This window comes from Aspergillus fijiensis (genome assembly GCF_003184825.1).
Source record: "Aspergillus fijiensis CBS 313.89 unplaced genomic scaffold BO72scaffold_5, whole genome shotgun sequence".
In the NCBI taxonomy this organism is placed as follows: domain Eukaryota; kingdom Fungi; phylum Ascomycota; class Eurotiomycetes; order Eurotiales; family Aspergillaceae; genus Aspergillus; species Aspergillus fijiensis.
In genome coordinates this window covers 761,722-824,488 of record NW_024468981.1, presented here as the reverse complement: position 1 = coordinate 824,488, position 62,767 = coordinate 761,722, and the positions used below count along the sequence as shown (strand labels likewise).

The window sequence follows — 62,767 nt, the reverse complement described above, 5'->3', positions numbered from 1 at the left end:
CAAGGAGCCACCCTATACCACCACTACCACCAAGGAGCCACCCTACACCACCACTACCACCAAGGAGCCACCCTATACCACCACTACCACCAAGGCGCCTCCCTACACCACCACTACCACCAAAGAGCCTCCTTATACTACTACTACCACCAAGGCGCCTCCCTATACCACCACTACCACCAAGGCGCCTCCCTACACCACTACGACCAAACAGCCTCCTTATACTACGACTACTAAGGAGCCTCCGTATACTACAACAACGACCAAGGCGCCTCCTTATACTACCACCACCAAGGAGCCTCCCTACACTACAACAACGACCAAGGCACCTCCCTACACTACTACCACCAAACAGCCTCCATATACTACGACTACTAAAGAGCCTCCGTACACTACAACAACGACCAAGGCACCTCCCTACACTACAACAACCAAGGCGCCTCCATATACTACCACCACCAAGGAGCCTCCCTACACTACTACGACCAAGGCACCTCCTTATACTACTACCACCAAACAGCCTCCATATACTACAACAACCAAGGAGCCTCCATATACTACGACTACTAAGGAGCCTCCGTACACTACAACAACGACCAAGGCACCTCCCTACACTACAACAACCAAGGCGCCTCCATATACTACGACTACTAAGGAGCCTCCGTATACTACAACAACGACCAAGGCACCTCCCTATACTACAACAACCAAGGCGCCTCCGTATACTACCACCACCAAGGCGCCTCCGTATACTACAACAACCAAGGCGCCTCCATATACTACGACTACCAAGGAGCCTCCGTATACTACAACAACGACCAAGGCACCTCCCTATACTACAACAACCAAGGCGCCTCCGTATACTACCACCACCAAGGCGCCTCCGTATACTACAACAACCAAGGCGCCTCCATATACTACCACTACCAAGGAGCCGCCATATACCACCACTACCAAGCCTCCCTATACTACGACCACCAAGCCACCACAGACCACCGCCTGCAAGACATTTACCATCTGCGATCCACAGATATACCTACCCACGGGTATATGGCAGACGCTGGCCTTGGCATGAACTACAAGGCTACAAATTACTAAAAGCAAGGACTCAAAGAATCCTCCAAAGAACGGGGGCGCGGGAAATGGGACCTAAACTGTCTGAAGTGGAAATAGGTGTCGTTTGCTATCCTCCATCTTTGCATTTTTCGCTATTCACTCCTTTCCCGTGTCTGCGCCTTGACCTTTCGTATGCGGGTTTTCTCTTGGCTTTATCTTGTCCACACTAGTCTGGTACCTAATGCCTTTTCATTCATTCGGTTTAGTATTGTTGTGAGTTGTAATAGTTAATAATCCTGAGATGAAAAAAAATAACAAGTTCTTTTTTCTGCAACCTGATTCTGGTTCACGTCTCCCTTGTAAATTCAACCTCCGAATGGAGTAGTCCTAGACCTTACTCGATGTTAACAACTCATGAAACACAATATAAGGTTTAGTATCGATCCCAACTGGCTCATTGCAACATTTGGGTATCCATCCTTCCATCAATCAAAACCAGACTATAATTTTTTTTTCCTTTGTCTTGACTTCCAGCGAGTCAAGCAACCGAACGATTCACTTGAGTTTGCCCCCTCCCCTCCGCGCGGCACGCAAGGTGGAAACTTCCCTCCTCCCGTGATAGTGGAAACAAGCTTCTCTGGCCAGTCTCGCCTACCGTGGAAATCGACCCTGTTCAAAGCCCCCCGCGAACGGGACCAGCGACGGGAATCCACGAGTCTCACGCCCAAAAACAACCGTGATGCCCAGGTGGTTTCCTTGGTAGAGTGGTTCCGGGATGGACCGGGTTGCGGGTTGCGGTTTGCGCGGGAGTTCGGTCTGTTTGGGTCTTTTGGGGCGGGGCGGCTCCTTCTTGACCGTGGTTCATAGGCTGCGGTGCGTGAACCGTGGACGGAGCTTCCACTCGTAGTTTCACTCTCGGCCGTAGACGATATCACGTCATTGTCTTTGCCGGTATAGAAGGGGTGGGGAAGGTGGTTGGTCTCTGGGGTTTCCAGTGGATCTTAGCTTACTGATGAAAGTCTAGTTTCGTAGGTTGGGAGATTGTAACCATTGGTTATAGGAGGGGGGTTGATTTGTGATATACGAGGACTTGAGGGTCTCTAGGCTGGTTGGAAGACAACGGGACTGCTCGTGACAACGATGGAATTGATGGGATCACGAGGTGGATTGGGTACCTAATAGTATGGAGCTTTCAACAATCATTGACTAGAGCGACGATGACGACATCGTCGTCATCGTCGTGGTCAAGCTCAACTCTGGGATACACAGAAGCAAATCGACTCCACTACAGTACATCTAACACTCGCTCTTCCCGACAGTACTGCCAATTGGGACCGTTCCAAAAATACTACAAGTAAAGTCCATGTCAGATACAGAAAGGGTTAACAAAGAAGCGAAAAATTACAATCCACAAAGCCCATGATCAAACCACATAGTCCTCGAAGTTGGCGTCCTGGGGATCGCGATCCAGCAAGAACGCGAACCGCCGGGCATTCCGCTTCAGGTACTCGGGCACGTCCGTGACGTGCGCGACCTTCTCGTACTCCTGGCCCTCGCGGTCGAACAGGTCGAGGCCGTGGCGCACGCGGCGCACAATCTCGCGCGGCTCGACGAACTCGGGCCGGTTGTACTCGGTGTGCGAGAAGCCGCGGATCTTCTGGACCAGCTCCGCGACCCGCGAGAAGCACGAGCTGCAGTGCCAGCTGGCGTTGCCCAGGTCGAGGCCCGTCGGATTGCCGGCGCTCTGCATGCGCAGGTCCTCGGGGAGGATGGTCCGGTCCAGGCCGGCGTAGACGGTCGCCTGCGGGTGGTGCCAGTCGCCGCCGACGTGGTGCCACTGAAACGAATAGTAGTAGAAGCGACTGCGGAGGGTGACCCGCGGCGGGGTGACACAGTTGCGGAGCAGGGTCAGCGTCTCTGGCCGTGGGATCTCGTCGGCGTCCGAGACGAGCAGGATGTCGTCCGCGTTGGGGCGCGCGGCGCCCAGTAAGGAGGGGAAGATGGCGGTGAACAGGGCATTGCGCGTGTAGGCCTCACGCTCCCAGGTGCTATTGTGGCGTAAGGGAGCGAGGTCCAGCGCATGGTAGAGGATCTTGGGCGCAAACCGGGAGAAATTGGCGTAGTGGTTCGCAAAGTGCAGGGGCTTCGGCTGCCCCGTGAAGGTCTCGGTGGACTCGACGATCACAAAATAATCCACTTGGCTGTCTAACTCATGCATACGGATCTCAAGCCAGTCCAGCTCCGTGCTGAAGGGGATCAAGTCGTAGATTTTACGGCCCTGGGTGCGCTCGCGCCACGGCCGGAGATCGTGTTGCGCGCAAAGGGCTTCGGCTTCGGCTTCGGGGAGGTAGTCGTGGTGGTGGGGATAGGGGAGGATGGCGGCGGGAACAGCATCATTAGCTGAGAGTGAGGATGGAGGGATCAGCAGGTAGGGTCTAAGCAGGAGGCATGTTGTGGTTAGTAGCGCGGAGAGGAGAAGTGTTTGCTGTAGTCGTTTGCTGGACATTCTGAAGAGTGGTCGGGGGATATGGTGAACAATGCCCTTGAACGCGTTCCTCTCAGAATTCAATTTATGAGGAGAAGAACAAGAAGGCATCTGTAGGTTTGGGGAATCCCTTCGCAGTGAATGCGATTTGTAGAGGTGGCTTGAGAGGGGACGTAATACGACAAGACAATGCGAACTAATCTTTACACATGCATGGCAGAGTGTAGTGCGCGCGATGGGCCGTTAGCACTCAAATGTGCACTTATTTCAATTGGGCCTAGTAAAGTCAATGAAGAGGCAGTAGGTATCGTAGTCATAGGTATTGCTGGAACTCTTCGGACCCATCCCAGAAAGCTTTTTTGGATCCAGAGAGGACGTGTCTAGATCCCTTTGATTCAGCATCGGATGATTGATTACTGACCGGCGGGGCACCAATCACTCTTCCAGTGTATACGACAGCGATCTTGGATTGCCATTACGATACTAGATAACAGTGCTCGTGTGATCGTCTTTGGGGATGACAAGCATGTTCTGGCCACCTGTTACGCTGGTCGAGACCTCGGTCCGAGTGGGTTTACGCAGCCGCGCAGGTTCCGTGGTTAGGGCTCATCCCGGTTCGAGTTAAGAGCTTGCATGCGCGATTTCAACATAAAAGTTGGTCACTGCAGTCATGACATCGAAGTTTCTTTGTCGGATTGTCTCTAGGAGCTTTAAGCTCGCGGAACGAAAGCTTATATCCCCACGGTACTCGATGGGATCGAGATGGAGGGTCTGCAAGATAAGCATGAATTCAAATCCGCGGTTTTTAACACAGAGCGCATCATACGGTTGCCACTCCCGCAGTTGGGCGAAAATATTGTACCAGTTTTCTCACCACTAATCGCCATTGGTTCTCCTTGTCATTAGACTTTGGGACTACCTAGTACTTGGCTACTATTATTTGGGGTGTGATGTAGTCACTGTGGGCAAAAGCACTTTCACGAGGGGAAACCACTACTACTGAAGTTGATTCCACATCCCCCCTCTTCTAACAAAGAAGAAGATAGTAATGATGATACCAAAACATAAAAATTCGAAAGAAAAGAAAGGAACAAGGAAAATTAGATTTGGCTTGATTAACTTGACTGTATATGCTATCAGCTGCGTCTTGCAATGCTTGTAGAGTCTGACAACTGCTCCTATGAACTTCGAGAACCGTATCGCACGCTGCAAGAATTCTGAACCATCATGCGCCATTGCCATCTGATTCGATCGTGGCTTACAAGGGGTCAATATTCTACGATCCCACGATATGCAAAGCGAACTATCGAGCATCGCCCTTGTGCATGGCCGCGGTGTAGAGAACAATGCCCAGAACCGCCAGCAACACACCCAGAACACTCTCCGTCGCCATCGCCGTCGAGCTCCGCATCCACCCCAGCGCAATGACGAGGCACGTCTTCAACTGCCCCACCACCGTACTGGTCACTGCGCCCGCGCCATTGATTACGTGGAAAGACGAGAGGTTGATCAAGCATGCACACCCGCCACTCAGCAATAAAAGACCCCATTGGTTGGGGTGGATCGTGGCCCAGACCGGAAACGAATCGGTGACCAGCGAGATACTGCCGATGAAGACCGCACAGAAAGGGGCTTGCCGGTAGAGAAGTTGAATGCTCGAGATGTTGAGACGCGAGTGGTAGTGCGCCACCCAGACGGTGTACAGCGCAGAGCAGAAGACGCCGCTGAATGCGTAGATAATTCCCAGGGCAGAGGTCGAGTCCATGACCTCCGGGCTTGAAGGGAGGGTTCGCTGGCGGGGGAGCAGGTCGGCGTAAGTCACGAGCCCCACGCCGAGACAGGCGGGCACAAGCGCAATAGCCGCGTGAAGAGGGATTTTGGAGTTGTAGAAAAAGAGGTTGATGAGCACGGTCAGTGGGGTGAGGAGGATGCGGACGATCTGGTAGCAGACGATCGAGCTGTAGGCCAGTGACAGGTTCATCAAGATGATGTTGGCACACATGATGAGCGAGAGGGGTAGAATCTTGACCAGGGGGGTTTCTGTAGGCGTGATTTTCAGGATCGAGGCTCGTTGCACAATGAACAGGAGAATCCCGGTGATGGTGAAGTGATACGCAACGAAGCTGAAATGACACTTGGCGAAGGCAGGATCTGAGAAGATGGACTTATTGATGTATACCTGGTTCGTCAGCTAATGACTCTCTCTCGCTCTCTCTTTTCTCTTCATCGCTGTGTAACTTGAGTAGTACCGCATCTCGGTCGGACTGACACTCACAATTGCAACGGTTGCGATAATATTGATGACTATCCAGACCCGTGTGTGCTTGCTTGTCTCCGTCCGCCCGGCATCTTCGGGGCTTGGAGGTGGAGACAGGGCCGCACCGATCTCAATATGCTTTTCTTTCTCCATGACGATATTCGTTCGCGAGGAATTAGTGTCCCAAGATTGAGGGGGGGAATGGCACGGCCTTAATGATAGATAGATGCTGAGGCAAGTGAGAGAAAACACGAGTGTGTTATATTGCCGCGTCTACTCTGGATTGGAGAAAGGCATGAGCCGTGAGGTAATTGACTCCGTATCCGATCCGTGTCTTCTGTGTGATAGGATTTAAGTTCTGTAATCCGTGGGCCTTATCCGATGAACCACACCTGAATGTTGACCGTGATCTTCTAGTTTCTTTGTCGCAAATTGTCGCAAAAGGAATCTAGACCGACCAGCCGACCAAATTGTCTTCGTGGGGATCAGAAGCATATGTATCACCCGGACCTTCGGTTAAACCACGGATCAAGATCTTTCCCTTTCGTATCCGAGCCACGAGCTCAGAGCATAGATGATTTCATCGTTTAGGAAGGCAAGCTGATGGCATTGGCGTACTCGATTGATTACACCCCGAAGGTTTGTCGCCTGTCACTTTTCGTGGAGTGGAATGTAACATCTCCACCAAACACATTCCCTGCTTTGAGTCCCCGCATATCATAGACTATATCTCATGTCATCGGGAGTCCATGCCGGAATTGAGTAGGCTGCTCGAATGCGCAAGGTCTTCAATCAGGTTAAGCAATTGTCGGAATTATTGGTATATCGAGTTATCCTCCTTTCCGACTGCACTAGTGACTGTTTAACCAACTAACACAAGACTCCTAATATGAGTGAACTCCATCACATCCTTTAAAAACCATCCCAACCCAACTGATGATCTGTCATAAATCTGCATATCGTTCAAATCACCGGAAAAAAAGATAACTTGCACCATGAAACGGGTTCAGCTGAAGATCGCGGAACGAGTCTTCATTCTCCTGTGCGTGACCATGCTTGTTGCTCTCAACCAAGAGAAGCTCCATGGCCTGCGACACGTCGGCGTACAATATCTCTCCGACCCCCAGTGCCTCAAGATGGACCAGAACCTGCACTCACCCGATCCGTCAAGCAAGTCGGCAGGGCCAGTACAGCTACTATCGCCGTGCCCCTTCCACTTCCAAAGCTCCTCCAACCAGCCCCGATCGCCGATGATCCCAGCCTCCGACCCCAAATTCGACCCCGAGCCATGGAGCGCATGCCTTCCGCCGCGACCCAAGTCCCGCCAAACCGGCTTCATCGGCGTGTGGTCCTCGGCCAAGGACTTCAACCGGCGCGCCCTCATCCGGCTGACCTACCTGCGGAACAAGCCCCACGACCTCGACGTCTACTTTGTGCTCGGACGTCCCGAGACCGACCAGGAGCAGACACTGGTGGCACTGGAGATGGCTGCCTACCACGACATTCTCCTCCTCAATATGACGGAAAACCTGACCGAGGGGAAGACCTTTGAGTTCTTCCGCACGGTCGGCGTGACCTTCAAGCCGGGCGACTATGCCTTCGTGACCAAGATGGACAGCGATGTGTGGTGCGAGCTGCCGCAGTTCACCACCCAGCTGCAACGGCTCCTGTACCAGAAGAAATCCATGGGGACGTACTTTGGCCGGGCCATCGGGGGTTACTTCATGGCCGGCATGGGGTACACCCTCTCCTGGGATCTGGTGCGATGGATCGCGACCGATGCTTACCCAGACTCGCACCGGGACGGGTTCGAGGACCAGTTGGTTGCGGACTGGCTGCATCACAGTGGGCTGTTGGTGCATTTTGTGTCTGAGGAGGCGGGCATCTATGATACTCCGGACTATGCGGGGCATGGCGATGGCGGGTGGGCGCAGAACTATACCGACCCGACTCTGATTGTGCATCAGCTGAAGTCGGATGAGTGGTTTCTGAGGACGGCAAAGTACTTCCTGGGCGGTGTGGGTTAATGCAGATATCGTCGTGTACTGTATCTAGTATAAATATACAGATACTCTATTTGTACGCATCAAAGACCGTTTCAGGTTCAGCGGTTATGGTCACTGATCCCTTCCGAGAAGAGCGCATTGCTTGAAGAGGAGATCATCTGCTAGAGATCACTTGATATCCTGGAAGATCACTATATTCTGCAGCGAGAGGAGGGCGATGGATTTGAGTGAATGCATGTTTGTAGGTTTTGATTAGTCGGAGATGGGCTCAAGATGTCTACTAGTACTTTGCACTGTGAAACCATGCGTGTTGGAGGCTTTTATGCGGCGGTTGAAGCCCTATGTATATAGTCAAGTATGCATGCTGGGCAGCATTGGCGCCAAGCTGGCATCCACAGGTCATTCAGGATAATAAGAACAACACTACCACGCCCTACTCGGCATGCTGAAATTCAAAGTTATTATGACTAATTTTACACCCAGGCAATCATTGGATGCCGCTCATTCAACACGAAAATGCTACTCATGGGGATATCACTATGCTACCGCACCTCAATGAGACAGCACAAGTTGCTAATACTGTCAAATCGAACGTATTCTTTAGGTTTCTCGCGTCGTGCGAGAACTCATGGGAGTTCGTGTCTAAGATAGATGATGATTCTTATCTAGATACTCGAGAATTCTCCGAGGAATTCATCAAACCTCTGTTAGAAAATCCCCAACCGAAGAGAACAATGATTGGTCGCCGTCTCTACCACCACGACCCAGATTTGAGTATACCTCATAAGATGAAGGATGATGATACGTACCTTACGGTTGCTGGACTTTTCCGGCACCGTGAGCATAAGTCTAGTGTGACCTACTATTAACAGTCTATATGACTTGACCAAGAAATTGATGCTGGTAAACACAAATGTGTATGCATTTATCTCAAGCATGGATATTGAAGTAAATGTGAATCATGAAAATAGGGCTACCAGACCTTTTCTCTTAATATCTAGTTTCGTAGACTTCGGCTTCACATGATGGAGGCCTTTAATCAACTATTAGAATAGTCACATTCTTGGCATCCACGAGAAAGGGAGGAGGTTTATTGGAAATAGAGAAGACATGTACATCATATGCAACAGATTAAATAAGTAATAAAGTTGTGATTCTTGCTCCCTTCTCCATTTTCCTAAATTTTACTTCACTTCAATGGCGCCTCACATTATCTCATAAAGAGACGCCAGGCCGCCATCCAGAAAGGCTTTCCTTCAAAGTACGAAAATGCACAACTACGAGACCATTAAACCTAAAACATACTTGCGTAGATAGATAGGTCGTTAGAATGGCGATAGATGAGAACAGTAAGCACCGGTTGTGCGGCGGCTACCCAAATGTGGTAGTTGAAACAAGATATGGCATAGAAGCAATGCTAGTCTAAGAAGAGATTGATCAAAAGGAAGGAGTTGAGGCTGATCGAAAAATCGGAATAGGGAGGAAATTTACTATAGTGCTAGCTCCTTAACACGAGGAGCTCGATTAGCGACCACATTACCTAGAGACCTAGCCTAGAAAGACTATTTTCTCATACCACCTTACCCTCCAAGGCCACTCCACAGGACCATCTTAGAGTATTTCTTGCTAGCTGGACAGTTCAGCGTATCGAATGAAGACATAAAATAGCATGAATCAAAATATTCACAAATGATATGACAAAACCGATTCCCACGAGCCCGTTCCCCTCACCGTTGGGCTCGAATATATCAAGACTCATTCGAATTCCCCATAGTCCATTTGACAGTCACTGTACTTGCAGGAACAGAGTTTTCCTGCCGTATCGCAGTACTCCCCCGTTGCATTTCCCAGCTTGAACCGCAGAAGATGGCGATCATAGCCAACTTGTGCGTTGGTTCCCTTGGCTTGCTTTGTCCAATTCATATCTTCTTCCAAATCCGGGACTTTACCCACATCTTCCATGCCTTCTAATTCTCGAAGCCATCCATACTTTGCCCATACCAACTCTGTTAAAATGTGATGCGTCTTATACTGATGGATAGCAACTTGCACCTCACCATTCTCGTTCAAAATCTCCCCCCAATCATTAAACCTCACCATAGGTGTCGTCCCCACTGTACCTAGCAAGGCATCTGCATTTGGAACCAGCTCAGATTTACCAACTCCAGCTTGCCTGAGCTCTGTATCCAAAATTCCGGAATAGAAAATGTGTATGTGAGTTGCTTGATCGTTGCATTGGAATTCACTCTTCGTTAACTCTGCAACCATCGTCCGTAAGTAGATCGACATTGCGCGGGAAGTGCCGTACGTACTTCCCGCACATATTCGGTCCAGTGTGTTATATCTAACTGCATCATCGCGGGATAGATATGGTGGATCCAAGGCACTAGAGCAACTATCGAACCACCGTTGATGCACATTGCATTGTCCAATTTTAAGGCCGCGCCACTCAGCGAAAAATAGAAGTTCAGTGCTTGTGGGTGTGGTCTGGGAGAGAGTGAATGGATTCCTTTGGAAAAAGACATCCAAGTCACAGACCAGAACGTTGTCGAAATATTCTGTGTTGTTGTGGAGCACAGCGCTGAGCCCTTGAAATCGACGGGCAACAACGTGAAGGTCTGAATCTGGAAGAGCGCCAACAAATGAGAGGAACGGGTAACGGCTCATTAATATCCGAAATCCTGGCGGTGGGTGGTCCGCAACCTCTGCAGGGACAATAATCTTGACTTCAACGGGTAAAGGCTGACAGGAAGTAGTCATTCCGCCATCTTGCTGTTCGTTTTGGCATCGGGTAATATCAAGTGCGTCTCTTCCCAAAGCAACGTCGAGAGACTCCATGAAAATGAAAAGTTGGTCTTGCCATTTTGCACCGTCAAGAGCGGACAAGATAAGATTCTTGCGGTGGGAAACCGCATCGGGCGGGATTGATTGCAAACGTGACCTGATTGAACTTGTATTCAAAAAAAAAGGGTTTGAGTAGAGAAGGTAAAAATTGGAAATGACGGAGAGGATAGCCAATACAGCCAGAACGACTCTGGAGAATTTCTTATTGAAGATCCGACCAAATCTTCCCGCAGGTAAGCTTAGGTACCGCATGCTTCGCACCTGACCAGATGGTTGAGTTATACAATCCAGGATCTGGCCCAGATAGATATATAGCCAGCCAGCATCACCCGGTATGTCTGAGTTAGATTTCGCCGGAAACGAATATGAAGTAGGCCTAAGAATGACATCAACGACTTGACAGAAACAAAGAAAAATGTCTAGAACATGTGATATGTCCTATATAGATCGCATTATGGGTTGCAAAATCCCGCTTAAACGATGAATCATAAAGTCATGCTGATGAGGAAACATTGGCACAGCTTGTCCAAATTCAGGACCTTTAATTACCCGGTTCTCGTGTTCACTGAGGCACGTTGCCTTGGTTGCTTGGATTAGCTCGCTACACACCCCACTACGACACAAACAATAAGATAGGAAAAATACACCAAGCAGAATAATAAACGCATATTGTATTTAATCTGATAGGAAATTTTCATGCTAAATGGAATGCAGGTTCTGTAAAATAGTCTTCAGATTTAACTACAAGCCGGTTTTCGGAGGTTCGATCCGGTAAGCCGGAGAGGATCTTGCCACCTCAACGCCGCACTTAACATAATTCCACGCTGATCTGGATCTGGACACACCCAAAATCGCGTGTCTCTTGCCACCTTGCCAAGACCATATTTGCTCATAGATGAGCCCCTACCCCATAACATGGCCAAGCATATCTACATAGAAAATATAGGATATAGCTAATTGCATGTTTATTTACAGCCACACGATAGCTCGTTTCATTATATAGAACTTTAAGGCTTATGTGACAGCGGATAAAAGAGATCCTGTATATTAAAGTGTAATTTACATTCCCCGGGGAAGAGGGCTTCCCCATCATATTTTGGGAAGATCGCCTTAAAGTGTAATCCATCAAGATAGCCGATTACAAAATTATATCTCGTACAATATAAATAGAAATTATGACAATATATGGCAATCAACTAATTAGTAACTTCTGTCCTATCTCGTGAATCTCCTGTGAATATCCTATCAAGAATCCATAAGACCGACCATGAAGTTACTTTTGCTAGGTTTCAAGTCCGCTCTAGCAAAAGGTTATATCATATCTGGGATAAGCAATTACGGAATGGTGTAGATAAGAAACAGACCGAAAATAATATGGTCAAAGACTGCTACTGTATCCATCTATTGAGGGAAAATGGCATGATGCATCATAGATTATCTTCTGAGCTTCTGTCAAGCAGCCATAGTGTGTTGGAACTATTGGGATGTTCGGACTTTTCCCCAACTGGGTAAGTCTAATCCCTGTCACTCAACCTGCAGTTAGCACGGACGATTCGGCCCAAGGGATACTGCGTCGCTTACGGAATCTTTTCTCCGGTTAAGTCACATAGATACTGTACCTAGTATAGCATGATGTTCAATGCGCAGCCAAGGCTACACAATCAGGGTACCGATCAGGGGGTTAGGTCACACCCTCTCAGTCTGATGCGCCGTTAGACACGTCAAGTTCAGAAGAAACCACATGAGGAGAGAAACCTTCACAATGAACACCTCTGAGCAGAGAGCAACCAACGCTAAATCGACATAAAAGATATCAGCTCATTCTAACGCAACCATCCCCCAAAGGTCATGCCTCCATCTCAATCCCTTCCTCCTTCTTCTCCTTCTTCACACTCCTCCACCCGACCCCCCACGCGAACACAAACTGCGCCACCGACAACGCCGTCGTCAAATAAAACACCTGATCCACGCTCTTCGCGAACGCGCGCACCACCGCCGGCAAGTCCTCCGACGACACCACCGACCGGAACCCCGTGGCGCCCGCCTGGATGACCCCTGCCGCATCGACGCCCGCCGCATACCGCGGGATCTCCGTGCGCAGCGCCTGCGCGAAGATCACCTCCGCCACCGCCAGAAAGATCGCCCCGCCAAACGTCTGCGCGCAGGTCATCATCGCCATCGCGGTGGAGACGTCGTCGCCTTGCACTGCGTTCTGGATGGCGATCATTGGCTTGACTGTCTGTTAGTTTGGCTGGAATGACTGTGGTTTGCGGAGAGGAGGAAGGACTCACAACTTGCGAGATCGCGCCGCGCCCGAATCCCACCAGCGCCTGGTATCCCGCCCACTTGGGGACGGAGGTGTGCGGGCCCAGGGTCGAGAGGAGGCCGTTGCCCACGGAGTCGAGGATGGCGCCCAGCACGCCCCAGGGGAGGTAGTAGCCCAGTTTCGAGGCTGGGGGGTTCATTGTTAGCTTTGCTGCGTCGTCCACAGAAGGAGTGAATGATGAAAGGGCTACAGGGGAGGAACGCACTCAAAACCCCCGACACAACCGCCATCACCAACTGACACAGGATATTCGGCAGCAGGTTCACCCCGCTCACCAGCGCGGACTTGCCCCGCACCGACTGGAAGTAGATGGGCAGGTAGTACGACAGCGTCATCGTGAACCCGAAGATCACCATCGACAGCAGGCTGCTGCACAGCACGATCTGGTCGCACACCAGGTGGCCGGGGATCATCGCCTCCGCGCCCATGCGCCGCTCCCACAGCGCAAACACCGCGAACGTGACCCCGGACCCGACGAACAGCCCGATCACCGTCGCGCTGTTCCACGCGTAGCTGTTGCCGCCGTACTGCAGGGCCAGCAGCAGCATGATCGACGCCGGCGCGAAGAGCACGAACCCCACCAGGTCGAATTTCTGCAGGAACAGCGACTGCAGCACTTCCCGCGCCGCGGGTTTGGGTTTCTGGTCTGGGATCCGGGTGAAGAGGAGGAGAGCGCCGACTAACGCGCCGATGGGCAGGTTCATATAGAAGCCTATGTCGGGGCAGAGTGTTAGTGTATGTTGTGGTTTGCGACGAAAGAATGGATGATCCGAACTTACACCACCGCCAGGTCGAGTAGGTGGTAAACGCACCACCAACTAACGGCCCGCCGACGAGGCCGAGCTGTCCCACTGCGAGTCATCATTAGTCAATTACTCGTATTCTTCCTGCAATAATCAGAACGAAGAGAGAAAGGGATACACACCCCCCATGATCACCCCGATCATCGCCGGCCGCTTCTTGTTCGGCACCGCGCCGGCCAGGATGTTCAGCGCCCCGTTCAGCATCCCCGACGACCCCATCCCGGCCACCGCGCGCCCGATGATCAGCATCTTGGACGAGGTGGCCACCCCGCAGATCAGGGAGCCCAGCTCGAACAGCCCGAAGAAGGAGAGGAAGGTCCACTTCGAGGAGAAGTAGGTGTAGAATTTGCCGGTGAGCGGTTGCAGGGCGGCGCTGTCTCGTGTTGCGGTCGTCAGCGACATTATATAGGGAAGGGTTATTCGTAGGGCATCGAGGGGATTTCCTACCTGGAGATCGTATACGCGCTACCGTACCAGGCCACATCCTCGAGGGAGTTGAACTGACTCGTGATCTTGGGAATTGCCTGTTCCCCATCAAAACCATCATGTCAGTATTTCCGCTTTTCGTTTTGAGTGCATCTTCCTCGTGGTTCAAGCAAGGGGGTGATCGGGAATGGCCCACCGTCGACACAATCGACACGTCCAACAACATCAGAAACACGACCAGCGTGATCCCCGCGATCACCATCACTAGCGTCAACCCGTGCACCCATTCCGGCTCGTACTCGTCTTTCGGGTGGATGGGTTTCTTCTCGTCGTGATGCTCCGGCTCCGGCTCCCACGGGGTGGGGTTGGAGCCCAGCAGATGGGGCTGGCTGCTGGTGCTGGTGCTGTCTTGGCTCATCGTGGCGGCGTGAAGGCTTTTCGAGGAACGGGGTTTCTCGAGTGATTGCGCCATGTTGGGCTCTGGGCGATAGAGGAGTATTGAGATGGCACCTAATGAAATTACATGAAGGATAGATGAGAGGGCTTGTTTTAAGTACCGGGGGTCGGAGACGGCGTTGACAGTTCCCGTCTCCGGACGCCGGGTTGTTTTGGGTGTGATGGCTGCGCTGGCGCTGTCGAACGCCGGTTCTCCCGCTGCGAATGCCGGTCCTTGCTTGTAGGCAGTCAACGCCGCATCCCTTGTTTGCTGCCACCGGTCGGAGATCTCCCCATTTAGGAATTCACCGAGCAAAGGAGTAGAGCATCGATCCTCTTCAACTAAACGTGTTGATTCGACGATTTTCCAGGGACAGGATGGCTGGTTGTCCTTTGTGGGAAGAACGGAACAGGACGAACCGCCCCGGTCTCTGGCGTGCCTTACAGCGTGGTAAAGGTGCACGAATTGACTGCTATAGTTGTGCTTTCAATAATCGTAAGCCCTGGTTCTAGATAATGGTTTTTGAAGTCCCTGAGAGAGCCCTAAAGATATCACCCAATGCAAATGTGGTAAAGGTGAACGAGCGCTTCGGAGATGGAATCGGCGTGATTATATATCCATTTAGCTGGCCGGGTATCTGAAGCGCTCGACGGCACCAACTTATCCTACAAGTATAGATGAACAAGAGGGACATAGACAAAGACATCATAGCTCGATAGACCGAATGTATACCACTACGACCAAGAAGAAAACCCGCCCGCCCCGTTCCCCTCGGTCAACCACGCCATCTCCGACCAGCTCAGGAAACTATCCAGATCGCCCATCTCCATGCTCGACGCAAACCCCTCCCCACCCCCACCCCCACCCCCACCACCGCGATCGACCACCACCCCGGGACACTCGGGCAGCCGCACCGCCCACTCGCTCCGCAGCTTCTGCATCATCATCCCCAGCTTGCTGAACGGATCGCCGAGCGCCCCGTCGCTGCGCATCCCGACCGCCGCGGCCACCTGGCTCATGCGCGTGGCGATCTGCTCCGCGACCGCCAACAGGTCCACCGTGCCTTTCACCGCCGCCTTGTCCCAGCCCGGGTAGTCCAGGGTCGAGAGCCGGAAGAGGGTCACCAGGCAGTGCGACACCTGGGTGAGATAGGACAGCGCCAGGGAGGTGTATTCCGCCGGAGCGATGGTGAAGAAGAGGTCGAAGAACTGCTTGACCACGTGCAGGCAGGCGTACAGATGGCCGAGTCGCTGGCTGCTCATCTCCTCGTCGGGCGGGGGCTTGACGAGGGCAACCTCGTAGAGGCTGATTTCGGTGTCGTAGAGATGGAATAGGATGGGTTCTGGGTGCTGGTTAGTCTCTGCTGGGCCGGTTCATAGTGTTTCCCGGGAGATTGCACGTACTGTTGTCGGCCAGGGGAATGGGCATCTCGACTTTGATCGTCTCTAGCCGCGACTCGAATGCCTTGAGATGGAAGGCGGCGAGCGCCTGGGTCGGATGCAGGCCGTACACGCCTTCACTCCAGGGCCCCTGCAGGATCTGGTCTGCGAGGAGTCGCGTGCGCGTGATCTGCACCAGGACGCCGTCACCGGGTGATTCGTCGCTTTGAGCGAGGATGTCGAGACACTCGTTCATGTGCGGCGTCCATCGCAGCGGGTCCATTCGCCCGAGAAACTGCGCGATTCTGTGCTGGTCAGTCACTCGGCCAGTGTTTCAGTGCGGTGGAACGTACATGGAAGTCAGCACAAAGCAGCTCAAGACTGCGCGGCGTTCGTTCATCGTGCGGCGTGTCGAGATAGACGCTTTCAGCCCTGGCATATGGCCCACGGCATTGCTGTTGGAGACGGTCATGCTCAGGTCTGGCGGCGCGGGCTTGTTGAGTCCCAGCTCAAAGACCAGGCCGATCGCCATCTGGGCATAGATGCATAGCGATGACTTTTGCGGCTGGCTGTGGAACGTGACCCTGCAGTCGGTCAGCGATGGACTTACACAGACCCAAGGAGGAAAGAGATACCAGGCGAGATAGACCAAGACCCCCTGCAGCAAGTCCAGGGACTTATCGCAGTCGACCAACAGGCGTTTGCCCGCCAGCTCGCGGATGGTGACACACAAGGCGGCTTGCCGGGCGGCATGCTTACTCTCCACCGCAGTGATACACCGCCACAGGAACGGGGACTGGTGTTTCAGGTCTTGCGCATTAGTTGTGGCGGGGATGTGTATCAAGGGGAGGAATTGCAGTCGATGTGTACGGAAGGCATGCAGAGCCTCTTCTTCCTCTGCTGGCGTGTCGACGAGGTCTTCTCGTTCGGGGGAGGATGTTTCGGCCTCAGGCTCTGAGGGAGGGTCTGCGGGGAGCGGAGTCGGCGTCTGCATTCCGGTCCGACCGGCGGCACCGGAGGAGGTCAGCAGCATCATCAGCCCATCCATTTTCCGTTCCAGCTGGACCGTCTTGGACAGAGGGCGCGTCTTACGACGGCCCTCGGGGATGCGACATTCTTTGTTGAGTCGGTGGCATCTGTGGTGTTTGAATCATCTTGTCAATGGTGATTGTTGATATTGATGTTGATGTTACTGTCAACTGGACGGACTTTTGACCCACCTTTCACAGCGGCCGCCCGCACTCCGGGGTACGCATCGACACTTGGCACGAGCACAGGTGGCACACGCATTGCCATAGGGTAAGGGGGAGCGTATGGCGGATTCCATCATGAGACGCAGATCTTGCTGGGCTCACATAACATGGAAAGGGAAAGGGGGCAAAGAAAGAGGAAGCGGAGGAGGGGGAGGAATAGGAGCGAGAAGTGGAAATGGAGAGGGAGCGGACACGGCGTTGGGGCAACCCCGGTTGACACGTGACCTTTCCTGCCTACCCGACATATTACAGATTAATTCACAGAGTCAACTTACAGATAGATTTGATTTGAGTCATATGATCTGAAAATACTGTTCGAGTATCCCATTCTATCTCTCTGACCACTCTGCAGGTAGTTTGTTGAGTGTTTGGCTGACTCCGGCCACTCCATCTGGATACAGTCCTGCCTGTACTGTACATCTACTGTACATGCAGCCTCACATAGATTTACGCTTACCATCCAACCTTATCATGCCCTCTCACCACACCTATCAAGAGAAGAGCAGTCCAGTAGCCAACTCAATCCCTTAACGGACAAGTCAGCCATCTCCGCTCCTTTCTTCAAGATCTCCGACCGTAATAAGTCTACTATTGGTGGTGAGTCCGAAGGATGCGGCCCCCAGCGCTGGGCGACCGGAGTCTAGCCTTGGAGCCTTACAGCCTTAGGGCTGGCTCCAACCTTTTTCCTCTGCTATAGAAAAACTTCCCCTGCAGCTCCTGCTCAATGCTCAACCTACCTTATCGTGCATCCATTGCCTGAATTCATCCCCTCGAGAATGTCGGAGACCAACGACTCATCTTCTACCGCCTCCAGCTTGGAGAAGGGCCCGCAGCCCTCTCACCCTGGCGACGCCGGCGACTCGGAAACCAGTCACTCGGTGGAAGATGCCAGCCCGGCTGCCGCGCCGCCCCCTAAAAAGCAGGGAACCAAGGCCTGGTTGGCACTGACTGGTGGTGTTCTGGGCATGTTCGCCTCCTTTGGCTGGGTCAACTGCGTTGCGGTCTTCCAGGCTGAGTATGAGCTGAACCAGCTGCGTGACTATTCCAGTTCGCAGGTGTCCTGGATCTCATCGGTGCTCTGTATGTTGTTGGCCTTCAACTCTCACAAACACATCATTTCTGACAAGCTCCAGTCTTCTTCATGCTCGGATTCTCTCCCGTGGCCGGCCGACTGTACGACGGCCATGGCCCGCGTCTCCCCATCGTCATCGGCACCTTCCTGCACGTCTTTGGCCTCATGATGGCCAGCCTGTCCACCAAATACTACCAGTTCATCCTCAGCCAGTCCGTGTGCTCCGGACTCGGCACCTCGCTGATCATCACCCCATCCATGACCGCCGTAAGTGGCCCAGTCCAGCCTCTGCCCCCTGATCCCGCCACCACACAACTAATACTTCCTCCAAGCCCATGACCTACTTCCACGACCGCCGCGCCCTGGCCGGAGGATTCGCCATCGCCGGCTCCTCGCTGGGCGGTGTCATCTTCCCCTTCATGGTCAACCACCTGCTCTCGTCGATCGGGTTCGCCTGGACGATGCGCGCCTGCGCATTCCTGATCCTCGGCCTGCTGCTCGTCACCTGCACGCTCATCTCGTCCAACGCCACCCACAGCCCGAAGGAGTTCAAGCTCAGCCACTACCTGCGGCCGTTGAAGGAGGTGAACTTCCTGCTGATGTGCATCGCCAGCTTCTTCATGTACTGTACGTTCTCCCCAATGCCATCCGAAGCTCAGACAACAGACAAAACTGACAACCCAAAAAGGGGGCATGTTCGTCCCCTACGTGTTCATGGTAATCTCCTCCATCCACTACGGCATGTCCGTGACGATGGGCTACAATCTGATCCCCATACAAAACGGCGTAAGGTATGCTGCAGCCAGCCCCTCGAACCCCCTTGCCCACCGCACAATAAAACTAATCCACGTGGGGAAGCTTCTTCGGCCGCACCGTCCCCCAGATCTGGGCCCGCAAGTACGGCCAATTCAACGTCTTCATCCTGGCGATGGTCGCCTCGATCGTCGTCGTGCTCGCCTCCTGGCTCCCCTCGCGCAGCAACGCCGCCATCATCGTCTTCACTGTCCTGTTCGGGTTTGTGTCGGGCACCACCATCGGCCTGGGCCCCATGCTCGTCATGGCGCTGTCCCCGCCCACGGAGATCGGGTACCGGGTCGGCACGGTGTTCGCGGTGGCCGGGCTGGGGGCGCTGACGAGTCCCCCCATCGCGGGCGTGTTGATCACCCGGAATGGCGGGGATTATGTGTACGCGGCGGTGTTTAGTGGGGTGGCGTATGCGGTGTCGACGGTGGTGATGGTTATTCTGAGGGTGAGGATTGGGGGGTGGGGGTTCTTGTCGAAGGTTTAGTTAGGGGTGGTTTTGGGGATTTTGGGGAGGGGGTTGGTTTGGGGCTTGGGCGATGGGGGAGGAGGGAGAGGTAGAGTTGAGGTTTTGAGGTTTATGTCTTCTTACATTCGGGAATTTATATAAAAAGGTTAGATTATGCTTTATCTCATATCAGGGTGAATCGAAAACTAAAGTTCCAGGTGCAAATGCCCGTATGGTGAGATTGTGTCGTTGACATCGATTCTACAATAACTTACAATATACTGAGCGACAGATGCAAAGGGCAAATGTTCCACACTGCCCTTAGATCTACTGTACTGTACAGTAGTATGTCATCATCCACTGATACGTTGACTATAGACTATTCACTACATCTACTCGCCCGCCCCGAACTACAATTTGGACACACGTTAGAACAGAACAGATACTATTCCCCTCCGAACCTACCAAACTAGCTACAACAAACCAAAAAACCATAGGACAAACTCCAACCATAAACCAAACCCCCCAACTAAGCACACCCCCAAAGAGGATAAACCAACTTAAACCCCGAGGCCTGACCCCTGCGCACCGCATCAATGCCGCCAATCACCCCGCGCAACCCGCCGGACTCCTCCTGCACGGGGTGCGTGACCAGCCCTCCCTCCGCCAGAACCGCCTCCATCTCCGCGTACCACCGCTCCGCCGCGGCGCGGTCGGCCGGCCTGGCCAGGAGGTTGTACGGCGCCTCCCAGCCGACGATCTCGCGCCCGAACTGCGTGAACAAGAACACCCACTCCGGGCGCACGCTGCGGCGCGTGTGCCGGCTCAGCGGGAACGGGTCCAGCGAGACGTACTTGCCGCCCGCGCGGCCGATCGCCTCGTAGCAGATCTGCATCGACTCCGTCGTGCTGATGCAGTCCAGCGCGAAGGCCAGCGTGTTGGCCGTGTGGTCGCGCAGGTCCGACCCGCAGGTCGGCGACCGGTAGTCGAAGGTCGCCGCCGCGCCGAGTTGCTGCAGCCGCGGGAAGTTGTGCGGGGAGCTGGTGGTTAGTGGAGTGAAGCCGGAGCTGTGGGCATCCGAGCAGATGTTAGTCGCGCTGGGATGCTTCATTTCTTCTCTTTTCTTTTTTTTGCGTTCTGTGACATGTCAGGTTGGCTTACCGGCGTAGCACTTGGATGGCCAGCGTCCCTGTCGCGGTCCCTCCGCCGTATACCAGGACGTACGTCGGAGTCTTTTTTGCGGCAATCCTCTCCGACTCGGATGCTGCGGCGCCCACTAGCGGCAGGCCGAGGGTCTGGTACAGCGCCAATCCGGTGGTCGCCAGCCCGCAGCCTAGCGTCGCCGCCTGCTGGAAGCTCATCGAGTCCGGGATGCAGAGCACCAGCGCCGCGGGCACCGCCACGTACTCGGCGAAGGCGCCGTTGTCGTGCTGGCCCGCGTTGTTGCCGAACACGCAGCCGCACACGCGCGTGCCCAAAGCCAGCCGCGACGACGAGAAAGCGGAGGAGGTGACCCCCTCGCCGAGGGCCACGATCTCGCCCGCAAAATCCAGCCCGGCGGTGGCGCCGGGGCTGGGCGATATGTCGGCGGATTTGGCGTCGTAAGGGTTCAGTCCGACACAGGCGACCCGCACCAGCACCTCGTCGGCGCCCAGCTGGGGTAAGGGCTGGCTGGTCTGCAGCTCGATGCTGCCGGGACCGGCTATCTTCAGTGCCTGTTGGGTAGTCGGTAACTCGCTCATGGTGATGATGTGAGTGGAGAGGACGTGGGCGTGGGTTGAGGCTATGGCGGTGGCTGTGGCTGTCTTCGCGAGATATCGACGCGTGGAGACTAGTGGAGTGGATATGTATGAGGTCTGGTCTTGTTTATGACCGGATGGCTATTGCTGTGATGAAACTGATTCCAATGGTTTCTATCCTTCTGGAATTTCCGATGCCTAAAGCGCCGCGGACTGATTGGCGGGCGGGGTCCGGCGGGCGGACGGACTTAGGGCTGACGCCGGAGTTGCTGCTTACTTTCCACAGCCATTGTCCGGAGGATGCATCAGGAGAGGGTTCGGAGATCAATGCAGTAACCAACAAAGAAAAACTGTACATACGTTATCTACTGACATGATCCACGTTTGCCCGATGATGCCCTTCCCCTGTCTCAAGTGAATCGTTAATTCCTTAGAGCCACATTGACAATCCCAGCCCGTCAGACTCCAACATGGCAACCAGCGCTTTCTTGCAGCAATTCCAGACGGACGAGTCGAAGGGCCAGTATGTAAGTGCAGTAGCTGGCTCGGTGCTCGTCTTCGCCAGTGCCTTCGCATTGAACGCTATGAGGCGACCGAAAGAATTCACGACCGACGAGGGCAAGCGCATCGCTGAACTTCCCGCTGATGTGCGCATGTCCAAGTTCATTCGCAGGTGAGGATCCTCCATGAGCAGTTCCTACACCAGTAACTACTGATCGGGCTCACTGACAACCCTCAAGTCGGGAATTGTCCGAACAAGGCGAGGCTCTCGCCGGCACCGAGCCGTATCTCATCCGCAGCGGCCCCTATCGCGAACTGGTGATCAGCCAGCCCGACCAAGTCCACGAGTTCTACCGCAGCGACAGCAAGAGCCACACCAAGCCCCGCAACCTAAACCTGGGCGAGCCCTTCGGCCGCTTCCTGGGCCCCTGTGTCGGCGTGCAGTACGGCGACCACTGGCGGGCGATCCGCAAGCACTTCGACCCGCCCTTCGCCTTCCATCCGGTCGCCCAGCGGATCCCCCGGTTCCAGCGGGAGATCGAGGCCTGGCTGGAGAGCAAGGCCCCCACGGCGACCAGCGAGCTCGACAGCAAGGTCGATTTCCGGTTCTTGGTTTTCAAACTGCTCTCGCTGCACCTGTATGAAGATGCTTTCGATGACCGAGTGCGTTTACCATATTGCATTGAGATGGCGGATCGGGAACTGACAAGATACGACTAGTCCTACTGGACGCTGCTGGAGCTGAACGACCAGCACGACGCCATCATGATGGACATGCTGGTCAGCAAGCACCCGGACTCCAAGCTCTACAACCTGCTGCCCAGCGCCCCGCGCAAGCGACTGCAGGAATTCCACACCCGATGGCAGGAGTTCAACCGGCTGATCGTCGAGAACGCCCGTGTCGTAGGCACTCCCATCAACCCCCAAAATGCCAGTACTAATATCACCCCCAGGGCGGCTGGGCGTGTCCCGTTGAGACAATCTACCGCGGCGTGGAACCAGACCAAGACTTCACCGAAGACGCCGTACGTGCACCCCCGAGACCCCTACAAACTCAACACTGGAGTCCATACTGACCCCGGCACAGTTCCTCGCAACCCTGACCGAGATCCTCTTCGCCAACGTCAACATCAGCGCCGAGGTCTTCCGCACCATCTTCACCAACCTCGCCGCCAACCCCCGCATCCAGACGGCACTCCGGCAGGAGATCCGGGAGTGGAAGGCGAAGCCCGACTTCGATCTGTCCAAGTACCTCGCGAAGCAGGATACCTTGCTCAACCGCGTGCTGATGGAGAGCATGCGCATCTCGCCTGCTTTCTGTGGGTCCCCCTGGACCCCACCTATTCCATCTTAATTACAAGGGGGACACTGCATTGCTAACCTCGATCTGAATATAGGGTTCTCTATGCCCGAAACCACGGCGGAGCCTAAGAAGATTGGCGGGTACAACATCCCCGCTGGCACGCCGGTGGTGATCGACACGCGTCGCCTGAACAACGGGGCCGCCACTTGGGGTATTACTGGCGTGGACCGGTTCGACCCCGATCGGTTTCTGAAGGTGGCCAGCCAGGACCTGCGCTGTGGGTTTATGCGGTTTGGGACCGGGGCAGCATCCGGACGGTGCTTGGGGAAGAATGTCGCGGATGCGGTGTTCAAGCTGACGGTGATGGAGGTGTTGGAGCGGTTCCGGCTGGAGAGCGTGAGTGAGAGTGCCAAGGAGGGGCGGTCGGTGGATGTCCGGTTGGTGGCGTTGAAGTAAGATGGTTGACGCGTTGTGCATTGCTGTAGTTGGTTTATTGTCTTAGATTCTTCGTTGGTGTGCTGGGCTGAATTCGATTATGGGCTTTGTTCGTCTCTGGAAATCTATGGTGTGTTTTCTTGAACTCTGCGAGATTACAGTATTCAACCTCGTGATCCGGGCGGATTGGCTATTGGGTACATTGAAGACAGCTTAATACAGTATCGTGATCAAGATATAAGGAAGACACGGTTTTTCGATTGGAGAGGAACGAAGTGGACTGACCCTATTACTCCATTGCACACCTTGGGGTTTACGAGCACAATATCTGTCCGGATGCGATAGAAAATTCTAAACCACGTTTTTTTCTTCATTCGAAACGAACACTAACCAGCTAAAGAGTAGCTACATTCAATCTCATCCCGGACAAGACTAGCAGGGATCGGAGTACGCCTGTCTGCCTGCATGCACGCGGCCTGCGCCTCCGGCCTCCGCTCTGCATTTCCCCTTCACGGCCCCCCCTAACCCCTACTTGTGCAACGCAACCAACACCCCCGTCTTATTCGACGGTCCAATGCGCATGACCGAGACAAACGGATTCTCATCGCGCGGCTCAATGCGACTGTACACCTGCGCCAACCGGGCCAGGATATACGCCGTCTCCGTCTGGACCATCATCTGGGCCGGACAGCGGCGGGGCCCGCCGCCGAAGGGCACAAACTCCCAGAAATGGGCCTGATCGACGAAGCGCTCCGGCTTGAAGGCGTCGACATCCTCCCCGAAGTAGAGGGGGTCCTTCTGCATGACCGTCTTCGTGACCTGGACGACATCGCCCTTCCGAATCAGGATGGGCGACTTGCCGTCGGGCCCGCCCCCGAGCGGCAGGGTGGTGTCATTGATGCACATGCGCACCTGCGACACGTTGTTGGGGTTGAGCCGGTGCGTCTCGTTGATGCACGCGTTGAGGTACTTCATGCCCCGCAGCGCCTCGAAGGTGAGCGGCGCGTCGCCGTGGGCCAGCACCTCCGCGCGCACTTTCGCCCACGCCTCCGGGTTCCGCGCCAGGTGCCACACCACGTTGCCCGTGAAGATCGAGGTCGTGTCGTTGTTAGGCACGAAGAGCAGCGACAGCTGCGATCGGAGTTCCGCCCGCTCCGGGCAGTGCTTCGCCATGTACCACAGCAGATCCAGCCGCTCGGGGCCGACGTCCTCCCCCGCCGCGATCCGCCGCTCCCGCTCCGCGATGTCCGCGTACACCCGGTCCAGGTGCTCGTCCATGTACGCGTGCACGATCTTGATCGCCCGCAGCCACCATGACCAGTCGATCAGGTTCATCACCTTGTACATCTGGAGTCGGAGTCGGTTGCCCCGCAGCACGTCCAGCATCGCCCAGGTCACCCGTGCGCGCTCGGGGTGCGTCAATGCGTCCATGGGCGCGCCGAAGATGAAGTTGGTGGTCACGTCGAGGAACTGGGGAGAATGTTAGCTGAATGGACGTGGACTGACGGAGAAGGGAGGGGGCGCTCACCCATCGCTGGAGGTAGGGCTGGATGTTGACCGTCTCTCCGTCCGGAGGGAGAATGCGCAGGAGATGGTCCGTGTAGGAGCGCAGCCGCTCGGTGTCGGCGTAGACCTCGCGCATGAAGAAGGGCTTGATCAGCGCGCGGCTGAAGACCCAGTCCTCGCCGTCGACGACGTTGACGCCGCGGTTGGCGAACGCGGCGCCGGCATTCTTGTAGCGACGGAGCGGGCTGATGGCGAAGTCCTTCCAGTTGATGGCCGTCAGGGACTTGAGGTTCTCGGGCTCGATCGTGTAGACGACCCGCGTGCCCATGAAGGTGATCTGGAAGGTCTTGGGCTGGCCCTTGTGCAGCTCGCTGAGCCAGGGGATGAAGTAGTGGCCCCGCAGCGCCTGCCACTGCGTCCACACCAGATCCACGCCCCAGAACGGCTCCCACTGGAACCGCGAGGGAACCGACTTGCAGCCCCAGGACCGCTGCTTGCGCAGATCGCTCGCGCGCCGGACAAAGGACCGGAACAGAAGCGCCAGGAAGCCAGAACAAAGGAGCAGAATGGGCAGGCTCTGCACCGGGAGGTTGTGGTACTGCACCAACATGATGGAAAAATCGGGTTGTTGCTGCTTCCAAGGGATAAAAAGTGATGTCAAAATTCTAGCCAAGCAGGTTGGCAGTAGCATTCAATTAAATTGAAAGGCTGGATCATTTCATATATCTATCTATTGCCAGTCAGCCCGAACTCAAGGCAAGGTCAGTCCGGAGTTGCTTGGCGGGCATCTCCGGGGCGGATGGAATCTGACCGGACATCAGCACCGCAACCACCGGACTTCTGAAACTCACCTCCAGCCCTAATGGATCTCCTGTCCATGCGCCTTTCCGACACCACACCGCAGGCTTCAGCCTTGTCCGACGGTCCCATTGGGTGTATTTTCATTGGATGCGCTTCTCCGCGTGGCAGACAGGGTTCAGTCCGCGTGGACGTCCGCTCCGGCGGGTCTGAAGAGGAGGCTGGGGCTAGGGCTTGGATATGTCTCCGTATACTACACATCGCAGACGTATACATACGCTGTACGATCGCACCACTTGACAACTCCTCATCATCTGATCATTTGTACATTTCTCCCTCAACTTCAACAGAATTCAGGACGACTTGCCGCGGATAGCAGTGACTCGCTATTCCCACACACACTCCCCACTCTTTCAACAACAACCACAACCAAAAATGCCTTCCTCCGTTCCTGAACCCATCGCCATCGTCGGCTCCTCCTGCCGGTTTCCCGGCTCGGCCTCCTCCCCCTCCAAGCTTTGGGACCTCCTCCGCCAGCCCCGAGACGTGCGGCGAGAGCTGAACACCCAGAACCTCAACCTCCAGCGCTTCTACCACCCGTCCGGGGACACCCATGGCTCGACCGACGTCAAGGGCCAGGGCTACCTGCTGGCCGAAGACAGCCGGCTCTTCGACCCGGCCTTCTTCGGCATCAGCCCCTTCGAGGCCGACACCATCGACCCGCAACAGCGCATCCTGCTGGAAGCCGTCTACGAGACCTTTGAGAGCGCCGGCTACACGCTGAGCCAGATGCGCGGGTCGCAGACCTCGGTGCATGTCGGCGTGATGACCGACGACTACCACGACATCCAGGTGCGCGACCTCGAGAGCATCCCTCAATACACTAGCACGGGGACCTCGCGGAGTATCCTGGCGAACCGCATCTCGTACGTGTTCGACCTGCACGGGCCCTCGGTCACCGTCGACACCGCATGCTCCAGCTCGCTGGTCGCCCTGCACCAGGCGGTCCAGAGTCTGCAGCTCGGGGAGGTCAGCTGTGCGGTGGTGGGCGGGGTGAACCTGATCTTCGACGCCGTCATGTACGTTGCCGAGTCGAAGCTGCACATGCTCTCCCCGGACTCGCAGTCGCGCATGTGGGACAAGACCGCCAACGGCTATGCGCGCGGAGAGGGCGCCGCCGCCATCCTGCTGAAGCCGCTCAGCCAGGCCATCCGCGACAATGATCACATCGAGGGCTTGATCCGGGGCAGCGGGATCAACTCCGACGGCCAGAGCCAGGGTATCACGATGCCTACGTCGGCGGCCCAGGCGGCCCTCATTCGGAGCACATACGAACGGGCCGGCCTCGACCCCATCAGGGATCGGTGTCAGTACTTCGAGTGTCACGGCACGGGCACCGCCGCGGGTGACCCCGTCGAGGCGCAAGCGATCAGTGAGGCCCTCCTCGGAGAGGATGCATCCACCGGCGCGAACACAGACGACGAGAACTCGCCACTTTATGTCGGCTCGATCAAGACCGTGACTGGTCACCTGGAAGGGTGTGCCGGTCTGGCCGGTGTCCTGAAGGCGCTGGTCTCCATCAAGCATCGCACCATCCCGCCCAACATGCTCTTCAATGAGCTGAACCCCAAGATTGAGCCGTACTACGGTCCCATGCAGATCGCGACCGCGCCCGTCCCCTGGCCCAAGCTCGCTCCGGGGGTGCCTCTTCGCGTGAGCGTCAATAGCTTCGGGTTCGGTGGTACCAACGCCCACGTTATCCTGGATAGCTACGAGACTCCAGCACAGGAACCCATTGAACCCGTCGCTGAAGGCAGTGCGCCACTCGGCCCCATCGTGCTCTCCGCTCACTCCGGCGCCTCGCTCTTGGGCAACGCCGAGGGACTCCTGCAATACCTGCAGGACAACCCGTCGGTGGACTTGTCGGATCTCAGCTACGTGCTGCAGACCCGCCGAACGGCGCACCGGGCGCGGGCTTTCTTCTCTTCATCCTCGCACCAGGGCTTGGTCAGCGGCCTGCAGAAGTTCATCGCCGACAACCAGAAAGTGGTGAAGAAGGAGACAATCGGGATCCGCCACCAGGCCATCAACCCCAGCGAGACGCCCGGCATCCTGGGCGTGTTCACGGGCCAAGGCGCCCAGTGGCCTGGCATGGGTCGCATGTTGCTCGATCACTCCCCGCTATTCCGGGAGGTGCTCGACAGGTGCGATGCCGTGCTGCAGGCGCTGCCCGACCGTCCCGAGTGGCTCCTCGTGGACGAGCTGCGCAAGCATGCCGATACCTCCCGCGTCGGCGAAGCCGCCGTCTCCCAGCCAGTGTGCACAGCCATCCAACTCGGTCTCCTGGAAGTGCTGTTCGCTAGCGGGATCGACTTCGACGCCGTGGTCGGCCACTCGTCCGGCGAGATTGCGGCCGTCTACGCCTGTGGCATCATCTCCCTGGACGCGGCGATGCAGATTGCCTTCTACCGCGGCAAATACGCGGGTCTGGCGCAGGGGCCGAACGGGGAGCGCGGCGCGATGATGGCTGTGGGAATAAGCTACAATGACGCGCAGCGGTTCTGCAGGCAGCCCGAGTACCAGGGCCGGATTAGCGTGGCAGCCAGCAACGGCGTCCAGAGCGTCACTCTGTCCGGGGACAGCGACGCCATCCAGCAGGCCAAGGAGCACTTCGACCGCGAGAACGTGTTCGCGCGCCAGCTGAAGGTCGACACCGCCTACCACTCGCACCACATGCAGCGCTGCGCCGGCCCTTACCTCCAGTCCCTCGAGGCCTGCGATATCCAGGTCCGCCGCCCGCGCGACGGCTGCTTCTGGAACTCCAGCGTCCGCGGCGACACGGAGCTGCTGCGGGGAGACCTCCAGTCCCTCAAGGGACCCTACTGGGTTCAGAACATGGTGCAGACGGTGCTGTTTTCGCAGGCGGTGCGCTCCTCGATCTGGCACGGGGGCCCGTTCGATCTGGCCATCGAAGTCGGGCCGCATCCTGCGCTGAAGGGCCCCACGGAGCAGACCCTGGAGTCCGCCTTCGGCACCGCTCCCTCCTATACCGGTGTTCTCAAGCGTGGCGCCAGCGATGTCGAGGCGCTGTTCGACGCGATAGGCTTTACCTGGGCCCATCTGGGACCGCAGTTTGTCAGCTTCGCGGGTCTCCGACGCTCCTTGGTGCCGGAGGGCAGTCGACGCGCCCCCAGGCTCTTGAAGGACCTCCCGTCGTACTCCTGGGACCACGACCGGGTCTACTGGCGGGAGTCTCGCATCTCGGCGCGATTCCGCAAGGGTACTGATGTCTTCCACGAGCTGCTGGGCCGCCGCACGCCCGACGACACCGACCGGGAGCTGCGCTGGCGCAACGTCCTCAAGCTCAGCGAGCTGCCGTGGGTCAAGGGCCACGAGATCATGGGCGAGCCCCTGTTGCCTGGTGCCTCGTACGTGGCGCTGGCGTTCCAGGCCGGGCAGGCGATCGCGGCCGGCAGGGCCGTGCAGTTGATGGAGGTGCAGGACGTGGAGATCCGGCGGCCCATTGTGGTGCCGGACTCGCGCGAGGGCCAGGACACGATCTTCACGGTGCGGCTGCTGGAGAGCGGCGACCCCAAGGTCATCGAGGGACATTTCTCCTACTGCTACTGCTCGGACCCCAGCACAGGCGCCATGGTCCACACCTGTGAGGGCCGCTTGATTATTCACCTCGGCGAGGCTGAGGGCGACGAGCTGCCCCCCAGCGCCCCGGCGCCGCCCAACTTGCTCCCCGTCGACAGCGAGGAAGGCTACGAGGTACTGGCGCAGGCGGGTCTGAACTACACGGGCATCTTCCATCGCCTGCAGGACGTCGCACGCCGGCTGGACTTCGCCGAGGCCAAGGCCGAGTGGTCGGCCGAGGAGCTGCGCGGGGGTTACGTCGTCCACCCTGCGTTGCTGGATGTGTCATTCCAGAACCTGTTCCACGCCCGCGCGGACCCCAGTGCCGGGAAGCTGCCGACCAGCGTGTTGCCCGTGCATATCAAACGCGTGGCCGTGAACCCAAGGATCACCCTTGGGGCGGAGGCCGGCACCATCCGCACGGTGACCCAGTCGTTCATCACGGCCCGCAACGGCCTGTCGCTCAGCGGTGACATCCATATCTACGATGGGGTGACCGGAGAAGCAGCGCTGCAGGTGGAGGCCCTCTCGGTGAAGCCCATCGCGCCGCCGACGGCCGAGCAGGACCGCCGGCTCTTCTTCGACACCGTCTTCATGGCCGACCCGTCGCTCTCGCTGCTTGAGCCGCTGCGTGACCCCGGCGACGTCGAGCGCGATACCGCCCTCGTGGCCGACATCGATCGCGCCGTGCTCTACTACGTGCAGCGGGTGCTGGAGCAGGTTGACCCCAGCGAGGTGGCCGGGCTCTCGTGGTATTTCCAGCGCATGCTGGACTGCTTCGAGCACTGGGTGCAGGTGGTCCGCGAGGATTCTCACCCGCTGGCCCAGAGCGGCTGGCTCGACGACCGGGTCGAGGTCATCGAGGAGATCTTCAACCGCTGGCCCGGCCAGATTGATATCGAGATCGTGCGCGCCGTGGGCGAGAACCTCATGGACGTGCTGCATGGCAAGACCCAGATGCTGGAGGTCCTGATGAAGGATGACCGCTTCGGCCGCATGTACTACGAGGGCTGCGGTTTCGCCGTCGTCAATGCCGGCATGCGCAACGTCCTGCAGCAGATCTCCAACAAGTATCCCCAGGCCAACTACCTGGAGATTGGTGCTGGAACGGGTTCCACGGTAAGGAGCTTTCTGTGTTCTATACTTCCCGCGTGTTCCATTGCTAATAACTGTCCTATAGTCTCACGCCATCCTGCAATCCATCGGGAAGAGCTTCGACACCTACACCTACACCGACATCTCCACCGGTTTCTTTGAGAACGCGGCCAAGCGCTTCTCGGAGTTTGCCAGCAAGATGGTCTTCAAGACGCTGGACGTGGAGAAAGACGTGGTCCCGCAGGGGTATGCCTTGCACTCCTACGACGTGGTCGTCGCCTCCAACGTTCTGCACGCCACGGGCAGCATGGAGGTCACTCTCGCTCACGCCCGATCGTTGCTCAAGCCTGGTGGTTTCCTGCTGCTGGTGGAGATCACCGGCATCGAGATCATGCGCATCGGCTTCTGTATGGCCGGCTTGCCCGGCTGGTGGCTGGGCGCGAAGGAAGGCCGCCGCTTCCACCCCGGCATGACCACCGAGGACTGGGATCGCACCCTGCAGGATACCGGCTACTCGGGCGTGGACCTAGTCTACCACGACCTGCCAGATGCCGAGAAGCACTGCATGTCTTTCATGGTCAGCCAGGCGGTCGACGAGACCGTGCTGCAGCTGCGTGAGCCACTGGGGTACATCAACAGTGTGCCCCAGACCGACTCGCTGCTCGTCATCGGCGGCCACACCCTCCCGGTCTCGAAGCTCACAACCGCCCTTCAACGCCAAGTCGGACCCTCCTGGCGCAGCCGCGTGGTGGTTGCCCGCGATCTCGAGGCCGTGGATTTCTCCCGTCTCTCGTCGCGCATGGATGTGATGTGTTTGCAGGAGCTGGACGCCCCGCTGTTCGCCGCGCCAATCTCCCAGAAGAAGCTCAAGGCCCTGCAGGCGATTTTCTTGCGCGCGCGTAACGTCCTCTGGGTTACCAAGAGCCGCCGAGCGGAGAACCCCTATCAGAACATGTTCTTGGGAATGTCACGCGCCATCTGCAAGGAGCTGCCGCAGGTGTCAATCCAGTCCTTGGATGTGGAGTCGATCACCAATACCAATCTCTCCGCGCGGACGGTCCTGGAAGCCTTCGTGCGGATGAAGATCCTGTCGGCAGTGGACGAGCAAACGCCCCTGCTCTGGACACGCGAGCAGGAGCTGGTCATCGACGGGGACGAGACCCTGATCGCCCGTCTGCGTCCCAACCAGGAGCTGAACGACCGGTACAATGCGCGCTACCGCACGGTCACGAAGCCTGCGTCCGGCTCCGATGCGACGATCCGCCTCGTCCAACAGGGTGACAAGCTGGCCTTGATCGAGGCGGACAATCGTGGTCTCGCTGATGCTGCTCAGGATGTGAGGGTGAAGGCAGCTTTCTCGCTGACAGTTCCTGGCGGTGACAAGCAGGAGACGCTCTACCTCACGGTTGGACACCAAGTTGACGTGGGAACCCCGGTGCTGGCCATCTCGCGTCTTGATGCTTCTGTTGTGAGCGTGCCGCAGGTGGATGTCATCCCGATTGACGAGACGGATTGCGACGCACTTGTCCTCGAGAGACTGAGCGACCAGATTTTCGCCGATGCGCTGTTGAGCGCCGTCCCCGCTGGGCAGTCCGTCACTTTCTACCAGCCTCGGCGTGGTCTGGCCGCTGTCATTGCTGCTACGGCTGAGCAGCGCGCAATCGAGGTGTTCTTTGTGTGCTCATCCACTACAGACGCAGAGGCTCGCAGTGAATGGATCCGGATCCACCCCCACAGTTCTTCACGAGTCATTCAAAGCCTGGTTCCTCGCCAGGACTCGATCTTCGTGAATTGCTCGGGTTCCACGGACTATCTCGGATCCAGTATCCAGTCCGCGTTATCATCTCCTTGGGCAGTTCCAAAGCTGGACAGTGGAGTGTTCCAGAAGGGGCTCGATCTCCTGCGAGCTGACGGCTCACTTGCTGCAGGATACGCCGCTCTGCAAGACCGTCTCTTCACGTTGAATGCAGAATTGCCGGTGTCAGGTGAAATCACTCTTCTGAACGTCGATCAGCTGGCACGCGTTGATGCTTCGATTCTGCAAACCACACACATCACCTCGTGGACTGAGGCAACTGACTCTCTGAGCCTGGTCGTCCAGCCTCCCGACCTGACTACTCTGTTCGATCCCGCCAAAACATACCTGATGGTCGGCATGGCCGGTGGGCTCGGCCTGTCGATCTGTGAGTGGGCCCTGAAGCACGGCGTGAAGCACATGGTCATCACCAGTCGAAACCCGAACATCCATGCCCGCTGGCTGGCGGATGCACGCCACAAGGGAGCGAACGTGCATGTCGAGTCGATGGATGTCACGGACCGGGCGTCAGTGCAGTCCACGGTGCGCCGGATCAAAGACACCCTGCCCCCCATTGCTGGTGTCTGCAACGCGGCCATGGTGCTGACTGATCGCATGTTCGTCAACATGGACGCGGACGCAGTCAATCGCGTTCTAAAGCCAAAGGTGGACGGCTCCAAGCACCTGGACGAGGTGTTTGCCGACACGCCCTTGGACTTCTTCGTTCTCCTGTCCTCTTGCGGTGCAACCATCGGCACCCAGGGCCAATCCAACTACCATGCCGCCAACATGTTCATGTCCGCCTTGGCCGCTCAGCGTCGCGAGCGAGGGCTGGCCGCCTCGGTCGTCCACATCGGCTTCGTCACCGATGTCGGCTACACCACGCGGCAGGAGCGAGCGATCTGGGAGATCTTCGCTCGCCTGCAGTTCAAGTTTATCTCCGAGATGGACGTGCACCACGCATTCGCCGAGGCCATCATCTCCGGCCGACCGGACAGCCACCGGCCGTGTGAAGTGGGCGTCGGTATGGATCCTCTGACGGAGCCCCTGCCGGCCGGCCACAAGCCAGCCTGGACCTCCGACCCGCGCTTCTCGCACTATCTGCCATCCACCAATGTCCGGAACGAGGTGGTGGCTCGATCGGGCCAGGATGACCTCAAGGAGCGGTTCCGCGAGGTGAGCACCGAAGCCGAGGCTGTGGAGCTCGCGCAGGACGCGTTCTCGGCCAAGCTTGAAACCATGATGCAATTGCCTGCCGGAAGCGTCTCGGTCCAGGTGTCGCTGATCGAGCTGGGTATCGACTCGCTCGTGGCCGTGGAGATCCGTACCTGGTTCCTGCGCGAGCTGGGCGCCGACATCCCCGTCCTCAAGATCCTGGGAGGAGACTCCATCGCTCAACTGTGCACCAACGCGGCCAAACAGCTGCTCGCCCAGCAGCTGGAGCAAACGGCCTCCTCCAAGGCAGAGGAGGTCGAGACCGACAGCACGACCGTGGACGAGTCTCAGGACTCGTCCCAGAGTCCATCCGAAGCCCCGGAAACCGCCGAAACCAGCTCCCTCGGGGCCGCCGACCAAGATCTGTCGTCTGCGAGCAGCTCTCCCAGCGTCGTTGATCCCACCGACGAAAAGGACGGCCACGAAGCCGGGGTGAACGTAGGACAAGACCCCCTCCTCCCCGATGTGCGACGCGACGCTGACGATGATGACTATGGCCAAGGTATAATCGAGAGCGAACGTCTCTCGTCTGGCCAGTCGCGGATCTACATTCTCTCGCAGTTCCTCAACAACCCGACCGCGTACAACCTCATGTTCCAGTTCGAGATTGACGGCCACCTGGACATGGAGCGCCTCCGCAATGCGCTCGCCCTCACCATGCAGCACCATCAGTCCCTGCGCACGTGCTACTTTGTGCGCGAGGAGGACAATCAGCCCATGCAGGGCGTGCTCGTCTCCCCAATCGTGCGCTTCCGCCATGTCGCCGACGCGACGGCCGACGACATCGCCGCGGAGGCGACTTTAGCCAAAACCCGAGTCTGGGACCTCGCCCGGGGCGAGACCATGGAGATGGCGGTGCTCTCGACCTCCGCGCAGTCGCATACCATCATTCTTTCCTATCACCATATCATCATGGACACCACCGGCTGGCGCTTCTTCATCCAGGACCTGTCCGCCGCCTACCGCATGGAGCCCCTCCAGCACACCAGCAAGACCTATCTGGAGTACACGCGCCGACAGTTCGAGCACCAGCAGACCGGCCAGTTTCAGGCGCAGCTGCAGTACTGGAAGAACGAGTACTTGACCGTGCCCCCGGTGTTGCCCTTGCTGCCCATGTCCAAGACCAAGACGCGGCCCAGCACGCAGGACTTCCGCACCACCTACGAGTGGCAGGAGATCGGGCCAGAGGTCGCGCAGGCGCTGAAGGCCGCGTGCCAGAAACTGCGAATCACCGCCTTCCATTTCCACCTGGCGGTGTTCCAGGTCGTGCTGTCGCAGCTGGCAGGCACCGACGACCTCTGCATCGGGGTGGCGGATGCCAACCGGCTGGACGACGACTTCGCCGACACGGTGGGATTCTTCATGAACATGCTGCCGGTGCGGTTCCGCGTGTCCCCGGACGCGCGGTTCGCGCAGATCGCGCAGACGACGGCGCGCAAGGTGCTGGGCGCGGTGCAGAACTCGGCCGTGCCGCTGGACATGATCCTGGACGAGCTGCACGTGGCGCGCTCCTCTGCCCACACCCCCTTGTTCCAGGTCGCCGTCAACTACCGGCTGGGCGTCGTCAAGAAGATCCCCTTCGCAGGCCACTTCCTGACCATGGCCGACGTCCAGGAGGCGAAGAACCCCTACGACCTCAGCTTCGCCATCATCGAGTACGGCGCCGACGGCTTCGTCCTGGAGATGGCCTGCCAGGAGTCCCTGTACGACGCGGCCGCCACCCGCACCATCCTGGACACGTATGTGCGCGTGCTGAAGGCCGTGGTGGCAAACACCTACACTCCCGTCGCCGACGTGCCCATCCACGCTCCCGACGCAGTCCTGGCGGCCCTCGAGCTCGGCCAGGGCCCTCGAGTGGACTTCCACTGGCCTGAGACGCTGTCGGAGAAGGTCCAGCTTGCGCAGGAAGCCCATCGGGAGCAGATCGCCATCCGTGACGAGAGTCAGGCGCTCACATATGCTCAGCTCGCGGAGCGGGTTTACGCGATCGCTGCGGCTCTGCAGGCTGCAGGTCAAACGGCTGACTCCCGGGTCGCTGTCGTGTGTCAGCCCTCGGTCGACTTCACGGCCTCGATGCTCGCTATTCTCCATATCGGCGCGGTCTACATCCCGCTGGACGTCAGTCTGCCACCGGCACGGCATGCGGCCATCGTCGCCAGTGCGCGGCCTAGCGTGGTGCTCTGCCATGAGGCCACTCTCGAGCGCGCTGGCCAGCTCGGCGCCGGAGAGGAGAATCTCGCCTTGCAGGTCATCAATGTAGATGAGATCGAGGCTGCTGTCAAGGAGACAATCCCTTGCACTGCACAGCCGCAATCGCCCGCCGTGCTCCTGTACACGAGCGGCTCGACCGGGAAGCCGAAGGGGGTGGTACTCTCGCAGAGCAACTTTGTCAACCACATTGCGCTGAAGATCGAGGCGCTGGATCTGCGGCCGGGACGCGAGACCGTGCTGCAGCAGAGCTCGCTGGGTTTCGACATGTCGCTGATCCAGACCTTCTGCGCCCTCTGCACGGGGGGCACGTTGGTGATCGTGCCGTACGAGTCGCGGCGCGATGCGCTCCACATCACCCGGCTGATGCACCAGCACCAGGTCACCATGACCATTGCCACGCCCTCCGAGTATCTGACCTGGCTGCACTACGGGCGGGACTCGCTGGCCGAATGCGCCGGCTGGCGGTGGGCGTGTATGGGCGGCGAAGCGGTCCATCGCTCCCTGCTGCACGAATTCCGGCGGCTGGGCCTCGCATCCCTCTCGTATCTGAATTGCTACGGTCCGACGGAGATCACCGCGGCGGCCACCTTCCACCGCATCTCGCTGGAGACCGGGGAGGAGGATGAGCCTGAATCCCAGAGTACGGTCGGCAAAGCTCTGCCCAACTACGCGCTGCGGATCGTCGACGCGGCGGGCCGGCCTCAGCCGGTCGGGTTCCGCGGGGAGATCTGCATCGGTGGCGCCGGGCTGGCGATGGGCTACTGGGCGTCGCCGGAAGAGACCGCGAAGCGGTTCGTCACGGACCGAGCATCGCCATCGACAAGATGGTATTGCACGGGCGACCAGGGTCGATTGACGGCAGATGGTACGCTGGTTTTCCAGGGTCGGCTGGAAGGAAGCACGCAGGTCAAGTTGCGCGGGCTCCGGATCGAGCTGGAGGAGGTGGAAGGAGCTCTGCTGCAAGCAGGGGCGTCGCTGTTCTCGACGGTCGTGGTCACCGTGCGAGACGACGTCCTGGTGGCCCATGCGACGACGGTCGGTGACCGGACAGGTGTGATCGAGCCGGCGGTTATCGCGGACTTGTTGGCGAACCTGCCTCTGCCGCAGTACATGTGTCCGGCCCAGGTGGTCATTGTCGACGAGTTGCCCCGTACCAGCAATGGCAAGATTGACCGCAACGCCCTGGCCACCGCGCCGCTTCCTTCGGCGTCTCGTTCTGGTGGTGATGCCAGTCAGCACGGTACTGCACCTAAGCTGAGTCTTCGTCAGGGCGAGCTCCGCATTCTTTGGGAGAAGGTCTTGCCGCCGACCAGGCACGCGCTGACGGCCGAGTCGGACTTCTTCCTCGAAGGCGGCAACTCCCTGCGGCTGATCAAGCTGCAGCACGCCATCAAAGAGGCGATGGCGGTCTCCATCTCCACCCGCGAGCTGTACGAGACCTCGACGCTGCGCCAGATGACCGCGCGGATCGACTTCCAGCGCGAGCACCAGGTCATCGAGAACGAGGCCATCGACTGGGAGGCCGAGACAGCCGTTCCCAAGTCTCTGGTGACCGCGGCGCGGAACGCCAGCAAGCACTCTGCCGTCCGCAGGAACGACGATCAAGCCATCGAGGTGCTCCTGACCGGAGCCACGGGCTTCCTGGGTGGATGCATCCTGAACGAGCTACTGCAGGACCCTCAGGTCCACAAAGTGCACTGCGTGGCGGTCCTACCCGACGAGCAGCGCTACCTGCCGGCCCATAACAAGATCGTCACCTACACGGGAAGTCTGTCGTCTTCGACGCTGGGGCTCAATCCGTCCGAGTCGCTCGCGCTGCAGGAGGCCATCGACGTGGTCATCCACGCCGGCGCCAACGGCCACTGCCTCAACAACTACTCCTCCGTGCGCCAGGCCAACGTGCATTCCACTCAGTTCCTGGCGTCCCTCTGCGCCCCGTCCGCCGTTCCCCTGCTCTACATCTCCTCCAACCGAGTGCCCTTGCTCGCAGCCAACAACACCGCCCCGGTACCGGGTCCCGTGGCCGCCGAGCCGCCCACCAACGGCACTGAAGGCTACACGGCGTCCAAGTGGGCCAGCGAGCAATTCCTGCAGCGGGCCTCGGCGCTGACGGCGATGCCCGTGGAGATCCACCGCCCGTGCGTGGTGATCGGCGACCAGGCGCCGACCTCGGACGCACTGAACGCGATCCTGCGCTACTCGCTTCAGATGAAGGCCATCCCGCGTTTCGCCAACGTGGAAGGGTACTTTGATTTCAAGCGGGTCGAGGAGGTGGCGCGCGAGTTGACCACCGCCGCTGTCGAGATGAGTCGTCATCGCGGCGCAGGGCCGCAAGAAGAAGGGTCTCAGCAGCAGCAGCAGCAGGTGCGCTTCCGGCATCATTCGAGCGGCAACAAGGTCGCGTTCCCGGCCATGGTGGAGCACATGCGCACGTTGTATGGGGAAGAGTTTGCGGAGATGGAGTTTATGGAGTGGATTGCGCGGGCCCTCGAGGAGGGGATGGATCCCTTGATCTCCATCTATCTGGAGAGTTTGGTGGAGAAGGGCGAGACGCTCCGGTTTCCGTATATGGGCGAGACGCTGGCTGTTTAGATGAGGTGTTTTGCTTCTTTTGTCTTTGATTTTACTTTTCCTTGCTGGTGTTGGTATCGTGTCAGTTGGGCGTTTGGATATCTGGATGATTGTCTTGTACTTTGATTAGCGAGGCGTTTTGTGGATCTGGCTCTCTATGTCCTCACTTCGTGCTATATATTCGAGCCTTTGATAGGGTACTGAATTTGTCCCATGAGTATCGAACTTCATCTCAGAACCCTTCCCGAAAGATGTACAAGCTACACGTAGAGGAGAAGACTCAAGGAAACAAGTTCTTGGTTCAAGGATACCAGCATAGATGGAGGTGATATGAGAAAGAAGAAGTTGAAATGAAGTGAAGCCCAAGCCGAAGCCGAAGCCGAAGCCTTCGGTGGCAGGTCACGTGGCCGGAGCGCGTTTTGTCTCCACCAAACAGGGTCTGGATGGTTCACGGTCGCATTTTCGTATCTCAACACATGATGGCTTCCCAGGCCATCCATTCCAACCATTAGACCCCTCTTCACGCGCGGATCCCAAATCATGCTCGCAGCCGTCAATCTCCAACTCCCTTGGAAGTGTGCGATCGCATCACGTGATAGCTACCGTGTGCCTGAAGGATGCCCGAGGCACTGCACTCGTCTACGCTCCAGCTTGAATGTGAAGCTCTCTGGAATTTGAACGCTTTCTCTCCCTCATCTCAGTCTTTCTGTCCAACGGTCATCATGTGCGCTGGTACAGCAGCCCAGTTCCATCAAGACACCTCCCTGAATGATCACACTGTTTGTCTAAGAAATGATTATTGATTTTGGTTGGTAGGAAAACAAACACGAAAGGCAAGAATTGTCAAGCATCGCTAAAGCGCCACTCGGCTGAGCTCTAACCAGCAATCACAAATATGCTCCACCCATTAGCCTGATGCTTCTTTTTTCTAAAGAATAACTCGGGACTTTCTGTCTCGTTTTCTATGGTATCTATTTCGAAGAAGACAACATCCCTTCGCACCTTGTTCTTTACCCCCCGCTCCCCAAGGGACTCAACCCCAACCCTCCCTTTCCCTAACAGCCCCTCAAGCCGGAGAAAAATACCCCCACAGGTCAGCCAACTGCTCTAAGGAGTCTTTGACGCTAGCCTGGAACCGCGTGGCCCGGACCACAGGCCGGTACTGCACGTCGGCGAGGTCGATGAAGAGGCGCAGGACCTCGCGGGGGCGCCGCAACTCGACTAGCTGGCCGTCGCGGTCGGCAAGGACGGGCTCGCCCTCCTTGTACTTGATGAAGTTCAGGAGGGCCGGGTGGTCGGCGGGGACGTCGTTCAGGACGACGGACCGCAGCTGCGGGGGCACGGTGGCGCCGCGGTCGCTGACAGAAACAGAAGCGGAGCTGCTCATCATGGAGATGATGCTGCTGGAGCTGGTGCCGCTGGAGCTGCTGGTGGCTGACGAGGAGGCGAGACTGGCGGCCTCGACGGGGCCCAGCATGAGCGCCGGCAGCCAGTCGTGCGGGTGGCGCTTCATCGACAGGAACATGGTGATCAGCGCGACGCGGTACACCACGGCGGACCACCAGAGCGGCTGGTCCGCGGGGGGCATCAGGCGCACCAGGCGCAGGATCTGGCCGCAGTGGACGAGCGCCTCCTCCTCGCTGTCATGGGCGATGGTCGCCGGACAGGCGCCCAACGGACACGGGCCGGATCCCCGCGGGTTAGGGGCCTCTGGGCGCGCGGGGGGCCCGCGAAGCAGCGCGGCCTCGATGCTGGGAAAGCTCGCCATCGCGTTCAGCGCGATCAGGTGATACATGACCAGCATGGCTAGGCCGGCGGGCGAGTTGGTGTTGGCCGAGTGCACGGCCAGGTTGAACCATTCGGGCAGCAGGGCCTGCACCTGGTCGAGCTGGGCGTGGATGGCCGGGTTGGACAGGCCCTGGGTACTTTTGCGCCAGCGCACCGGGCAGTTGGGGAAGGACTGCAGCCACTGGCGCAGGTGGCAGACCATCCCGTGCAACGGGACGAGCAGCAGACGCAGATATTGCAGGGGCAGCCGCGTGCCTCGTCCGGGGCGCAGCTCGCCGTTCATGAAGCAGGTATACAGGTCGCGCAGGCAGATCGGGGGTTGGGTGGCGAAGGCCTCGGGTGCGAGACGTGCCCAGTCACTCTCGGAGCCCGCCTTCCACAGTCGGTCGTCGGCGGGTAGTGACTCGGTCAGCGTGTCCACGGAGAAGCTGAGAGGGGTGTCGTAGAACAGGCTCCATTCTTGATCTGCTATTACCCACGCGTACGTGAGCCTATGCGATGAAGTCAGTGGACAGTCTATGATGGCAAGCAGAAAGCTGCTGTCACTCACCGCGAGTTCATCTCCTCCTCCTTCCATTGCGCCCATTGTTGGTTGAGCCCTAGACTGCTACTAAGAAGGCTAGGAGTGTCGCCGTTGTCAAGGGAAGGAGGCTTTTGGTGTAGTAACTATATTACTGCCGGTCAGTATTCCCATTCGACCTGGGGTCATAGCCCAAGATCAGAAAGACTTGCCTGAGTGTACATCTGCCGGTGAGCGCAAGAGGTCTGTGGCCAGTGGAAAGGCAGGTTAGCAGATGAGATGGCGACATCAAAAGGCAAAAATAATGCGACATAACGTCAGACTCACCCGCATGAGCCATCGCTCACCAGACCACATCCCCAGATAGAGCAGCAAAAGAGCGCAATGAGACACGATATCCGGCCTCGTGCTGGCCACATCTCCTTCCATCATATCGGACAATGCAGTGCGACACGTCTCCGTCAACCCGGTCGCGAAAATATGCAATTCTGGGGCTGGAGAGGCCGTAGCCCCGATCGCAATCATCAGCAGAAGCAGGATGCCAGCGGCCTTGACGTCGTGCGGAAGGTCATTCATGAGCGTGTTTGGGTCTTGCAGCTCCCCGCTCGACAGGCCAAAGTACTGCTCGAAGCAGGAGACCTGGGCTCGTAAGAGGTCATCCAGCGCCTTGGCTGGAGGTAGGGTCACGATGGTGAGGTTGAGTGGACTGAGTCTCCGGCCGTGGCTGCTGTGTTCCCGCGAGTGGACATTGCGGGTCTGCATCAGTAGTAGTTGGGTCACCACCAGGAGGTTGTCGCGGGTGATGTCCGTGATAGGGTCTACGGCCGGTGGTGTGGCGATCGAGGAGGCACTGGACTCGGTGCTGCTGGTATTCCACGGCTCTCGCGACTTGAGCGTCTGCTCGAATTGCTGCAGGCTGAGGCGCATCTGGCTGCTCCAATCTTCCCCCCAATGCCGTGGCTGCCCTGGACATAGAGCGACAAGGGGGCTGTTGCGCCCGCAACTCGAGGATTTGCGCGGAGAGTGACTCGGGGGAGGGACGGTCATGGGCTCCAGGTATGATTCCCACAGGACATCGCTTGTGGAATAGCTGATGAGCTCGCTGATGAGGTCGAGGTCGGGTGTGGACTGATGCGGGGCGTCCTCATCCAGGACCATAGCCAAGGGCATATGTAACGATGACTCTGGAGTAATCTGCTGTAGCCACTCGGTAGACAGGTGCGTCGTCTCCTCGGTGCTGGGGTAAGGGACACTGGCTTCTTGAAGGCGTAACAAGCCGTCCGGACTGCCGGTCACCATGTCGGACCCTACTATTGCTGTGCTATCAGGCCCTACTAGGTTCTGTTTCGTTGTTTCCGGTGCAGTCTGCTGCTCTTCTCCCCGTGGGACGTCGTCTGGCCGTAGCCTTCGTAATTGGAGTTCGGCCGGGCGTTGCATGGCTCGCCGAGCAGAGCGCGGTTGGCAGACCAGCTGCTTACTGACGCATCGTGTGCAAGGCACCTGTGATATTCGAACTCTTGGTCAATCAATGATGTAAAGAAGCCACGCAGGGACTTCACAGCGCGCCTACCTTGCGATCGCATCGCGCCTTGGCCTTGGAGCAATGCGAACATGCGATGTACCTGGTCTCGGTGGTCTTCATACTGATGGTGGTCGTAAATCCAAGCTTCTGTGCTCCATCGAGGGGTGGAGCTGGGCCGCCGGAGAGAAGATATAGGCCAGAGATGCGGAGAGAGATAGCCACGGAAGTATCCCTGTTCTATAGATTCCCCTAGAGTCTGCCTCGATTGAATCCAAGCGATCCTCCAAGTTGATCCTTCGAAGCCGTCAGCATTTCCCAGCTTCTCTGCTGTGGTTGCGGCTATTGCCATTGGATCGACAGGATGAGAAGTGTATCAATCTGGTAATCTTCAGCCTGGCCATGTATCGCCACATTGCAGTTTAGGTTTGAGTTGGTCTGGAGGTGCTTCTCGACGTTCTCGGCGCAGTTTCGGCGATCCTGAATCATGGCAATCACATCACACATACTTCTCGCAGAGACAACAGAGAGAGACAGGGACACAACAATGTTGGGGTTACAAATTTCGCCCCCATGATCCTTCCGCCTAGCCTCGACCAGCATCAACATCCATACGAGCGTTATGGAGGCCTTGTTTGACCCCGCGACTGTTAGTGGGGGCGGTGGCGCCGAAGACCCTATCTCACTTCGCGTGGTTGAAGAAGCACGGGAAAAAAAAATAGAATAAAAAAGGATCAAAGCCATTTGTCATCTGAGCCTACCTAAAAACTTACTAGTCACCGATATACTAAGACAAATTCCAGGAGTCTGATAAAGAGAGTGGTCGAGTAGTCTCCTCCTGCAGGATCTAGCCAGAAAGCACGTCAGCCCACGTTGTTTGTTGATTCTAGCGTGAGGCTTCCCACGCGGCGGAAGATGCGCCAAGATGGAGCTATTTCATCTAGGGTTACATTTACAGTACCTAGTAGTTAACCTACTGTACATTGTTTTTTTTTCCACTTGGGATGGGGACCGTGCACCACTGCTTCGCCAACAGCCCGTCCACTAGTGATGCCTCTCTTATACTAGATGCCCCAAAGAATTCCCAGAGTAGAGTCGTAGAATCTTATTCCAAGTGAACTGAACTCATCACTGACAACCAATTGATTATTTCATGGCCAATTTGCTAACACGACGGTTCAGCTAGTTTTGTTTGCTCCGGAACGTTAGAATGTGTTGAGTGTTTACTTTATCGGGGAGCGCGTAAGCACTGAGTCTTATACTAGGTTATTACCTGGGCCGGACTTTCTGCCCCCTGCCCTCATTCGCTACATTGTCCGCTCCATTTCTGCAAGCCGATTCTTCTGCCTGCACCTAAATCCTTCGTTCTTTTGATCGGTCTTTTATCTAGGTTAGCACGTGATTTGTATACAGGAGTAGTCAAGTTCTCTTGTACTTTAATGAGGCCGTCGGACAGGATTGGAAGGATGACCGGACTCCCCCCGTCCAGCCACGCCTACTTGCACGGAAAGTCTGGATTAATATTAATATCGAGATTGAGATAGGTTTCCCACCAACACAAGTGCTTAAATGGAATTCAAGAGGGGTAAAAGTCTATTGATAGTGCTTGTTCACGGAGAGATGCTTGAGCCAATGTCTGTTCTCCGCAACTCACTATCCCGCCCTAGGTCTGTCGAAGATGCGGACACGTCTTGAGGATGATTCCTTCAGAGTCATCCGCAGTCAAATCCGGAGAGCTGTAGCTAGTATACTTGGATCTCACACTGACTCATGTTTTTCAATGGTATAAGCTGGCGAATCCCTGCATAGCATTCAGTCGCAGTTCACACTATACAACTTGCTCATATATCAGAATCGTCGAGACCTAGGCCTTACCTAAACGATCGATACAGCCTGAATGTATATCCCAAGCGAGAGAGCCCGCTCCAAATCCCGATCCACAAAGGATGCTATACCTAGAAATGAGGATCACTAGCTAGGTGTACTAGCCATTACTCATCAATTGGGAAAGTCTCAGAATACCCGTGATGTCCCCCCTCATCCCACAAGCCGAGTCAATTCAACCGAAGCCATGTCCACAACTACAGTGCATCAATACGGTGTTTCGCACTATGCTGAGATCCAGGATAATGGGGAAATGTGGCTAGCGGTACAGCCTGACCACTCACTAGCAGATATGGCGTAGTTAGAACTTTTAGTTGCTCTATCTGCGGCTCTCTTCACCCCTCAATCTACTGCTTGATCGTCATATCACCACGTGGTTTTGGGGCACGGCATCTGGCCCGTCGATGATCGGTACCGTACGGAGTAACTATTAGGTAGCTCGAGTACAGTACACTCACTGAGTTCTCAATTCCAAGGTTTTGCATCATGCCACATTCCGCAGAGGCTCTTAGGCCGGGAGATGCAGTCAGCAAGCTAAAATTCATCAGATATGCATATACGAGCGCGTAGTTGAGGTATCGACTCCTTGCTTGAACGTCACGGCCACTAGTTGGGCTGGTGGTATACGATCCGTAATCTTTCAATCTTTCCGTCCACCCGAAAGTGCGGATTGGGAGAGGCAGTGCCGACTCCCCGCTCGGACCTCATTTGACGGGACTGTTTTTCCAAGTCCTCCCGCTGTATTGTATTGTAACGGGCTATCAGATGCGTCATTCAAGCTAAGGAGAGGTAGCTTCAGCAGTCACGACAGCCAATTGCTCAGGATGCAAGCACTAGCTATCAGTGGCTAACTTAGTGTCTCTGCTTGGTAATATCTGTGTCAGGCTGCATTACTAACTGGATTATACCTACTTAGCCCATGAGGGCTTCCCTACTAATGATCTCCGGAGGATCACCTCGCGTAGACTAGGGCTGATCGGGTCTAGGTAGATAACCTTGGGGGGCGGAGCATTTCCCAACAGGGTCGGGAGTACTAATACTAAAACAAAAAGCCTGCCATTTGTCCAGATGAAACCACGCGGTCACGCGATTAGTGGGATTTCTTTTTCTATCGCATTTCCATGCACTGGCTTAGCGTAGCCTTACCCCTCTTCACCCCCGGGGAAGAGAAAACAAAAGAAAAAAAAAGTGCCGTGGTCTCACCTACGCAGGACGCATGCATGGCCTTCCTTCGGTCTACTTAACGAATTGCACGTACTGTACAGAGTACATACGTAAAATCAGCAACTGATTCCTCCCCGTGGTTTCAAAACCGACCCCCTGTTGTTGATATATCCCGATTCATTGGTGACTAACAATAGCTTGATCCATTCCCGCCAACCAGAAAGGAAAGAGTCTCAGTAAGGGATGCAGAATTCCGTCAGGCCAACCGTCCACGCGTATGTGTCACCCAATTGCTGACCAACAGCAGGGCAGAGTGACCGATCCCCGGGGTATGCCAAGCCGTTTCACGGATCTTATCGGGTCTTCACGACTTGTTGCGTCCTGTGTAGCTCCAGGAGCCATGTGCATCAGGCCACAGCCCATGCTTCACTCAATAGTCAAGGGGACTGATTGCTCGGTCGTAGATTTGTCAGCATAGGTGCTGTCTGCCTCCACTCGAGACCTGGCGTCAGGACTAAGATGTCTTGGAATGTAACCCAAGGCTAGCGGGCAGTCACCCCTAAGCTCTGGATCGCGTGCTAATTCTCTCGGCAACGAAGCCCTAAACCCATGGGGATAGAGGGGGGGGGGTGCTGAATTGGATTCGGTCCGTCTCCGATGGAGGATCCTTTTCTCCTTTTTGCTTTTTCTGCTGTGACTTGGTCATCCGTTCTCCCGTCGAACATAGCTCATCCGCAGATTATCAGACTCTGGTATGTGTAAGCACGCCGCGCAGCCACAGTTTTACATTCCCCGGCCTCGTCGTCGCATTGCAGGCTGTGGCTTAGCAGCATCCAGTCGGTATATCCTGCGTCCAACTCATAGTGGCCCTTTCAGTTGCCACGAGGCAAATTGGTTCGTCGCTTCCCAAAAGCAAAGACCACGTGGAATTTCGCCGGATGTACCCCAGCGGAGGCCAGAGCCGATTCGGTTTTCCAACGCATGAGCCCTCACCTGCACCCCTTGTTTAACTCTCACGGCCAAGGCACGCAAGGCTGCTTTCTTCAAACCAAGCAACGTTCCAAGCACCTCGGCAAACGTGCATCTCCTGAAGCACAGTTGTCCTCAAGTGCCTCTGCCAAGTGCGGCTGAAGCGGTAAGGACTGGTGGTCAACTCAGTCCAACGTACCGTACTTTTTGAGCCACAAGTCTGACTGGTCTGCTGCAGGAGAGGTAGGATTTTGGGACGCTGAGCCGGATCAGTCATCCTGCAGGGAAAGAACGGAGTCCGTCCCAGAGGCAAAGACTTACCTTGCTTAGCATAGGGCTCAGCGCTTACGTGCTTGGCGAATCCATCAGGAAATGACAGTAATTTATTCGGGTTCGCTGTGCTATCCGAATCTGGTTAAATGCTGTTGGGACTGACTGCGGGATTTTGCTCGTGCAGTATGCTTCCAGCGTGAGGGTGGCTCCCTGCTATCGCTCGATGAATAGGGAGACATGCACCCTGACGCAGAAGGTGGCTGGTTTTGTCCTGTCTCAAAGATCTCCATTCGTCCGTGCATCAGGTCTTGGAAGGTGGAAATGAGAACATCTGAGACGAGGATTTGCCATCCACAACGCTACATAGGGAAATGAACCAAAAGCCCACGTCGCCCGACAGTGTTTCCTTGTTTTCGCAAATCAACCAAACGAACCAACCTTGGTGGTTACATTGTGTAACCCATGGACAACTTCGGGACCTGATTTGCTGTTGAACGGCGTGCTCGATGCAATGGTACTACGTAAGGTAGTTTGAGCGGATGAGGTTCGTTGCTGTTGCCTGTTTCCACGTGGTACGCGGTATACACTAACTAGTAGCTTTCCTACAACCCAGATGGCAGCTACAACGCCTATTCAAGAATGGGGTGGATCTACTCCACTCAACCATCGCATCGGCTGACCTTACACATTGCAAATCTATGCTGAGTCCTTTTCGCATTGATGCCTCACTCTAGTCAGCATGCTCGCTCCGTGTAGAGGCCGTCAAGCCAATGAACCCAGACAAGTTTACGCGATCTCTCCCTTCTGACTCTGTTTCATGAAAATGCGTTCCGTCACGCAGCAGGATCGTGTGAGCTTCAGTCCCAGCCTGTCTTAAGCTGGAGTCGGCCCATGAAGTTCACCAATCGACCCCAGTATTGCATCTCCATCGTTCCTTACAGAGCACACTTCCACAAGGCTCAGGTGCCACCTTGTGGTGCTCAACGACCGTGGACCGACTCAGGATCTGGCTTGAGCGCGGAACATCGTTGGACGGGTTCAATTCGAAGAAGCTCGTCGGTTTGAGCGAGACCACCATCTTCTCGACTGGCATGACCGGAAAGTCTGAGCCAATGTTAGCAATCCCCAAATGTCCCCTAGATAAACAAACGGCAGCACACATACCTTCCGGACGGGTGATGTGCGTGGTGCCAAACGTGTGCCACAGCACGATATCCCCGTTCTCCACGGACTGCTGGCGTCGACTCCACACCCCCAGCCCGGTGTCGTCCGTGCTCTAGTTGGTGAACTCCCCGGCCGCGTAGAGCTCTTCGTCGCGGTAGTCCGTGTCCCAGATCGGCTTGGTGGTGAACCGTCCCCGGCGGGAGTTGAAGGTCTCCGGCCCCATGATGAGCATCTGGCTCGGGGACGCGTGCAGCCGGTACCCCACTGGTTCTCCGGAGATGGCGTTCGTCCGGTTGGGGTTGATGATGCGGTACGTTCGGGAGGCGGCGAGATTGAGCTCGTAGCCTCCGGGCTGCGAGATGGCGGTGGTGGTCCTGCGGAACGCGCAGCCTTGCGGGTCGTCGAGGGTGGGGTCGTCGCGGACGGGGAGAACGTCGTTGTAGACGACCGTGTTGCCGGTGCCGTCGAGAGCGGGATCAATCCGGAGGTTGAGCAGATGTTGATGGTTGACGGCCAGCACGCCGGGGGCCACGACGGTGCCCCAGGGCGAAGAGGTGTGGCGGGCAATGGGCATGGTGGACATGATGCCCGTGGCTTTGACCTCCACATGGAGGTTGGCGGCCTGGTCCAGCACGAAGGCGAGAATGTACTCGTAGTTCATCACGGTGGCCGTGCACTGGATGACGAGGGTGCGGTTGCGCATGTTGGTGTGCTTCCAGCCAATCCCCTCGTCCACCTCGTGCATGCAGATCACGTTCTTCATCTCGACGGGCTCGCCGGTCCCCGTCGTGCGGATCCCGTCGAAATAGGCGATTTGGCCGAGACAGTCGCAGCCCAGGGCCAGGGTGTTGGAGGTCAGGCCGAAGCCCGTGTCGCCCAGGTCGAACGCCTGCTTGCGACGGTACGGGGCCCGCGGGTCTCCGTACGGGGCGGTCATCTCGCTCATGGAGACTCGATGGAAGAGCAACCGGCCGTCGTAGAAGACGTTGTGGAGCACGGGTCCCTCGCGCACCGTCTATCTCAAGTGGAACGACCATTTCTGCCAGGTGATCTGGCGTCCGTCGATGCTAAATGATGGACCCTCCGGTTGCTCGACATGGAGCGGCTTTAGGTCCTGGCGGAAATAGGGCTTGCCTAAGAGGCGCTCGCCGTACTCGACTGGTTCCACGGCGTCCCAGGGAACCGTCTCCTGATCGAGCTCCGCCCCCGCTCCTCGTGGCAGCCTTTCGATCTCTACCAGCTCGGCGGTATGAGCGTCGAAGATGGGCGCAAACGCCATGGGGAGAGAGTAGTGGTTCGCTTCCGGATCATCATTGAGGACAGCGTACATGTAGCACTGGTAGAGACAGCGGGTTACATCGGGACTGTCGGTCCCGTACAGCCAAGGGTCGTTGACCACCGATGCCCTGCGGTTATCAGATTCTATGTGCCATACCTTGTATAATGGGAGCGGAGAGGGCATGATTTGGCCAGAGAGCGCTGCTCACCCCTCGGGTAGTTTGAGCTTCTTCACCTCGGCACGAACCCGCGGATGCTCTGGCGATATGGGTATTAGGCAGTGGAGGGGCGTATGTATTGTGTACGGAGAAAGTTTCGGTGAAACTGGCATTACTCCAGAGATTTCCAAGCCGTTGCTAGACTTATATACCAAGTCTACCTTTCTCCGGGTGCACAATTGATGCTGAAGTATACATGGTATGGATGACCCCAAGGCAGTCGGTGGAACACAGCCTTAAATCAAGGCACGCTGGCCTACTATTGATTTGGATCAACTTACGCCAGCGAATGACATAGCCAGCCATCCTATGAGTCTCTTGCATTAACTTGCAGCTTCTGCGACCGGGGTAAGGGCGTGGGTGAGTGATAGGATATTGAGATGATTGCCCACTCGGGAATGGTTTCCAACAAACTGGAATAATCCCTGATTGAGGCGTGCTTGGCCACAGTGGTTTACACAACAAGGCAGTAATGCTAACGAGGCAACACTGATCCAGGCAAGGTTAATTCCTGACTTCTTCGCAAAGCCAAATCGCAAGAGACACCCTTATCGAAGTCGAAAAGCCTTAAATCACCGATACTCCGGGCAGGCCTCACCATGACGTCACTCCATCTAGAATAATGTCCTAGACGTGAGAACGGAATACTTCGCAATGGAACGGAAAAGCCCAACCGATGGTAGTCTGATCATCGGGCTTCCTAATGATTATGATCTTCAGCTCCTGGCTCATCCTAAGGCACCGATGTGACCTCCCCAAATATAGCAATTGACCCCACAATTAATTGAAGCTAGTAAAGTGATGTGTCCAATGTTGAAAGAAGGGGTCAAGCAGGGATTCACTGTGATAATGAGTGACACAGACCAGACAATTAGATTGCCTGCATCAATCGTCGCCATTGTCCCAGTGATGGCCGTTCATTTGCCCACTGGGATACTCACACAGCATCCAGGAACAGGCTTGACCGTCCTCTTCGTACCCCCAACCCCGCACGATGCGGCACGACCTCGGATCGACCCATCCAGTGGGGTGATAGCCTTGATCAGAGGTCTGTTAGCAGTTGAAAGCATTTCCTATTGGGGACAAGCCCATTGGCGAGTTCCCCATTTTGGGCAACGAGGCCACTCGCTTGGACAGTGAATCCGTGGTCGCCAGGGAGTCCAGATCAACTCCCCCAAATCCTTGGCGGCGCCTATCGGGAGCTCGTCGCTTCTACTGTGCTGTGCACTGTGCACTACACGCCACTACGTACGGTACATCCATTTATATGAAGTGATAGTCATGGCTCGAGTTGGTTGATCATCATTTTGACAATTGCAACCGACACCCCCATCAATCTTCACCATGTCCTTCTCTCCCTCCAAGTACAGCGACGAGGTCCAGAAAGTGTCCAAAGACACCCCACTTGAAGAGATCGTGTATCTGCTCAAGCGGGACGGCGGGGTTTTCATCAAGAACCTCATACCCGAGGGTGACGTCGACCAAGCCCATGAGGAGGTCAAGTCGCGACTGGACGAGGATGTCGAATGGAACGGTTCATTCTTTCCAGGCAAGCCCTTGGCAATTGCGATAAACAAAAAGGGAACGATACTGACACCACCACCAGCACAAACCCAACGGGCTCCATCCCTCATCGCCAGAAGCCCGACTTACACCAAGACCCAGCTCATGAATCCACTCTTCCGCGCCGTCTGCGACCACTTCCTCACCTCCCGCCGATGGTACTGGTGGGGCGACGAGAAGAAACTCTCCGTGTCCAAGCCCTACGTGCATTCCTGCGTGGCGATGCGCATCGGGCCCGGCGGCACGGCCCAGCCCCTGCACCGGGACGACTACATCAGCCATCGCTGGCACCAGGAGATCGGGCAATGGGACGATGTCCGCGACGCCGAGCGCGAGGCCTCCGTCGGCTTGTTCGTGGCCGGCTGCCGCGTCACCAAGGAGAACGGGGGCACGGCATTCATCCCGAGGAGCCATCTATGGTAAGCATTCTCGAATCCTGCCCGCGCCCGGGCCTAAACATTGACAGCCCTAACTCATCAGGGGTTCTGACCGGACGACTCCCCCCAAAGTGGAGCAGTGTATCTACGCCGACATGGAGAAAGGCGATGGGTTCGTCATGCTGGCGTCCGCGTACCACGGCGGAGGCGCAAATGTCACCCAAGACGAAAAACGCTTGATGTTCGCCACCTTCATCATTCGGGGTTACCTGCGCCAGGAGGAGAATCAGTTCCTGGCCGTGCCGGCCGATGTCGCCCGCAGCTATGACCGGGAGGTCCAGGAGTACATGGGGTATACGATGAGTGAGCCGGCGTGCGGCTGGGTCGAGCAGCTGGATCCGATCTACCACCTGCGCCCGGAGTTGAAGGAAGATGAGCGACCGACGGATTTCTAGTTAGGGTCTCTAGGACTTGTGGAGGGTGTATATACACGATAATAACAGTGGTTAGGTCACTATGCAAAGAGTCTGCTCAGGTCAGTTTGTGGTTACTAAGCCCTCCTAGCAAGGGAACTTAGTTTCTCGATAAGGTGGTGATCATACCAAACCAAGCCTAAAGTCAGTCTTATGCGCACCCAGCTTCCCTTCCCGCGGTCGCATCATAATCTTCCAGGATCAACAATTTGATCTATCGCTATCGATGCGGCTTGCAGCAACAAAAGTACGTATGCAGCTGGACCTAAAGGGAAATGCGCTGTCCTGTCACGTCGGGTTCGCCTCCGTGACAGCGCTTAGATATCAAACTAGGGGAATTTCGGGAATGGTTGATGGGAGCGGTGGAGGGGCGGCGCATACTTCCCAACTGGGCAATGCCTCCCACTGCAGTGCTGTAGCCCCAATTCTGGGGATGGCTTCATTCGATGGCGGAGCAGCAGGAACAGCTTGTATCGAAGTGAGGCATGATATAAGTATCAGGGAAGAACAAGTGAGGATCTCTCAGCATTCACGCAAGGAGAATGCCTTCCCGCGACAACCGTACGCAACTACCCAGCCTCTCGCCAATTTGGCTGGGGAAACTGCCATTGTGACTGGCTCTTCCGGGCATTATGACTCTCGTGTTTCTTACTGAGAAGACCTTACCGATAGTGTGATGCCGAAGGTCCATTGGAGCCGGAGTTGCGTCGGAGCTAGGACGTCGCGGTGCGGCCGTGATCATCACTGATAGCTTGGAGCGTTCTGCCGATGCAGCTCATCGTGTGGGAGAGTAGTTAACTGACTCGTTTGTGGGCCACCAAGTTAAGTCAGTCGCGAGGAATAACTGCAGAGAGTGTAGTTACTATAAGTACCGGTCCGATCGCCACGGAGCAGATCCACAACAGTGCGCCGGAATCTAGGAAGGCTATGAAACACATGATTCAAGCGACGCCAGCAGATGCAAGGATGGGGAAGGATGGGAAAGGTGAACTTCAACCGGAAAGGGCATATACCTGTCTGTTTTCACCAGATGCAACTGGCTGATCACATTGTCAGCCTTATATATTCGGAAGAGAACTAGAGCTGATGGATCACAGGAAGTGCCTTGGGCGGCATGGGGGGCTTGCTATTGTTTAAACAAGACAGGGCAAGTCATATCCGCAACGGGCACCGCGGAGGCTCATGCATACATTAGCAGGGTTCCCCATTCACAGGAATTTCCATGGAACCACACCATGGAGCATACTGAATGACGAGTACTGATGATTAACATATAACTTCAAACACTTATATTGAGTGAATCGCGGCAAGCCCCGATGCAGTGGCCGGGGCTGTCTGTGTCGTGTCTCTTCTGTTCATATGTACTCTCGATTGCCATGTTCTATAGACACACCAAAGCACATTCTATTTGATCCGGATGTTTGCGCGAAAAGGTCAGTATCAAGTCTATTGCAAGCTCACCCGCTGAATGCCATCCCATGGAACCAATCCAGCATGCGGGACCTGTCGCAAGAAGTGCCGCAAATGCGACCGGGCACGCCCCTGTTGTCGGAGGTGTTAAGTCAAAGGTCTCCCGTGCGAAGGCTACCCTCCAAGATACATCATTCTCGAGGTGCCGTCTTTACAACGACATCAACGTGCTGAGAACCTCGGCCCTGGTCAACACACCATTTCGGATGCCTCAACTCCTGGCAGCTGGCCCTTGACAAGCACGGTCGAACCCAGTGATACTAAATTGTACTCAGAGCTGGTTTCAGCGTCCCGCCATGATGATAGCCTGGCCATATCGCAGCCCTCATCGATGGAGCCAAGTTCACCAAAGGGCTCGTCACGCAGGAGGCAACGAAGTCGGCGTCCACACCTACCCACCTATCTCTCAGAAGATTTTCGGAGGATTCATGAAACTCTCATTTCAACGCGCAATCAAAGTTTGCTTCTTTACTGTATGGAAGGCGAATCTTTGGTCACTTTCAGTCGCTAATATGAAGTGTGATCAGTCGAGACGAGGGTCTGCAGCGCCCTGGCAACCGAGACCGGCCAAACCACGAATCCATACCGAGCGTACATTCTTCCTCTGGCACACACAGATCTTGGGACGCTCCATGCAGTCTTAGCGCTCGCATCATGCCACCAACACTCCTCAAGGGCTCACAGGCCAACAAACAAAAGAGATGTTACGGCGATGTTCGAGCACCAACTGGCTGGGATGCAGTCACTAGGCTCCCTGCTGATCAGAGAGGAATTGTACGGGCTCAACGCGGAAGAGGTCGATATCCTTCTCGCCACAGTACTCCTCCTTGTTCTCTACGACGTGAGTCAACATTTACCCTCTGTGGCTCGAAAGTATGCTTATGGGATTAGATCTGTGAGTCGGGAATTTGCTCACATGGGGTGCATCTAACCGGCACCGCCTACATCTGCCGCAAAATCTGCCAACAGCCGATAGCAACGGTTTCCCCACGCACGGCCTTTCTGATAACCATCCTAGCCTGGTAGGTTCCACCCAGGTGTCTTGTGGTTCATGGGCAAATACTGAAGCAATCTCAACGGAAGGCTGGATCTACTCCGAGGGTTCAGCGGGGCCGAGGAATTGGCCGAGGAATTGGCCTACGATGACGGCACACACCAGCACGTCCGAGATTTCGATCACATCAGCCTTTCCGAAACGTTCGGATGCCCCGGCGAGCTCTTCTACCGCATCAGCGGGGTCATCAACTCTGGTCAACAATACTTGGCCGGAACGCTATCTGTGTCCGAGTTTGAGCACATCCTGGAGGCCGCGGCACAATTCTTTCGAACTTGGGACGCCGATAGCGAGAAGAGAGCTGCCCTAGGTTCTGAACAAAAGGCCCTGGCTGAAGCGTACCGCCACACGTGTATCATCCGCGTCCTACGCTTCCCCGACACTTGGCGGATTCCATGCGAGGACCCAATGATCGCAGCGTCAGTTGTGGGGATCCTCGACGCAGCCGCCAGCATCCCCACAGCATCGCCCTGTTTCAAGCGGCCCCTGTTCCCGCTCTTTATCGCGGGCGCTGAAACGTCCGTGCCGCACCAGCAGCGGTTTCGTAGAGTTGTGCATTGGTGAGATCAAGCGGACGACGGGGTTTCAGTATGTCGCTATGACAGAGATCCTGGGCAAGGTGTGGGAGGAGAGGTCGCGACAGGTGGACCGGTCTCGAAATGTGCCTTGGATGGAGTATGTAAGTGCTGTTCTTGTCTCTGCGTGTTGTGCTTCTCGGGTGATTTGTCGTAGACTCTAATCGGGGTATTAGACGTGCTCGGTGGATCTGGTCCGGCAGCATGATTATCTCTTCTTCTAGTCGATGCTTGTCGGCATTGGTGCCAATTGCGGGAGTTGCCTTCGGCTTGTACTTAACAGACTGCGCATCAAGTCAATCTACACTTGGATTGCGTCTCTGGGGCGATCTCTCCTTACAGACCAATGTTAGTGGAGCCTAGGCTGTCTGTTCTGTATGTGGCAACCAATCGTGATTGACTAAAAACTGATCACCTGGGCTGAATTGTACCCCACGAAAACTGCTGGCAAGTGCCAAGGATTCCTGTCGCGATACTCGTACGCATGTCCGGTTTGGGCAAGCGATACGAAGTCAACAATATCACCACTGCATGCACGAAACCGTGGACGTGAGTGCCGCTTTCTATTTTCTGCGGATGTCTGCCTATCTTATTAGACAATATTCGAAGACAAAATTATCGATGGCGGCGTAGTCTGAGTTACATATGATGGTCCACGTATATAAAGCGTGCCATTCTCGAACAAGCATTCTAATTTCCTCACCACTCATCTACACCCAAGTTACTACTTATCACCCTCAAAACAGCACACCCACAAGCCATGATCAACCTTGCCCTCGACAACCACCCGCGCTTCAAGCTACGCCTGCACATCATAATCGGCTCTCTGATCACCCTAACCTTCATCCTGATCATCGCCCGGGTCGCCGATAAAGGCACCCCGCCGACGCGGACTAATACCTGGGGCATCGCAGTAGTGAGGGCTCCCCTCCACCCGCACCCATGCCAAATCCCACCCATACCACTGCTAATACTGTTCTACGTAGTGCATAAAAGCCGCCCTCTTCCTAGCCTACCAAACCCTCACCACCTACCACGAGCGCTTTAAACGATGGGCCAGCCCCCGCGCCAACATGATCCTGGACATCATCGACACGATCTTCTGGTTTGCCTTGTTCATTATCAGCATCATGGGCGCGAGTGGGGGGCATAGTACGAGCAGTAAGGCGCTGGGGGGGATTGTGGCCGTGCTGGCGCTGGGATTGTGGTGAGTCTTTCCGAATTCTTCTCCTGGTGGTGGGCGGGGTGACTGATCAGGACGGTACAGTGGGGTGGTTGGATTGTTGGCCTTTGTGTGTGTGCAGGATTGGAGGTATTTCAAGGTGCACGGGGTTGTGCCGGGGGTGGTGAAGTCGCCTTGTTGAGGGGGGTTTGGAACTACGACGAGAATGTAGGGTATGAGATGCGGAAATGCTTGGAGATGATGGAAAAAGAAATATTCGAATGCAGGGAAGTGTGGCAGCCCGGATTCGAACGCGGGTCGACTCGCTTACTCACGTGATTGTGTGGTACTCAACACGTACAGTGATGTGTAAGTTACAGTATTGCCATGGCACTCTGATATCGCATGGCGTGTAAAAGTATCAGTAAGTATCGATACGCACACTCTCTGCCCTCCACACGTTGATCCACAGTGATCGGAGAGATCAACACGGATTGAAATGAGGTCTGGGTCATTGAAGTCATCGTCAGACCGTCGATCTGCAAACAGACCATGCGAAGTGACCGATCCGCCACCTGCAGCCCGATCGGTGGGCTACGAAGCCATCTGGAACGTATGGCCCATCCACTCCCCAACTCTATCCACATACTGGTGAAGCCTAGATGAGGTCATCTAGTCCATTTAGTGTTTGCGAGGCAGTGCTTCAACAACAGCAACTCGAGAAATTCATCCTATTTAAGGGGAAACCTAGCCCAGCATTTCTTTCGATGCTCTCAGTGAGAAACGTTTTTGCCCACTTCAACACCCCAGTCATAGCTTAAACGTTTACTCGATATTAGAGCCAGCAACAGCACACCACCGCCAGAATGAAAGAATTGGTTAGTCCCGACTGCCGCCATTCGAAACTTGTTCTTTCTACTTACCTTACCATTGCAAGTAGACTTTCGACGTTCGCTATGATAATGAGTTGGCCCATGAATACTATGGGGATGGGTCCAAGCTGGCGGGCAGGTAAGGCCAAGCCAGCCATTAAGCACTAATGAGATAGTGTTCATTAGTGGGTGAGCTGCTGATCTGAGCGGTCGTCCCTTAGGCTTCGAGATATCTACAAAGCCAAGCACCTGCAAATCCCGGATGAGTTCGATTCTACATTGACCTCCCCGCCCATCCACTTCATGTCGTAAGTCTGACCAGATTGGCGGAGTGGCTGTGAGGTAAAACTGACGGTGCTTAGAGTCTCTGCGCCGGACGATGTGGATATGGATGATCTCCGGCAGGTCAATGTGCCTCCGGGTCTGAATATTGAGATCTTGGACCTCGAGGAGTGAAGAGGGCGGGGGCATTGCACAGATCACGGTACGCCCATCGAATAGGCGGCCAATTGTTTTTAATTGTGATGGAGCAAGCCACATGTAGTTTGATGAATGAAATTTATGTGATTTTATGATTTGTGATTTGTAATTCCTAGGTATATTTAACTATATGCACCGAACCATTTACGGTCGACAGGGGAGTTAGCGTATGTTAGCGTGTTTTATCACTTTTTATCTCCCTACTAATAACTAAACATTATTATTAAACTACACTCGCATCTAACTAACTAGCCTTATGTCCAAGCTCCCTCTCTCCTTTTTTCTTTCCAACTCCACCCAACCGCTTGTTCTGTCTTCTCCCCGGGGTAAGACCCGCTGAAACCACCCACTGTGAGATACTATCATGTCTTCCACCCCATCGTCGTCGTCATCATCACTACCATCCTCAACTCTCTATGACACAAACCATAAAAGACGCAAGATTCGAAAAGGGACCTTTTCCTGCTGGGAATGTAAGCATCGAAAGAGACGATGCATCTTCGAGCCCGCCAGCAACCCCAGCTGTGTGTATTGCGACAGCCGAGGGCTGCAATGCATTAGCCAAGCCTTTGCCGATCCATCCAGCAGCAGCAACAACAACAACAACTATGAGCAGGTTGAGGACCGTATCCAGCACATCGAATCGCTCGTGGACTATCTACTTCGCCAGCGAAAGAATGCCCCTCCAACCAAATCACAGCGACAGGCTGCAGCGAGGATCTCAGGGGACAAGCCCCCCCTGTTGAGCCAGCCCGGGCTCGATGCAGAAGCCGCCTCCTTTGCTGTCATCAACCCAGTTGGCAATCGGCACACACCCACTCGGTCGCTGGGGAGCTTTCTCCTCTCATATATTCCTCCTCCCTCCACTGCGTTCATGATTCTAACCAAGGGCAAATTCTTCTATTTTCCATTCACGCTTGTGCAGTCGCCCCGGGTAAGCCGCCCACCGGCGACAATCGAAGCAGCGAAGCCCGATGCGGCCCTGGAACTGCCATCGTCGACCACACCACCGGTCGACCTGGCCCGTAAGCTGGTGCAGCTGGCTCTAGGGCTGCAGCAACTCAGCCTGACGTCCTCCCGCGAGGTCCAGCTCCAACTGAGGGAATCACCGGGAGCCGCTGCCCAGCGCTATCTCACGGTCGCTAGTCGCCATGTCACGTCCGACAACGAGCTCGTCTGCTCGCTGGAGGGGCTGGACACTCTCATGCTCGAGGCTCGCTATCACATCAACGCAGGAACCATGCGGTCGGCGTGGCTCATCTTCCGTCGGGCCCTCAGCGTGGCACAGATGCTGGGCTACCCCCAGCGGCTCCAGCAAGCGAACCAGAAAACGCAGGCTCTCTTCTTCCGACTGGTGTATTGCGATCGGTTCTTGTCGCTCATCCTCGGTCTGCCTCTTTCGCTGTCGGACAACAGTTTTGCAGACGAGCATTTCATGGCGAAGCTCTCGCCGTTCGACAGACTGGAGCGCATGCACGTTGTTCTGGCGGGCCGAATCGCTGATCGGAACATGCGCATGCTGCCTCGCTTTGCCTCGATCGGGCAACGGGAAGAAGCTGGATTCGATGATTACAAAGAGACCGACGACATCGACTACGAATTGAGGAAAGCGATCCGATATTTGCCGATCGCGTGGTGGGATCCGCCGGTGCTGGAGAACCAGGTGACCGAGGAGGAGAAAATGGGTGCCATTGCTCAGATCATCACCCAGATGCACCACCATTACCTTCTCATCCTGCTCTATCAGCCATACTTTGTTCAACATCTGGGACGCTCCCGCGAGGCTGACAGCGTGATATCCGTCCTGTCGGCCGGGGACCATGGGTACAAAAAGCTCGCCATCCTCTCCGCCAGCCGGGAAGTGCTGACGCGATGCCTGGCCTTCCGAGATGAGCACCCGATGATGTCCTATCATGGGCTGGACAACAAGGCCTTCGTTGCGGCCACGGCTCTCTTGATCATCCATATCGACGGACATAATCTGGGCCGTGCGAATGCACTGGAGCACCAACGGCCCTTGGATCTGAGAACTGTCGACAACGTCATCGATATCCTGGAGCAGCTCTGTACACGGAACCACCTGACAAGCCCGACGATCGGCATCGTGCGCAAACTGCGAGTGATCGAGGAGGAGGCGGCGGACGGTGCAGAGTTTTACGTCTTGCGAGCCAGCGAGGTCCCTGAGGCTGCGGAGTGCAGCCTGAAATTAGAGATCCCTTACTTTGGATCTTTCTGCATCCTGCGCCGGGCGGCCAGATCTGCTGCTGAGGTTCCGATGATGGCTGTGGCTGATCCTACTTCCATGTTCTTTGTCAACAACATGGGCTTTATTGGTGGAATGAACGACAATGCTCTTTTCTCTACTGCCAGTCAGACACAGGATCACCAGACCTACTCGGAGATGGATTTCTTCAACGCTTGGATCGGGACGCGGGACAGCACTTTCGTGCTACCGGAATCTTACACTGGACAGCAATCTGCATCACACCTGAATTAATTCTTATAAGCCAATACAGACTGATTGATCTCGTATGTACTCTGGTTTCTCTTTGCAGACGAGAAGGGCTCCAACGGCGGAGTATTCGCAAAGTCATATCCTGTCAGCGCCTGAAACCGAATCCCAGCAACCTCCTTAGCCAACAGCCGAAGTGAGCTGTCCTCATCCCCCGACACAGGTATTGAGACGCTTCCCAGGTTCTCGTCCAAGCGCTCGGGTCTCGTGGTTCCGGGAATCGCGAAAATGTCGTCGCCCTGCGCGAAGATCCAGGCCAGCGCCAGTTGCGCGGTAGTGACCCCCTTCTGTTTGGCAATGTCGGCGATTCTGTCCACCACCGTCAGGTTCTTGACGATGTTCTTCTCATGCAGCCACGGCAAGACTCCCCGCGAATCGCCGGGCCGACTGACATCCTGGCGGGAACGCAGACTGCCGCCCAACAGCCCATTTCCGAGCGGGCTGTACGCCACGATCCCCACCCCCAACTCCCGTGCGGTCTCCAGGAGTCGAATCGCGGGCGACTCGATGGCCAGGCAGAACAGACTGTATTCCACCTGCACACAGGTGACGGGGTGCACGGCATGCGCCCGGCGCAGCGACTCGGCACTGCACTCGCTCAGCCCGATAAACCTGATCTTCCCCTCCTGCTTCAACTGCACCAGGGCTTCCATTGTCTTCTCGATGGGGGTGATCTTATCCAAGCGATGGACATAGTACAGGTCCACGTAGGGCAGGTCCAGGCGTTTCAGCGATCGTTCCAGCGACTGGCGGCAGTACTCGGGCGTCGAGTCCATCTTGTATCCGTGCGGCGACTCGGAGGAGGGGCGAATCCCGAATTTGGTGGCCAGGAAGACATTCTGGCGCTTGTCCGGGTTCGCCGCGAACCATTTCCCGAGGATCTCTTCGGACGCACCGTACTTATCCGCTGAAATGGCCGTCAGCAATTTCATTCCATTCCTGTCCCTTTCACCCTCCTCGAGCTCTGTGCTACGGCATGCATCGCATCTGGAACCACATACCGGTATCCCAGAACGTCTCGCCCTTGGCGTATGCCTCGTCCAGCAATCTCAGCATCTTGTCCTCATCCAGCGGCATACCGTATACGCCACTGGCGCCCATCAGCCCCAAGCCGATGCGCGGAAGCAGAGGCCCGTGTCTACCCAGCGGACGGGTTGGCAATTTGTCCGGAGTCGCCATTGTCGATGTTCAATGGGGGAGGCTTGGTTGGCGGTGAATCGATTCGGGAACACGGGCTTAACCTTCTTCAAGGGGCCTAACCGCACGGTTCGATATAAGACATAGAGACAGCCGGCGATTGCGGTGGATATTGAGTCCCAGCTCCCTGTCACTGATTTTATCTCCGCCGCTTAACTCCACCACTGTCTCCGGAGTTGAAATCTGGCCAATGCCGAGACGACCACCGCATTGGCAACCACCTCAGCCACCACGATCAGATATGATCACGATCTGTCGTTATTCGATGCCAGCACGATCAGCGACCGACTTCACGACAAGCGGGAGACTTACATGGTCAGCCACGCTCATCTTGAGTCACGTGAAATCAGCCATACACGCCAAGATGGACTACTATCTGAGGGTAGGGTAACGTAGCAACCCAGATGACAGAGTCGCTCAATGACAAAGAGTCTGTGTCGCTCATATGAGCGAGAACCAACACGAGGTACAACCAAGTCCGTCCTCCTGCGGGAGTGGTGAGGTCATCCCGGCGCACAGAGTTTCGGTACAACCACCACACTCTTATAAAGACAGACGGTCGCGAGCAGTGTCAACTTAACACAACACACAACCACTTTGACCTGTGTAATAGCAAAGATGGTCCATCTTTCATCAATTGCCAAGGAACCTCAAACCCACCGTCATCGGCGGGAGAAGCGTGAAGCGGAGGCATCCGAGGCGTCAGCCAATGTCTACGGGACACACTACGCGGTGGAGGAGCTGCCCGAGCATGCGATGTCGGAGCAGGAGATGCCGGCCAGCGTCGCATACCGGATGATCAAGGATGAGCTGAGTCTCGATGGCAATCCGCTGCTCAAGTAACATGCCCTTCTCTGCACTTCGCTTGGAAGCGATGATAACCTTATCGCAGTCTGGCGAGCTTCGTCACCACCTACATGGTCGGTCGCCCCCTCCCCACCGTCCGGACGCACCGTGGGCCGCTGCATGTTGCTAAAGCACACACAGGAAGACGAAGTGCAAACCCTGATGTCGGACGCGATGAGCAAAAACTTCATCGACTACGAGCAGTACCCGCAATCGGCGCACATCCAGAACCGGTGTGTGAACATGATCGCGGGGCTGTTCCACGCCCCGACGACGGGACAGGCGGGGTCGGAGCAGGACGCGATCGGGACGTCGACGGTCGGGTCGTCGGAGGCGATCATGCTGGCGATGCTGGCGATGAAGAAGCGCTGGCAGAACCGGCGCAAGGCGGCGGGCCAGGACTGGTCGCGGCCGAACATCATCATGAACAGCGCGGTGCAGGTCTGCTGGGAGAAGGCGGCGCGGTACTTCGAGGTAGAGGAGAAGTACGTCTACTGCACCGAGACCCGGTACGTCATCGACCCGGCCACCGCGGTCGACCTGGTCGACGAGAACACCGTCGGCATCTGCGCCATCCTGGGCACCACTTACACGGGCCAGTACGAGGACGTCAAGGCGATCAATGATCTGCTGGTCGCCAAAAATATCGACTGCCCGATCCATGTGGATGCCGCCAGTGGCGGGTTCGTCGTGCCGTTTGTGAAACCGGAGCTGGAATGGGACTTTCGATTGGAGAAGGTCGTCTCGATCAATGTCTCAGGCCATAAATATGGATTGGTAGGTTTGGCTGCTTACCTCGAACACACCGGATAGAGCTCAAACTTGACCAATCATGATGCTATTTAGCAAGGGACTTGACTTGAGTCAGTGGATTTAGTGCTGACACGGACTCTCTCTCTCTCCCCCCACAGGTCTATCCCGGCGTCGGGTGGGTCTTCTGGCGTGCCCCGGAGTATCTGCCCAAAGAGTTGATCTTCAACATCAACTATCTCGGCGCGGATCAAGCCAG

General features: G+C 56.3%; 20 protein-coding genes across 20 annotated transcripts in view; 10 read left to right on the top strand and 10 right to left on the bottom strand.

Moving 5' to 3' along the window:
- Positions 1-1,387, top strand: BO72DRAFT_516755 (uncharacterized protein; the record flags this gene model as incomplete). Its single annotated transcript, XM_040949602.1, has 1 exon — positions 1-1,387. A coding segment is annotated over one exon (1,286 nt), but the record flags the coding sequence as incomplete, so codon positions are not given.
- Positions 1,388-2,479: 1,092 nt separating this feature from the next.
- On the bottom strand, positions 2,480-4,017 carry BO72DRAFT_474707 (glycosyl transferase family 17 protein; the record flags this gene model as incomplete). The annotated part of the gene is made up of 2 exons (XM_040947287.1): positions 2,480-3,456; positions 3,963-4,017. 2 exons carry the CDS (start codon positions 4,015-4,017, stop codon positions 2,480-2,482), a joined length of 1,032 nt encoding a protein of 343 aa, XP_040805627.1.
- A 546-nt stretch (positions 4,018-4,563) lies between these two features.
- BO72DRAFT_210341 (uncharacterized protein) lies at positions 4,564-6,243 on the bottom strand. The gene is made up of 2 exons (XM_040939661.1): positions 5,817-6,243; positions 4,564-5,720 (listed from the first exon to the last, which is right to left on the bottom strand). Exons 1-2 carry the CDS (start codon positions 5,949-5,951, stop codon positions 4,845-4,847), a joined length of 1,011 nt encoding a protein of 336 aa, XP_040805626.1. The 5' UTR covers positions 5,952-6,243; the 3' UTR covers positions 4,564-4,844.
- An 805-nt stretch (positions 6,244-7,048) lies between these two features.
- Positions 7,049-7,825, top strand: BO72DRAFT_421189 (uncharacterized protein; the record flags this gene model as incomplete). Its single annotated transcript, XM_040942757.1, has 1 exon — positions 7,049-7,825. One exon carries the CDS (start codon positions 7,049-7,051, stop codon positions 7,823-7,825), a length of 777 nt encoding a protein of 258 aa, XP_040805625.1.
- Positions 7,826-9,284: 1,459 nt separating this feature from the next.
- On the bottom strand, positions 9,285-11,316 carry BO72DRAFT_474706 (uncharacterized protein; the record flags this gene model as incomplete). Its single annotated transcript, XM_040947286.1, has 2 exons — positions 9,285-10,745; positions 11,258-11,316. The coding sequence occupies 2 exons, from the start codon at positions 11,314-11,316 to the stop codon at positions 9,560-9,562; spliced, it is 1,245 nt and encodes a 414-aa protein (XP_040805624.1). The 3' UTR covers positions 9,285-9,559.
- A 773-nt stretch (positions 11,317-12,089) lies between these two features.
- Positions 12,090-14,707, bottom strand: BO72DRAFT_421185 (MDR family MFS transporter). Its single transcript, XM_040942756.1, has 9 exons — positions 14,400-14,707; positions 14,225-14,301; positions 13,900-14,150; positions 13,754-13,825; positions 13,180-13,686; positions 12,936-13,100; positions 12,404-12,883; positions 12,230-12,349; positions 12,090-12,175 (listed from the first exon to the last, which is right to left on the bottom strand). The coding sequence occupies exons 1-7, from the start codon at positions 14,673-14,675 to the stop codon at positions 12,495-12,497; spliced, it is 1,737 nt and encodes a 578-aa protein (XP_040805623.1). The 5' UTR covers positions 14,676-14,707; the 3' UTR covers positions 12,090-12,175; positions 12,230-12,349; positions 12,404-12,494.
- Positions 14,708-15,018: 311 nt separating this feature from the next.
- BO72DRAFT_524502 (transcription factor domain-containing protein) lies at positions 15,019-17,411 on the bottom strand. Its single transcript, XM_040949879.1, has 5 exons — positions 17,239-17,411; positions 16,654-17,154; positions 16,372-16,602; positions 16,043-16,323; positions 15,019-15,981 (listed from the first exon to the last, which is right to left on the bottom strand). Exons 1-5 carry the CDS (start codon positions 17,346-17,348, stop codon positions 15,374-15,376), a joined length of 1,731 nt encoding a protein of 576 aa, XP_040805622.1. The 5' UTR covers positions 17,349-17,411; the 3' UTR covers positions 15,019-15,373.
- Positions 17,412-17,574: 163 nt separating this feature from the next.
- Positions 17,575-19,633, top strand: BO72DRAFT_483217 (MFS general substrate transporter; the record flags this gene model as incomplete). The annotated part of the gene is made up of 5 exons (XM_040947784.1): positions 17,575-18,351; positions 18,405-18,610; positions 18,676-18,970; positions 19,032-19,134; positions 19,202-19,633. Exons 1-5 carry the CDS (start codon positions 18,048-18,050, stop codon positions 19,629-19,631), a joined length of 1,338 nt encoding a protein of 445 aa, XP_040805621.1. The 5' UTR covers positions 17,575-18,047.
- A 488-nt stretch (positions 19,634-20,121) lies between these two features.
- BO72DRAFT_465473 (zinc-binding alcohol dehydrogenase family protein) lies at positions 20,122-21,334 on the bottom strand (the record flags this gene model as incomplete). Its single annotated transcript, XM_040946715.1, has 3 exons — positions 20,122-20,659; positions 20,754-20,824; positions 20,870-21,334. The coding sequence occupies 3 exons, from the start codon at positions 21,332-21,334 to the stop codon at positions 20,122-20,124; spliced, it is 1,074 nt and encodes a 357-aa protein (XP_040805620.1).
- Positions 21,335-21,801: 467 nt separating this feature from the next.
- On the top strand, positions 21,802-23,591 carry BO72DRAFT_474703 (putative monooxygenase; the record flags this gene model as incomplete). Its single annotated transcript, XM_040947285.1, has 6 exons — positions 21,802-22,004; positions 22,072-22,336; positions 22,553-22,735; positions 22,786-22,857; positions 22,920-23,151; positions 23,230-23,591. The coding sequence occupies 6 exons, from the start codon at positions 21,802-21,804 to the stop codon at positions 23,589-23,591; spliced, it is 1,317 nt and encodes a 438-aa protein (XP_040805619.1).
- Positions 23,592-24,098: 507 nt separating this feature from the next.
- On the bottom strand, positions 24,099-25,686 carry BO72DRAFT_421176 (cytochrome P450; the record flags this gene model as incomplete). The annotated part of the gene is made up of 2 exons (XM_040942755.1): positions 24,099-25,040; positions 25,099-25,686. The coding sequence occupies 2 exons, from the start codon at positions 25,684-25,686 to the stop codon at positions 24,099-24,101; spliced, it is 1,530 nt and encodes a 509-aa protein (XP_040805618.1).
- Positions 25,687-26,164: 478 nt separating this feature from the next.
- On the top strand, positions 26,165-38,421 carry BO72DRAFT_421171 (putative polyketide synthase; the record flags this gene model as incomplete). The annotated part of the gene is made up of 4 exons (XM_040942754.1): positions 26,165-30,632; positions 30,694-31,507; positions 32,027-33,873; positions 33,922-38,421. The coding sequence occupies exons 1-4, from the start codon at positions 26,310-26,312 to the stop codon at positions 38,419-38,421; spliced, it is 11,484 nt and encodes a 3,827-aa protein (XP_040805617.1). The 5' UTR covers positions 26,165-26,309.
- A 798-nt stretch (positions 38,422-39,219) lies between these two features.
- BO72DRAFT_396246 (uncharacterized protein) lies at positions 39,220-41,961 on the bottom strand. The gene is made up of 4 exons (XM_040942025.1): positions 41,036-41,961; positions 40,921-40,953; positions 40,739-40,854; positions 39,220-40,679 (listed from the first exon to the last, which is right to left on the bottom strand). The coding sequence occupies exons 1-4, from the start codon at positions 41,876-41,878 to the stop codon at positions 39,467-39,469; spliced, it is 2,205 nt and encodes a 734-aa protein (XP_040805616.1). The 5' UTR covers positions 41,879-41,961; the 3' UTR covers positions 39,220-39,466.
- Positions 41,962-47,793: 5,832 nt separating this feature from the next.
- BO72DRAFT_455488 (amine oxidase catalytic domain-containing protein) lies at positions 47,794-49,143 on the bottom strand (the record flags this gene model as incomplete). The annotated part of the gene is made up of 2 exons (XM_040946236.1): positions 47,794-48,696; positions 48,778-49,143. 2 exons carry the CDS (start codon positions 49,141-49,143, stop codon positions 47,794-47,796), a joined length of 1,269 nt encoding a protein of 422 aa, XP_040805615.1.
- Positions 49,144-50,521: 1,378 nt separating this feature from the next.
- Positions 50,522-51,572, top strand: BO72DRAFT_465467 (phytanoyl-CoA dioxygenase family protein; the record flags this gene model as incomplete). Its single annotated transcript, XM_040946714.1, has 3 exons — positions 50,522-50,726; positions 50,784-51,159; positions 51,221-51,572. 3 exons carry the CDS (start codon positions 50,522-50,524, stop codon positions 51,570-51,572), a joined length of 933 nt encoding a protein of 310 aa, XP_040805614.1.
- A 1,435-nt stretch (positions 51,573-53,007) lies between these two features.
- On the top strand, positions 53,008-54,678 carry BO72DRAFT_516678 (fungal specific transcription factor domain-containing protein; the record flags this gene model as incomplete). The annotated part of the gene is made up of 6 exons (XM_040949601.1): positions 53,008-53,023; positions 53,159-53,327; positions 53,484-53,533; positions 53,588-53,901; positions 53,952-54,082; positions 54,144-54,678. 6 exons carry the CDS (start codon positions 53,008-53,010, stop codon positions 54,676-54,678), a joined length of 1,215 nt encoding a protein of 404 aa, XP_040805613.1.
- A 771-nt stretch (positions 54,679-55,449) lies between these two features.
- Positions 55,450-56,053, top strand: BO72DRAFT_524495 (uncharacterized protein; the record flags this gene model as incomplete). The annotated part of the gene is made up of 3 exons (XM_040949878.1): positions 55,450-55,605; positions 55,676-55,896; positions 55,957-56,053. The coding sequence occupies 3 exons, from the start codon at positions 55,450-55,452 to the stop codon at positions 56,051-56,053; spliced, it is 474 nt and encodes a 157-aa protein (XP_040805612.1).
- Positions 56,054-56,609: 556 nt separating this feature from the next.
- Positions 56,610-59,646, top strand: BO72DRAFT_396242 (uncharacterized protein; the record flags this gene model as incomplete). Its single annotated transcript, XM_040942024.1, has 6 exons — positions 56,610-56,729; positions 56,792-56,862; positions 56,945-57,031; positions 57,174-57,266; positions 57,469-57,515; positions 57,560-59,646. Coding segments are annotated over exons 1-6 (2,397 nt in total), but the record flags the coding sequence as incomplete, so codon positions are not given.
- A 40-nt stretch (positions 59,647-59,686) lies between these two features.
- Positions 59,687-60,796, bottom strand: BO72DRAFT_444566 (aldo-keto reductase). Its single transcript, XM_040943851.1, has one exon. It carries the CDS (start codon positions 60,645-60,647, stop codon positions 59,697-59,699), a length of 951 nt encoding a protein of 316 aa, XP_040805610.1. The 5' UTR covers positions 60,648-60,796; the 3' UTR covers positions 59,687-59,696.
- Positions 60,797-61,530: 734 nt separating this feature from the next.
- Positions 61,531-62,767, top strand: part of BO72DRAFT_492427 (glutamate decarboxylase) — a gene marked incomplete at both ends in the record, with an annotated part of 5,090 nt that continues 3,853 nt past the window's right edge. Inside the window, 4 exons of the mRNA XM_040948292.1 lie at positions 61,531-61,751; positions 61,805-61,832; positions 61,900-62,535; positions 62,670-62,767. The exon at positions 62,670-62,767 is cut by the window's right edge and continues 538 nt beyond it. Of these exons, the coding sequence (XP_040805609.1) occupies positions 61,531-61,751; positions 61,805-61,832; positions 61,900-62,535; positions 62,670-62,767 (983 nt within the window). The remainder of the gene's footprint in view (positions 61,752-61,804; positions 61,833-61,899; positions 62,536-62,669) is intronic.

Excerpts from the sequence above, each read along its gene's own strand:
- BO72DRAFT_210341 (XM_040939661.1), bottom strand. The coding sequence starts at position 5,951 with ATGGAGAAAGAAAAGCATATTGAGATCGGTGCGGCCCTGTCTCCACCT. Across the intron at positions 5,721-5,816 it reads TTATCGCAACCGTTGCAATT|GTATACATCAATAAGTCCAT; the intron begins GTGAGTGTCAGT and ends CTGACGAACCAG.
- BO72DRAFT_396246 (XM_040942025.1), bottom strand. The coding sequence starts at position 41,878 with ATGCCCTTGGCTATGGTCCTGGATGAGGACGCCCCGCATCAGTCCACA. Across the intron at positions 40,855-40,920 it reads ACCGGCAGATGTACACTCAG|TTACTACACCAAAAGCCTCC; the intron begins GCAAGTCTTTCT and ends GCAGTAATATAG. Across the intron at positions 40,680-40,738 it reads GAGGAGGAGATGAACTCGCG|GCTCACGTACGCGTGGGTAA; the intron begins GTGAGTGACAGC and ends TTCATCGCATAG.
- BO72DRAFT_421185 (XM_040942756.1), bottom strand. The coding sequence starts at position 14,675 with ATGGCGCAATCACTCGAGAAACCCCGTTCCTCGAAAAGCCTTCACGCC. Across the intron at positions 14,302-14,399 it reads ACGTGTCGATTGTGTCGACG|GCAATTCCCAAGATCACGAG; the intron begins GTGGGCCATTCC and ends GATGGGGAACAG. Across the intron at positions 14,151-14,224 it reads AGCGCGTATACGATCTCCAG|CGCCGCCCTGCAACCGCTCA; the intron begins GTAGGAAATCCC and ends AACACGAGACAG.
- BO72DRAFT_444566 (XM_040943851.1), bottom strand. The coding sequence starts at position 60,647 with ATGAAATTGCTGACGGCCATTTCAGCGGATAAGTACGGTGCGTCCGAA.
- BO72DRAFT_524502 (XM_040949879.1), bottom strand. The coding sequence starts at position 17,348 with ATGATGGAATCCGCCATACGCTCCCCCTTACCCTATGGCAATGCGTGT. Across the intron at positions 17,155-17,238 it reads GCGGGCGGCCGCTGTGAAAG|ATGCCACCGACTCAACAAAG; the intron begins GTGGGTCAAAAG and ends CAAACACCACAG. Across the intron at positions 15,982-16,042 it reads CATTCCCCTGGCCGACAACA|AACCCATCCTATTCCATCTC; the intron begins GTACGTGCAATC and ends ACCAGCACCCAG.